Raw genomic sequence first — 72,089 nt, forward strand, 5'->3', positions numbered from 1 at the left:
ACAGGGAAAGTGTGTTTTTTAAAAATCCATTTACTCATTACATTACATTATATGAAGTTGCCTGCTTCAGATTAGAAATATATCCAAGCTTTAAGCAAGACATCTTGGGAAATGTAGTTTTTAACAAGATGTTGTTGGATGAAAGACATATCAGTAACTTTAAGTGAGACACAGAGCAATGTCAATGTTAATGAAAGCATGTCAAGGAAACAAGTAGACATTATGTAACTTTGTTTTTATTTCAACATTTCAAAAGCAACATGGAAAGTAAAATATATCTTTCACCTTTTCTCTAACAGAATTACTTCAACAATTGATAGAGCAAGATTTGCGGGATTTCAGTACCCTTGAAATAAATGTCAATGAAGAGGGGAATAATCCAAGTACTTCCACTGCTAATCTGCCAGTAAATGAAAGGCAAAGAGTACGCCAGTTATTGCAAACTGATTCAGAGGAGGGTAACAGTCAAAATATTCCTGAGTCAAGATCTGAACCCAGATCAGCAGTCACCAACGCAAGGCCTAGTAGGCGAAGGAGGCAAAGTCAATTTTATAGACGACGTCCAAGAACAGCAAACTTGGCCACAATTGAAGACGGGTCATGCACTGGCAGTGTTGTTGAGGACAAAATCTTGAAGATACAGCGCCTGCAAGGCAAAGATGTCAGAATAATTAAAGGCAAAATTGGACATATGTCTAAACAACTAGGTGGAATTCACAGCACTATGAATAGGATGGTTGAGGCTTTAAAAGAAGGCCATGAGACAACTGCTAAGAAACTTGACAGGATTGCTAAGTCTTTAGAATCAATGTGCACTGTAATGAAAATGCAACATAAGGAAAGTTTGAATAGGCACCTGAGGCTAATGACCAGCTTACATGGTCAGAATAGACAGTTGCCACGTATATCCAATTGTGCTGCCAAAATCAGCAAACAAAATGTTGTCATGCATGACAAATTAAATGATGTTTTGGGTGACATTTCAAGGGGAATGGTGAGAGGGAATGATGTAGTACAAGCTACAAACAGTTGTGAACCACCAGGGCTTTCTTTTTCAAATGTTAACAGTGTTGAGGGTCCACAAAATGTAGACCCACCAGAGTGTTCCAATTCTGGTACAAGACGTAGTAATAGGAATGTGAAAGATGGGAGCATATTGGTTTTGGAGAAAGGTAAAATTGCTGGGAAGGCTTTAGGTCTGCGAGGGCGTAAAAAGTAACATGAATTCTAATTTATAAAAAAGCATGACTATTTGAAAAATGTTGCATTTAACAACAGTTTGAAATTCACAAGATTTATTTCAATACAAACATGTCATGATTTAATTTAGTTATTTGTTGAAAAAGCTACTTTGCAAGCACTACATCTTATGTTTCATAAAATACATTTCTTTAAAAATAAAAAATAAAGACTTGTACCTTATTCAAAAATAATTTTGTGTAATCTCAGCTCTTCTTCTCCTTCCTTCTGCTGCTTCTGGTCCATGTTGTCTGGCTGGGGGTTGCTGTGGTTGATTGTGATTTGGTGGTAGGAGATCTTCTTCCAAATGGATGCCTCTCTCTGTTGCCATGTTGTGTAGCATTGCACAGACAGCAACTATTTTACAGCAAATTTTTGGATTATACTGCAAACTTCCACCAGTCTTATGCAGTATGCGGAACCTTGATTTTAAAACACCAAAGGTCCTCTCAATGACATTACGAGTTGATTTGTGAGCTTGATTGAAATGTTGCTCTTTTCTAGTTGCTGGGTTGAGGTATGGAGTCAAAATATAAGACCGGACACCATAGGCACTGTCACCTTTTTAAAAACATGGATATATAAATGTAATTTGCAAAGCATAGAAAATATTTGACTTTTCAAAAATGAATATAAATTGGTTTTTCATATTTACCTAGCAAATAACCATCTCCAAACTGTCCAGCAAGAAGTCTAGCATGTATTGCGCTGTGCTTAAAGATGTAAGAGTCATGGGTACTGCCAGGGTAACTAGCCACTATGTCAGTAATAATGGTATTTGCGTTACATATCACTTGAATATTAAGAGAGTGGAAAGATTTCCTGTTACGGAATATATACTCATTTTCTGAGGGCGGACATATAGGTACATGTGTCCCATCCACACAGCCTATTACATGCGGGAATTGTGCCAAACTATAAAAATCTACTTTGGTTATTAACAAATCCTGTTGAGTAGTAGGAAACTTAATATAATTCCTTATTGTTTGCAACATAGCATCCAAAAAAGCATTAAAAAATCTAGAAAGGGAGCTCTGGGAGACACCACCAGCAATGGCTACTACTCCCCCCTGAAAAGAACCAGAAGCTAGGAGGTGTAGAGAGCATAGGACTTGTACATGAGTAGGTATTGCTTTTGTCCTGCGAGTCTCCCTTTGCAAAATAGGATCTAAATCATTGATTAAATCTAAAATTAAATTACCAGTGAGCCGGTACCTATCATAAATCTCATCATCAGTTTGCCCAAGCAAGGTTATGCGTACTCTAAATATTCGCTCTTGGATCTGCCTTCTCCTCAATCCTGCTGCTACTCTCAATCTGTGGCGGCATGCCAAAAAGAATAGTGCTGCCATTGTGCAATGTTCCTGGAGGTTCTGTGAAGCCCAACAAAAGAGGGAACTTGAAAGACACCTGCCTTATATACTGTGGCTGTCAATCAACAAGGCACTTGTGATATGTGTTCTGCTTACAAGAGCAGTGCAAATGAATGTGAGTTTCAGAACTACACTTACACACCCAAATGTCTTTCAAATGTTAACATCAGCAATTCCTACGCAAAAATATTTTATGGTAGTAGCAGCATAAATGTATCAATACATATGTACAAGTTTGCCTACCAACATATCACAAAAACATCATTGTGTTGGGTTTTGAAGGAAAATCAGTACATACCTCCTGTTACATTATAATTTTTAACACACCATTGTGTGCATGTTTCAGGACACACACCATCAGCCTTTCACATATTTTTTGATATATGGCCTGTTTTACATCATGTAATACAATTTAGTAATTATGTAAGGCTACTTCCACTTCCATGAAGGCCCAACACAGCTGTTTTCATAAAGAAAACTAGTTTCCCAAAGTCTGCGAAAATTTAACACCAAGTCAGACTTCTTCTAATTTTTGGAAATGCAATTTGCGAATTGAAGTAAAATCGCAAAGTGGGATTTTTGATGCATTGGATGAAATCGCAAAAAAATGCGATTCGCATGGATTGCGAGACATTTAAGGAATCGCAAATGTACTTGCGATTTCTTAAAATGTGAAAACTACAAAAAGATTCATGCATCTCAAAGAGATAGATTGCATTCGCAAACGGGTGAATTATGCGATTCGCACCGATTGCGAATGCAATCTACTTTGATGCATGTGGGCCAAAAGGCATACTTTCTCGACCAACATCTAGCTTTCTGACGTCTGTTCAAAAATGAAAAATCCCCATAAACTTAAAATGGTGAAAACGTTTTTTAGGACCCCCTTTATTCTGACAGATTACCCCAAAACCTTCAATACAGCAGCTGCACCAAAAAAGGGGAAGTTTTGTGAAAATTTAGTGGAGATTTGTCAAGCCACGCCAAAGTTATTGCAAACACAACAGGTGATGGACCGAATGTGGATCAATGTCACACACTCAACCCAGTCCAAAGATCTGGGCCCATATCCATCGTTATTTTGCACTCCACACCACCCTGGGTTAGACAATGGCGATATGCAAATCAGCTCTGACCCTGTGCCCCATGGGAACAGTCCAGTCCGAACTACAAAAGCCATGTCCTTCCCAGAACGGAATCAAGCATCTGAGGACCGGACCGGTTTTGAGGTAACACCTCTCATCAGCCCGGCTAGCTTGACTCCAGTGGTGTGGAGTGCCTGGGACCCACGTCTGGGCATCCCCAGCGCACTTAGGGCGGAATATGCAAACACAACAGGTGATGGACCGAATGTGGATCAATGTCACACACTCAACTCAGTCCAAAGATCTGGGCCCAAATCCATCGTTATTTTGCACTCCACACCACCCTGGGTTAGACAATGGCGATATGCAAATCAGCTCTGACCCTGTGCCCCATGGGAACAGTCCAGTCCGAACTACAAAAGCCATGTCCTTCCCAGAACGGAATCAAGCATCCGAGGACCGGACCGGTTTCGAGGTAACACCTCTCATCAGCCCGGCTAGCTTGACTCCAGTGGTGTGGAGTGCCTGGGACCCACGTCTGGGCATCCCCAGCGCACTTAGGGCGGAATATGCAAACACAACAGGTGATGGACCGAATGTGGATCAATGTCACACACTCAACCCAGTCCAAAGATCTGGGCCTAAATCCATCGTTATTTTGCACTCCACACCACCCTGGGTTAGACAATGGCGATATGCAAATCAGCTCTGACCCTGTGCCCCATGGGAACAGTCCAGTCCGAACTACAAAAGCCATGTCCTTCCCAGAACGGAATCAAGCATCCGAGGACCGGACCGGTTTCGAGGTAACACCTCTCATCAGCCCGGCTAGCTTGACTCCAGTGGTGTGGAGTGCCTGGGACCCACGTCTGGGCATCCCCAGCGCACTTAGGGCGGAATATGCAAACACAACAGGTGATGGACCGAATGTGGATCAATGTCACACACTCAACCCAGTCCAAAGCCGGTCCGGTCCTCGGATGCTTGATTCCGTTCTGGGAAGGACATGGCTTTTGTAGTTCGGACTGGACTGTTCCCATGGGGCAACAGGGTCAGAGCTGATTTGCATATCGCCATTGTCTAACCCAGGGTGGTGTGGAGTGCAAAAAAACGATGGATTTGGGCCCAGATCTTTTGACTGGGGGAATGTGTGACATTGATCCACATTCGGTCCATCACTTGTTGTTTTTGCAATTGCCGCCCTAAGTGCGCTGGGGATGCCCAGACGTGGGTCCCAGGCACTCCACACCATTTGGAGTCAAGCTAGCCGGGCTGATGAGAGGTGTTACCTCGATACCGGTCCGGTCCTCGGATGCTTGATTCCGTTCTGGGAAGGACATGGCTTTTGTAGTTCGGACTGGACTGTTCCCATGGGGCAACAGGGTCAGAGCTGATTTGCATATCGCCATTGTCTAACCCAGGGTGGTGTGGAGTGCAAAAAAAGGATGGATTTGGGCCCAGATCTTTTGACTGGGGGAATGTGTGACATTGATCCACATTCGGTGCATCACTTGTTTTTACAATTGCCGCCCTAAGTGCGCTGGGGATGCCCAGACGTGGGTCCCAGGCACTCCACACCACTTGGAGTCAAGCTAGCCGGGCTGATGAGAGGTGCTACCTCGAAACCGGTCCGGTCCTCGGATGCTTGATTCCGTTCTGGGAAGGACATGGCTTTTGTAGTTCGGACTGGACTGTTCCCATGGGGCAACAGGGTCAGAGCTGATTTGCATATCGCCATTGTCTAACCCAGGGTGGTGTGGAGTGCAAAAAAACGATGGATTTGGGCCCTGATCTTTTGACTGGGGGAATGTGTGACATTGATCCACATTCGGTCCATCACTTGTTGTTTTTGCAAACGCCAAAGTTATTGGCAAAACTAAAAGTGCTTTTCCTATGAGAGTGTATGAGAAATTATCTCACACAAAGGGGGTTCCTGGTGGATTATTGTCCACACAATGTATATTGTACTAATCCACAACAAATGGACTTCTTCCATCAAGCAGCAATGCACCAGGAGGTGTGTTTGTAGAGTGGACGAGAAAGGAGGCGTGGCCATCGAAAACCTCTCAGCAAACCCACTGTGTGGGACTTGCTGGAGGTAACAGGAGGAGTAATTGGTTCCCAAGGACCCTCAATAGCAAGGTGGACCTCATCCCCCTACTAGTGGTGAACCAGGAGGTGCGTTTGCAGAGTGGTGGGTAAAGGTGGTATGGGACTGCTACGAGGTCTCAGCAGTCCTGCCGGGTGGAACTTACAGGAGGTAACAGGAGGGTAGTTGGCTCCCATCCTTGCTAAGAGGTCTTCGGAGGCCATGCCCCCTTTCTCCACCACCCTGCAAACAAGACTCATGGTGCACTACTGGTTGGGAGATGAAGTTTGATTTACTCCTGAGTAAATTACTGTCTTATCATCATTTCCCCTCATGACTTTTGATGTGATTAGATCCATTTTACAAACAACTGGCACTTATTATAATTTGTGTTACTTCCTATATTGATGGTTGGCAAGAAAATGCGTATAAGATTCCTGTTGTTTCTTTCGATTACTTCCTGAGTTATGGCTTAATTGAGATAGAACTTTCTTTTAAGCACATCTTGAGTTTTATTGTCTTTCTTACTTGAATGGTGAATTTTTAGCAGACTATAATTTTACCCATTTGTGGGCAGGTCTAATATTACTGGGGGTTTAATAGTTGGCAGTCTATCCATACTCTTTTGTAGGGTGACGCTATAATATCTACCAGAAACATTCAAATGATGGGAGATATATCGAGCATTTCATACTACTATTGGTTTAGTATAGAACATCAACCCCCACATGCATCATTGTTTCATTTTGCACTTCCTAATTTGCGATTTTTAGGGAATCGCAAATTAGGAAATGCAAAATAGGATGCATGTACATTTGTGCAAAATATTTGAGAATCTGTAAAAATCGCAATTTTTACCGATTCTCAAATATTATGCGAATTCCAAGGTGCGAATTCGCACTTCCCATTGTTTCCTATGGGCCAAAAGGCCCATAGGGATCAATGGGAAGGCTTTAACAAATTGCGATTTTCATTTTGAAAATCGCAATTTGTTAATGCATTTCATGGGTGCAGGGGGGGGTCCAAAGGACCCCCCCCTGCACCCCTGAAATGTATTTTTTCGCATCATGTTACACACACACATGTCCTAAGGACATGTGTGTCCGTAACATGACTGCTTAAAAAAAGCATTTTTAAGCATTTTTACACCTTTTTCCAAATTTACCGAGTGGTTCAACCACTCGGTAAATTTAACCCCCTAATTGCGAATTCGCAATTTGAAAAATATTCATGCATTACTTTTAAGAAATCGCATATTTGCGATTTCTTAAAAGCAAATGCAATTTTAGAAATCGCAAAAAAGATGCAAATTCTAAAATTGAATGATGCATTCCAAAAAGCTATTTTGGAGTCGCAAACGGCCGATTTTAAGGAATCGCACCGTTTGCGATTCCAAAATACTTTGATGCATGTGGGGGCTAATTCCTATCCTGTCATTAAATGATCAATCCAATCAAGTTTCGCTGAATTTTTAAATTCTACATTTGGGCTTTTTTACTTAGGAGCCAGTTCAGCAAATGGCATTCTGTCACATATTGTTCATAATCTAGACTTTCTTGCTCTCCTGTAATTGCCCATTCTCGGAGCTGCATTCAAATGTGATGATACTGAAGTCCAAAGATTATTCCTCAAAGTCCACTTGTTTTGCTTTAGAGGGTTTTATATATTACAGTTAACCTTGTGGGATTAGTGTCTCAACAATACTTATTATCGTTAGACGTATTTTAAGTGTTGCAGTACTAAAGTAAATAAGAAATGTGCAGTCACTACAAAGATATTAAATATATGTTGAGCACTGCCCTGGACATCTACCTCCTTGACCACCTTTCTCAGCTCCCAGGTTCCTGGAGCCCTAAACGGATACAAATTAGCAGAGAACATTAACCACAGGACTCCTAATTAATTGGTACACCTATAGTTAAAAACTAAATGATATAGCATATGTTAGAGCTTTTGTGCTAAACTTAAATGTTTGACAAACATCTTCTGTCTCCTGATTGGAAACTGATCTCCGGGCCTTCTCGGAGGGCCTAGAGTCCGAGAATTTCTGCACAACAAAACTTAATTTTTTTCCTGCAGGGACCCGAGTAAACAAACTCTCCCGCGGCGCATGACAATGAAAAATATTTCTCAGTCAAGTCATGTGAAAAACAAGATCAAACCATGATCATGCGTAGTTGGCCTCCTTGATTTGACCATGAGCAAAAAGCATAGCAAATTTCCAGATTTGCATAAACTAAAGCAAATATCAATAATCAGCCCGTGGCACTTTTACATTCTTTTTCTTGCCATGTAAAAATGGGTGCCCTTGGAAAGACACTCACATGTTTATAAGAAAATACTGCTGGCTATTAGTCAAGTTCCATCTTCCTTCTCTTTCTCCCTGCGTCCAAGGCACCAAATTAAATATATATGCAGGGCATGTGAATATTCCTCATCTTTAGTCCCAGGTCTTGGGATCTGTTACTTAGAGATGGAGTATGGTAGGCTGCCAACTTTTCCTGCAGGTGTGCATCTGTTGAGTGAAATGTGCACTGAGGTGTGCAAAGTGGAAAGGCAGGTTACGCGCTTCTATCAATCGTGAGAAAAGTTCAGTGATGCATTTGTTAGGCAAGTGAGTGGAGCCAAGAAGGCTTGTGCCAGCAATTGTTCTCTCTGTGTTCCTTTCATCAACATTTGTTTCCTGGGTAACAGTAACATGCATACAAAGTTCCAAAGGATGTTAGAGTCAACAGTGAGGTATGAATAACAAACTTAAAACAAGTGGTGGCGATGGGCTGCCTTTTGGGGGTTATCAATGAGCTACGTTTTGCTTCGAGTCCAGTCAAGCAGCATTAGCAGCTTAATGCAAAATACAACTGAGAGTCTTCAGGTCTGTCAAGGTTGGCCAGTGTGTGCTGAATAACCGATTTAAAGGGAACTATTGGCATGGGATAGGCCATGGTTGCCCCAAAGAATATCCAAGAGAGCTGTTTTGATGCACGATCTTCAAATAACAAAGAGCCTAACAAAGGATTCCCTTGTATATACATGTATCTCAGGTGCCCATACTATCAATCTGGCGTGGACTGGATCACCATGGACTGCCCTGAGATAAACCAAAAATGTTTTAATAATTGACTGTTCAGGTCAATGTGCTATAACAGCCGCATTGGTACGTACTCGCAGTGTGCCCTTGCCCCTTGGGTATACAATAACGTTTTCAGACACCTTTCCCACCGAATAGAAATCACACCTACAGTAACCACGGACCTTTGAGCATTTCTACATTTCCCCAAAACCTCTGCTTTGCGCGCTAAGGCCTTCCTGTTCTGTGATAGCAAAGGGATGAACGCCAACAGGTTAAACAGCGACAGTCCCCTCACGGTCAGGGTTCTTGTTGGCAAAGCGAGGGTGGCCAGAACAGCCAACAAAGGTGCAAAGATACATGCCTTTACAGAGATTTGTGAGCCAATGGCTGTCTATGTGATGCACGAGGGCAATCTACTGTCACTGAAGACAATTCAGCACAATGCCAGCAAGATTATCGACTGTTTGACCCCAGTAATATCACAGGTCTGACCCTCTAGCCTCACTGCAGCCTCGGACATACTACTCAAGGGCTTTGGGAAAGGGAAGGAGTGGACCCTACAAAAAATAAAAGAGCCTGAGAGACACGTTTTCCTTCTCTTCCTGCTGCCACCGTCATGATCGCGGAGCCCAGGAATAGCCTCGTCACTGCCAAGGGTACCAAAAGGCAAGCAAAAGGTAGAAGCTCCTACCTCTACTAACATCTAATTGTCAATACTGATCGCCAAGCAGATTAAGCAAAACTTGAATTTATAAAATCCTAGAAAAGAACAAAAATCCCTTGCTGAAGAATCACTAAGCATTTAAGAAAATGTCTGACAGATTAAGCATGTATTAGTGACGAACGTCCACCATTAGAGGTCGACAAAACAAAGGTTTTCTTTCTTGTTTTAAGTGTGCACGTGTGCTGTTTGTAGCAGTTTATAAGCATGTGTCTTTCTATCCCGATTTGTGCATTTTAGGTACTGACATCATTTTACTAAAAACACAGGGACCCGACCAGCCCACACAGGGCACTGAGCAATCGAGTCCAATAAGAAAGCAGTCTTTTCCATGGCTCCTCGAAGGCTTATGTTCTCTGAAAAAATATCAGGGTGTTTAGGGAAAGAGTAGGGTCACAGGTATAACTCAGTACTCCTCAACGAGAGTCCTATCCTCATACGAGGTGTATGCACTGGATGTCTGGCTCTAAGGTTCTTGACAATTCCTGACAGCGGGGAGGGTGGACACAATCGATTGTATATCTGTACTGTGCACTGTACTTGACAAAAGACTCAACCTAATCTCACACATCAACTCCATGGCCAAGAGCGCACAATATCAACTGCGACTTTTATGGGGGATTCATCGGTTCTTCTCGGAGAATGACCTAAAAACCTTGGTCCAATCACTAGTTCTCTCTAGACTTGACTATTGTAATTCTCTTCTGACTGGCCTTCCCAAATTTCACCTCTCCCCCCTCAAATCCGTCCTCCATTCAGCAGCTCGCTTCATTTCAGGGCCCAAACGAAGGGACCACATCACTCCTATCCTGTCTTCTCTCCGATGGCTTCCCATCGAGGCTAGAGCTATCTACAAAACAGCGTGCATCACCCACAAAGCTTTGCACTCTTCCTCCCCTCGCTTTCTGGCGAATAAACTCAAACTGTCTGGAGGGTCAAGACCTTCTCGGAATGCGGAAAAATTCATTCTTGAACCCCCATCCTTCAAAAGAGAAAAATCGTTGGCACAATCGTTCTCAGGTAATGCTGTGAGAATCTGGAACTCGCTTCCTCCTTCGCTCCGTGCTATCACCTCCATCCAGATCTTCAAAGCGGACCTCAAATCTCTTTTATTCCAAAGACACTTTCAGAACTAATTCCCTCCTTCTCACACCCTGCCAGGAAGTTCTTTAGTCATTGCACACTGAGTTGTACCTTGAGCCTTACATCACCAAGGGAAATGAGTCATCCCACATTCACCAGCAATCGGCCATGAAAATACGCTTTACTCGCCATCCCTTTCTTTTTTTCTGAAAGCTTTCCATTTCTCAGTGTTCGTAACAGTGAAGCTCTGGTAAAAATGAAGGATGAGGGTCACTTAGTACTGTCACCTGAAGTTTTGAAAAATAATCGATTAGTAGATTTTGTTTGTGAAGATGTTAGAGTACCATCTTTCTCATCTGCCCCTTCACCTGCGTGCTCATAAACCCCTAAAACAAATACGGATCTGATAGTGACGTTGAGAAATTATTTTAGAGCATGGGTACTCACAAACATTTACCCGAGGGCTGCAAAGTACTGTCTGTGGCGTGCCCGAGGGTCGCACGGATGCCAACAATGGGAGGATCAGGGTGATGAAAGTTGGGCGTAGGGGGATGTGAAGCAGATGGATGGTGTGGACAACAAACCGAGTCTTCACGCGACTTCCGTCTACCACCTAGGCTTTATTCTCATGTATCAAGAATAAAAGTTAAAGCATTACCTTTTAATGTAAAACGTGTGAACAAAAGAGATACTCCTTTTGAAGATTTGTTTGGTCCTAGGCAATTTGTTAATTTACCTTTGTCTCTTATTTCTTCATTAACACATATGGGAGCTCCTTAAAACACATGAGGAATAGGATATGTACAGTACAAAATCTTCTTATGTTTTATTTAATAAACTATAATGGTGTTCCAATTACCTAACAACCAAGGCTACACACATGTTGCACCTGTCAAATGACTTCCCTCTTGATTCACTAACAGCATTCTTTTCAGAATGAGGGGAGGCATGAAAGTTTCCAAGATCATATTTGAAAACTATCACTGCTAATAAATGCCTCTCAATGCAGTGACAATCTGATTTACTAAGTTAATACTCTCATACATGTTAAAAAAAGCACTTGTTTGCAGAGTTTAAAACTAAAGGTGTCTTTGAAACTAAAGGTGTTCCTAAAGATAATTTGTGTAGGGCACTTTCTTTTCTTCATTATGGTTACTTTAGCTAATATGGAAAAATGTGTACAGAAAATATGCCCTTTTGTTTTGCAGCTTTTTGAATTTTCCTGCTCTGTTAAGTGAACAGCAGCTCAGTGTCACTGTTGACCAGGGGGCCACAAGTAAGGATCTGGAGGGCCGCACGAGACCCCGGGCTATACTTTGAGTATCCCTGGTGTAGAGCAGTCCCCTGATGCATTAATACTCTGTAAGTCCTAAAACACCCCTCGTTCCAATAGAAACATGTTGTGGTTTGTTTTATCAGTCACAGAAATTAACCTATTCAGTACCACTGAGCCACAAAAGACATATAGAGCCAGGAGTAGTAGTGCCCTTCAAAACTGTTGTGTTGCTGAAAAAATGCAATCATAATTCTCTAGCCAGGCAAATACTTCCAATACAAGTTCTACCCACCCCAAACAAATAGTGTTCAATAATGCTTATCAGCAACAGGCTAATACCCCAAGCACCATGACGAGTATCCTAGGGATAAACATAAAAGATATTGGACCTAAGTCGCATAAACGTATTTGTGCACTCACAGTCGTACTACTACCGGTGAAATTTATTACTTTTCCCAATTCACAAACATTGGCAATAGTAGCCCTGAACAACTAAGCCGCTCACAGTCATGTGATGTTTCACAAATTGTTTCCCAAAAGTGGAGTTGCACGCACAGCTTCATTCAATTCAATTCAATATGTTTATTAAGAATTTGGATCTCTAATGAGGTCCACTTAAGACGTACATAGATAATCATATAAAAGAAAAACCCAGGAATAAATATAAACACTTCATAAAAAACATTATATACAGATCTAAATCATCAAGAGACATCAAAGATTTCCAAAATCCACTCTAGGGGATTCTTTAGGCAGCATTGGGGCCCTCCAATAAAGGGAAGCAAAAAATGACACAATGTACAATTCAAAACCGTGTGCAATTTTTATAGAATAACAAAAAAAATGCAATGTTATCCAATGGCCAATTATTAAAAATAAATCATAAAGCAGCAACAACGGCAGATTATTAAATAAAGTGCATCATATGGCCGCTACAGCATAGCAGCAATCGTAAAGTTACATCCTATACTGGAACGGTAAAGGATAAAATCTTGATAAGAATAAATACAATTTAGAAAATTATCATACCATAGATATTTGGATTATGAGTGGAGAAGGCAGCATTGCGGTCAGCCTTTACAGAAAACACACAGCTAAAAATACGATCTTACAGCATTCCAGCTATCACCCACCACGCCAAAAAGATTCAATCCCCTTTGGTGAATTCCTGAGAATTAAGCGCAATTGTACCAACATGCGTTTTCATGATACATGCAGAGCAACTTAAAAAGAGGCTATTTCTCATAGAATACCCCAAACGACTGATTAGAAAATCTAATAAACGTGCCAAATACTAAAACAGAGACAGTCTGATTAGTGGAAGAGAAAAACAACCTTTAGAAAGGTTTGTCTGTGTTGTTAACCATTCCAGCTACAATAACAAAATACAACAGATTTTACATAGGAACTGGAAGATCCTCAACACTAATGAAGACAGTATGGCACTCAAGAAACCGATTGTGGGATTTAGAAGGAGTTTTAATTTAAGAGATAAGCTAGTACATAGCAGAATAAAACTACCAACAAAAATCGGGGAGCACAGCACCATGGATGGGCTTCCACCGATCCTAGACAACCACAGATGTGGTACCTGCCATGCTTGTCCAACAGCTATCACCACTGAAATGTGGTCCTATGGCACTAAATCAGGTAATCTGAGAAGCCACACAAACTGAAGAAGAAGCAATATAGTGTACCTGATTCTCTGCCCCTGTGGACTTGGTTACATGGGGGAGACAGGTAGAGAATTTCGTTCAGGCTGTCAGAGCACAAGTCGGCTAGCAGGATGCATAAAACACAAGCTCCTATGGTAAAAAACCATATGGAAAACAGTCACAGTGAGCATGAACTTAAATGGCTCATCCTAGAGAAAATCACCTCCAAACCTGGTTGCGACACAGAAAAAGTGAGAAAAAAATGGAAAACCTTTTGGATTTTCCATTGTGACACTGTGCGAGAGGCTTAAATGAGGAGATCACGTGGATAATTACATAAATGCTCCAGTTTGGGGTGCTCACAAACTCCTATATATAAAGCTATTAGTGAAGCAATCTCAAGCACCAATAGTAGCTATTCTTGAGTTTGAACACATAGAGAACTTATATGTTACTGGATAGGAGCACCATACAGAAAATAGAGTCATTATACCAACTACTTTTTATGTCTTCAAGTCATCATTAGTCTTTTAAATTGATAATAAGAAGCACCACTCAGTTTTCCTATAGAGCTACACAAACTGTCTTATATAAAAAAGAATCAGGTGTAGCTTGCTTTTCTACATACATTTTATATACACTAGCTAGGGGAGGACCTTATGACATCCAATGTACTAGTTTAGGTAACTTTCTCCCCGCAATAGAAGAATAGTTAATGGAGAACTCTATACTTAGAAAGCATGTAAACAGCATCGTAATACTGATAGGTGGGCTTGCAATATATGACTAATTTCATGCATATACAAGCACAACCTTGCTCTTCACATATTCCGACTCTCTTAATCTTTATATATGTAGAAATACATTGTGGGTGCAATTCTAGGCAGTATTTTAGCGACTTAACCAACTCTAAGATGGCCGCCAATGACGTTCTCATCTCAATGGGCCAGATACATGACATTCGGGACTACAAGGGCAAATAGGCAGAATTACTTCGCAGTAAGCCACACATCACATACTTAGAACAGTAATATAGCCCATTCAAATATGGCAGCCGTACTTCGGTTTAACCCCATAGGCCCCCTTAGATATTGCGAGATTTGCGATGGCGAGAGTAATCATACTTTATAAATGCATTGCGGGGAAACAGAAATCTTTCCCCGAACTCGCACTACTGACGAGATTGGTATCTGCGCCAGAAGGAAAAACGTAAGGTCAACGCTGCCGTTCCCTAGCGTTAATATCAGTCAGCATATTAGTCGGCTCTTTTTACCCCTGGGTATGTTTTTTTCTTAACTACTAACTATATACTAATTGTCAGCTTAACGTCAATTTGCTTTCATTTTGCTGTAACTGACCTAGTAGGTACAGAATAACAGAAGTCTATGTGCGTACTAGACAAGGAATATGTTGTCATGCTTCAGTGTCATCACCGACCTGAATGCCAGCCATTCCGATATACTCTAGGGGAGGTCCAAATGCAACTGACCATATTTTCAGCCTAGGTTGTAATTATACTTTGACTATACCTAGTGGTCATTGAACCACATGTAACTGCACGATGGAGGAACAACCTAATGAAACTACCAAGGTTATCATTCACTTTAAGAACACTAAACCACTGTAAGATGATGGTCCATCGGCAATCGCATCATGCACAGCACTTACATATAAATCTAAGGGACTTTGTACTTGGTTAGGTCAAACAATCTATTAGTGAGCACTTCTAACGGAACCCAATATTAGATGGTGGTGGCACCTTTGCCAGGCTGCCCCGGGCCACTGAAGGGGGCCACCTAAGAGGGCGGCCACCCTTAGTGCCTCATGATGGCACAAACCCCAAGGAGCGGTCTAGTGTCTGGGACCTGGAGGGTCCCCAGTGATGTCACTTTCAGCGGGGGAAGGGCGGGCCGAGGGTATATGGCCTGGGGTCACGGGCCTGGCACCCTCATTGATCCCTGGTCGGCCTCGTGGACGGATCCTCCCTCTCGTGCTCTAACTTGGCAAGCTCCCATCTCAATTGCCTCTCCTCCCTCCTATCCTCATATTCTTCTGACGATCCACTCCTTCTAGATCCACTACTGCCTGCCCTGGAACATCTTCCTGCCAACACATTTTCAGTAACATCAATACCCAGTAGGTCAAGCTCTTCTTGGGTGGCCGCTTCCCCTGGTGTGCCCTGCCCCTCCTGTTCCCCATCCCCTCTCCCCTCTGGGTGGGCTCCTACCCATGCCCTCAAGGCGGTACGGAGTTCCTCCTTTGCGGCTCTCCGCCCAACCGGCACCCCCATCCCCTGACAAAATTCCATTACCTGCACCACCGTATACTCTTCATGGTTGGCCAGCTGGAACTCCATTTTGACAGGTGGGGACCCAGATAAATTAGAGGAAGGATACTAGGATTTAGGTAACAGGGTTAGGTCAAAACAGGTTTCTATACACTCAGGTTAGACAGTGAGGGTCATTTGAGTAGGCTTGCATGCAACAATAGGTGTCTAGTTTAATTGCAGTGCACTCTGTCCCACCGGAGGGTGCTGTATAGTCACAGGTCCTGAATCCCACTGCTTGCCACCAAATATAGGAACTGGGGTCACCAGTTCCCCGGGGGTAGCCTTGCTCGAGCGGGTAGGCACCCGAAGCTTAGGTGTAAAGTGACTACACAGCACACTCATCCGCTGAAACAATGAATGCACGCAAAGACTGAGACCACACCAGTATGGTTGATTCAAATAAATACGTTTTATCTAAGATCAAGATCAGGGTAATCAAAAATCACAGTCGTATTGACATATTTCCTTTCCTTAGAAACACATGTTTTGCATTACCAGGCCATAAAAACTTAAATAAATAAATATTAAATATTAAATAACGGTAGGCCTGGCAACAGCCCTGCTCCTAGTCAGCACCTGTAAGAAATTCCTTAGAAAGACATTTAAATAACATTCCATGAATTAGGAATAATCGGATCTCTACATACCAGGCCACATCTTGTTAGACAAGAGGAAACATTTCACCAAGTAATTATAAACATTGCATCAGGGATGAACAACCTTCCAGTAAGTAGAAGTGAACCATTGCCTTAGGTAAAATTAATCAGGAATAAACATTTCAACAGGCCAGAAATATTCATAACCCTCTGGGCCAGCACAAGGCAAGCATGAACAATCCGTTCCCCAACAGGGGCTTTTTCCAACCAACGCAGGCCTCAAGGGAGTCCTGCAGGGCTCTGGCCCAGGCCCGGGAACCAATCAGGTGAGAGGCACGAAAGGAGGCTCTACCACAGTGGCCAATCAGGCAGGTGCTCTCTTCCCCCAACATGGCTGCCACTGACCCCTGCTACCGCAGCGTGGTCTTGTTAGACGCACTCTAGGGATGAACCCGTGAGGAACTTTCTAGCGCACCTCTTTCCCGCGAGGAGCTGTAAAGATCGAGCGCTGTGGGCACTGTGAAACCCCCCTCCCGACTGGCATCTGTTCCGGTGGCCCCCAACGCCAGGAGAGGGCTGCCGCCGTGCTGTTGCGGGCCGTGCCCGGCCCGAGCGTGAAGAGTCCCCGCGGCGGCCCCCGGAGCCTAGGGGAAGGCCGGCGCGAACTGCAAGCTGGCCGCTGTGAATTCCAGTCAGGCCGCCACTACTCCAGAGCGGGCCGCGCTAGGCCTGACGAAGCCGACAACCAGCCCCATGTGACTGGGGGCTCAGACCACGCCCCTATTAGGCGCCGCGCAGCGATAGGCTGAAGCTGCCGCGCCCTCCAGTACTGCCTGCTGATTGGCCGCTGTGGCAGAGCCTCGTTTCGCGCCTCGCACCTGATTGGTTACCGGGCCGCCCGCGTCATCACGGACCCGGGAACAGGTCACCACCTCACCGGAGGGCTCGGGGAAGACCGAGGGCCCTCCCCACTACGAGACACCATCGCAAGGGGCCCTGAAAGGCCCGAAGACCAAGGTAAACCCCCCCTCGGAGGAGGGCGGAAGGCCGGAGGAGGCCCGAGTTCGCCCCTCCCCTGAGGAAGACTGTTGCTGGGCCCCGTTGGCCCCAATTGGCCTGGTGATATACTGGACCTGGGCCAGAGCCCTGCAGGACTCCCTTGAGGCCTGCGTTGGTTGGAAATAGGCCCTGTTGGGGAACGGATTGTTCACGCTTGCCTTGTGCTGGCCCAGAGGGTTATGATTATTTCTGACCTGATGAAATGTTTATTCCTGATTAATTTTACCTAAGGCAATAATTCACTTCTACTTACTGGAAGGTTATTCATCTCTGATGCAATGTTTATAATTACTTGGTGAAATGTTTCCTCTTGTCTAACAAGATGTGGCCTGGTATGTAGAGATCCGATTATTCCTAGTTCATGGAATGTTATTTAAATGTCTTTCTAAGGAATTTCTTGCAGGTGCTGACTAGGAGCAGGGCTGTTGCCAGGCCTACCATTTTTAATATTTAATATTTATTTATTTAAGTATTTATGGCCGAGTAATGCAAAACATGTGCTTCTAAGGGAAGGAAATAAGTCAATACTACTGTGATTTTTGATTACCCTGATCTTGATCTTAGATAAAACTTATTTATTTGAATCAACCATACTGGTGTGGTCTCAGTCTTTGCGTACATTCATTGTTTCAGCGGATGAGTGTGCTGTGTATTCACTTTACACCTAAGCTTCGGGTGCCTACCCACTCGAGCCAGGCTACCCCCGGGGAACTAGTGACCCCAGTTCCAACAAGAGGACATATCCTTGCTTGAGCCGAGGGAGGCCTCTGAATGAACAGGCTGTAGGTCACTAGGTCTATAGGGCCACTCACTCCTCTTTTGAAGCAGCTCTCTTTTCAGCAACTTTTGCGCTGGCTTTCTTTGGTGCATTTAGAATGGGGGAGCTAGTTGCGAGTTCCAAACAGGACACATTAGGAGTAGCCTTGTGCAGATGGGATGCTGTCCTGACAGGTGAGGTCCTGAATCTAAGGTTGAGGAGATCTAAAACGGACCGGGAAGGGGCAGGAAAAGTTATATTGTTAAACAGGTTGGAAGTTGCCAAGTACTGCCCAGTGCGCCTAGTTGTGAGATACCTGGCGCTGCGCCCCCCCTGGTGAGGGTTACCTCCTGATGCATGCTGATGGGACACCTTTCACCAAATACCAAGTACAGCGCATAATGGAGGTGTGTTTGGAATTCTCAAGCAACAAGTTCCAGGGCAAGCGCTTTTGCAGCCACTCCTTTAGAATTGGGGCAGCAACCACGGCTTTCCAGGCAGGCTTGTCAGTGGAACACAGAAAACAAGTGGGGCGTTGGGAGTCAAGTTGCTACAAGAATTACATACGTTCTTAAGAGGCAGGTTTAGGCACGGACCTCGAATTTTGATGTGCCGTTGTTGTGCGACCTGGAGTCGGTGTAATCATGTTTGCAAGGTTTGAAGGATTTGGTTGGTGTACATAATAAAAAATGTGTAAAACATCTACCTGGGGTGCAGGGGCCTGCTGCACATGATGAGGAGCACTTTGTGCGATTTGAGCAACTTGCTGGGCACTTGTGAGTTATGGTGGTCCGAAATTACCCTGAGGCTATCTTGGCGGGGCGCAAGGTCAGGGGAGGCGATGGAGACCTCACGCAGGCGGGTGAACAGCGCAATGCACAAATTCTCGAGCAAAGAGGATTTGGTTTTGTCAGACATGGGTTGCTACGTGCAAAAGGCACAGGGTGCTTTGAAGAAGATGGCATACACCTATCCAAAGTGGGGATGAAACTCTTCCTGTTAGATTTAGCGGAAGCGTTGGTAGCGGCAGTTTGTAAATAAAAGAACACTAGAAGGTGGGGGGGCTCTGGGGCAGCAGGGGCCCAACCCAGAGCCATGGCGGAGTTACAGGACGATCCAATGCTGGAAGGTACAGAAGGGTACCCTCTACAGGAGCACAGTAAGGGTGCGAGAGCCAATTATCCCCAGGGAGATCCTCGTGGGATCCTGGAGGAGTGACGGCACCCTGTTAGTCCTTCGGGCGGTTGTGGACCTGAGCAACCGGGGGTTGCCTGCAACGCTCCGCCCCCCGTAGTGGGGAGGTGCGTGAGTAAGGGATGGACTGGAGGTCTGCCGGGGAGGGGCTAGCCCTTCACCCAATATTGACAACACCCCGCGGTTTACACCACAGGGGGTTTATGGTTCATCAGGTGGGCAGGTGGCAAGGGGCGAGGGGCGGCCTGACCCTGGATCGCCCGTGAGATAATCCAACATGTTGGCATAATGTTTATGCAAATAAAGTTGCAACAACTTTCTCCAACAAAACATTGTGTGGTGTCTGTTATTATGGGAAATTGTTGTGAACGGGCTGGGGTATGGGCCGATGTTGGCACTAAGACCACTCATATAGGCCGTTCCATGCATAACGCAGGTCTTTTGCTGATAACAGAAGTTACCGACTGGGGGTCTGCCTTACAAATCAAATTTGAGCATTCTTACTAACCCACCTTGAAATTACAGCTGTACCTATAGATATCCACATAGGCCAGCTTACTACATCATAAGATTGTAGTTAATGACAGGCTTCCTCAGTTTAATAGAATGACGGCCGGCGCGACGTATAGATTCTCTGCATCAGCTCAAACTATGACTATAGAGTCAACATGAGCAGGATTATGTGCAGAAACATACTAGGAAGACACAGCTATGTTTTCACGCCTGAAGAGCAAAGTATGTACACCTTCCGCAGAGCACCTTTATATAACAGTTATCCCAGTGATACGCTTAGTACATAATGGAGCACTTTCTGCTAAACATAAAAACCAACACAAGGAGAAGAGAAATCATATTAGCCCCATTTCTGCCCTAGCTTAACATGCATCTATGTAATACCCTTAGTACACTTTGGAGCAAATTCTGCTAAGCATAAAAGCCACAGGGAGGAGAATAGAAACCATCTGAGCTCCAACCTAACTCTATCTTAAGATTTTTTAGCTTGGGAAAAAAGTTTTTTTTTCTGTCTTCCTAATATTGGGTTATATCTAGCAATTCTGGACAAACTCACAGATGATTCTTTCTGCCTTCCCTAAACAGTATCGCTCTTCAAAGGACCCACAAAGCCTTTAGAAGAAGGAATGAATGGGCAAATATGTGCTTACTATACAACTGACCTTTCTGAAATGATCCCAGTTACAGAATTTCGTGGACTTTCATAGAAAAGAGCTTTTCGTTCCACTTGGAGTAAACCATTCTTTAAATAAGAGAGATTTGACCACTACTGCTAATTAGATCCCCCTTAAAATGACATATAGCATTCTTACCCACAGAATTCCTGGAATGGATTGGCGACCTGCAGGCGTTGCAATATTGGATCAGTTAGTTTGCACATAAATCCACAGGTATTTCCTAGGTGCATATATATTGCTGACCCTTCTGCTGGGTTTTAGAATTTCTAGTTGTGGAACTCACTGCCACTGTCTTCAATGATCTTTCTAACACTTAGGTGCCTGTTAGAATTGGGATCTCTGGTTGGCTAAGGCTCGCGCCAAAGTCAAGCAGGGACCTCCACTCTAGTCAGGGAGTTACACGCCAAAGATAACCCCTGGTCAACCCCTCAGTAGCTTGGCACGAGCAGTCAGGCTTATCCCGGAGGCCATGTGTAAAGCATTTGCGCATGCACACAGCAACAACATTCCAGGCACACTACAAAAGGAACTCCACACAAGGTTATATCAAAAATAACCTTTGTATTCTCATAACACATTAGTATAGTACTTACATAATATACATGGTGCCACTTGGCACTAGGTCATATCTACAAGGGATTATATACACCTGACAGGGCCCACTGGACCACTCTCAGAACCATCACAAAGCAAATTTAGTAAAAGTAATACATATCATAAACATACAACCAGTAATCACTGGTAACCACTGTACTCAGCATCAGCCTGACAGTATCACATTCTGTGCCAACCCCACCAGCATGAGCACATTACGCCATCATTTCATAAGGCTAAACGCATTAGACCCTAACCTCCTCAGCATACTCACATTAGGGGCATAAATCACAGTGGAACATAACCTCCCAAGCATAAAACATATTATGCAAATAACCTCATACTTAAACCACAGTTAGAGGCATCAAACAGGGTGCGTAAATCATACTACATGAATCACATTTCCTCGCACCACATAAGTCTCATTAGGGCACATAGTTTCCTAATAAACACCCTAGTAGAGGCATTAATCACATTAGGGCCTGGCGCCCTACAAACCTCAAAAGTCCACCTGGCCAGCTGGCCATCTCCAAAGGGGCTACAAACACCCTGTGTCCAGAATGTCAGGGCTGCTGCCTAGCAGCGGAATCCAAAGTGTGTCACTGCGCAAACCTAAACGTAGCAGCTGCCCACTACTTGCTGGGCAGCTGTGAAACTCCCTGGCAATCACTGTGCATCAAGTCCCTCTCAGGGACTCTCTCTCAATTGTGCCAAGTTCGTTGCACTTTGCATAAAGAAGGGGGGCCCTGCACCTCGGTGCCCTCTGGACCCTCTAGTGGCAATAAATCACATGCCTCCATCGTTGGGGTGGCCCACTCTCTGGCGGGACCGCCCAGGCACTGACAATGCACCTTGATATGCTCCAGAGCCTATGTGGCCCTCAGGGGCTCTCTTAATCCTAGCAAAACTGCCCTCAAGCGTTAGAGCGCACTGGCTTTTAAAACACAACATGCCCCTTCGTAAGAGCTATAGCGAAATACAGCCATGTCCCCTGCCCAGCCCTCACTCATCAGGCTCACTGGCTCAGGATTATCTTGCTCTCCTTCTCCTAGCCAGCGGGCTGGGCTCTCTCACTCATGAGAGCCTCACTGGGGGATCCGCCTGCACTCCTCTCACGGCGCGGGGCTTCCCTTCACTCCTGGGAGCCCTGCGCTGATGTCAGCCGACTCGGCTGCCTTTACTCTTCACCTGGGCTCCTCCTGGGACCCGGGACTTCTCTTTTGTGCTCCGAGAGGCGGGGTTGGCTCCGGTTCTCCCTCGCTCCGCACACCGGGGCTCCCATTGGCTCATGGGAGCCCCGCACCAACACAGCCGCAACTTCCGGTCCTGCCGCTAGCCCCACCCACGTCGCAACAAGGGTTGCCTGACTTCCGGGTCGCATTTGGCAGAAGCCCAGTGATTTCACTCGGCGACTTCTCCTCCGCAATACGGGGTAGGCTCTCGTTTTCGCATAAAGATATCGGAGGAGTGGGCACCCACCATGACAGCAAATAAGCCGGGTGGGCTCCCGCAAAATACCTCCAAATGCGGGTGGGATCCCGCCTCACTACTGCTGCACGGGGGAATCCCTACAATAGGGATTCCCTCTCTCTCTCTCTCTCTCTCTCTCTCTCTCTGCAGCACCGTGCTGTAAGGCCAGTGTGCTCTTCTCCCCAGAACAATTGATATAGCGCTCATGAGGTGCTAGGAGCCACAGCTCCTTGGTAAAAGGTCCGTTAGTAAAAAGCATAAGTCCAGCAAGAAGTTCCTCCAGGGCTCAAGGCCAATGCAGAGCCCAGGAAGACAAGCCCTCATGGCAGCCCCCCCTGGGCCCCAGCAGCAGCACGTCCCAGCAGGATCAGCAACAAATACAGCACACCTTCATGGGGTCAGAGCCCCTATATTTATATTAGTAAATCCCTGTGTGTCACAGCACAGGGCTTGGGTATACCAATAAGAACTGGTTTAGGGGGCATTAGGAGCACTTTGTTTTGCCCTGCTCCTCTCCCCTTTGTCAGGTGGGGGCTCAGTGATCAGACACACCACAGGGAGAGGAGCCAGCATTGTAGTAGGTTAGCACCATACTATTCAGAGTCAGGGGATTTCTCCTCCCACCACTCTCAGCTCAGGTGTCCCATTCAGCCTAGCGGACTCACCCTGCTCCTCCTGGAGCCACCCACACCTCTCAGCTACTGTCAATCACAAGCCATACATGCAGTTCACATCAGGCAGGCAGACACATAGCACACAGAAATGATAACTTCTAAAAGTGGCATTTCTCAACCACTCACCATAAATCTGTGCACACCATTGCGCAGCATTTAGTCTCACGAGTTCAGACATACGAAACTCGCCCCTGCACTCCTCTCATACCAGGAATTACCATGGACACACATGTCCCCAATGCATTTCTATGGGTAGGGCAGGCCAATCTCACCACACGCACTCAGAGAGCGCACGCACTTTACACTGGGCCACACTGCTAAAGTGCCCAGAGACCTAAAATCACCAACACCAGGTTACAGAAAAAGGCTAGGAGAATGCGAAAAGTTTCGGGGTGAACCTGTCAAAAGGGCCAAGTCCAACAGTGGCGTCTCTGTATCATGTCAAAATCTCTACTTTTTCTCTCTTTCTACACTGCACAAGTTGGCACTTTTTCCATTCTGTGGCATGTTACTCACCATTGTGGGAGTTTAAGGGACATCACCTTGTAGTCATGCATCAGTATGAGTAAAGATGTAAAGTTTTTCTAAATAAAAATATTAAATTATCTTCTTTGCCACCACCCCTATAGTTATAAAAAATGTTTTATTTTCAGACATCCCACGTCTCTATATAGAGGTTCAATACATCTTGGTCCTGAGGAAGGTGGTCTTACCACTGAAAAGCGCGTAGACCATAACTGTTTTTGAGAAGTGGCCCCTGGGAGCCTAATCCACTGAGATGGGTGTTTTGGAAAAAATTTCACCTGTTCTCCTACAACTATCTTGGGACCCTTCACAGGGTCGAAACTCTCTTCCCTTGTATGCTGTGTGTGTAGTGTGGAACTATATGAATGTGGTTTGAATGAGTGTGAATATTGGTAATACATGATGAGATTCAGTTTCAATTTCTGTTTTGGGATGTCTAACTTTACATATTATTGTGTGATATTTAAAAGAAATTACTTTTTAAAACTTAATACAAGTTGTCACACGCATATGTATTTTTGTAATAACTTTTAGTGATATGTGTGTATATAAAAACATTATACAAAAATAATCAAACGCATAATAAAAGTTATTAGATTTATCAAGAAAAGTCTAATTGATACAAAAAAATGTTTTGAAATGTGTTAAGGTGGCTAAATACATCGTGGGTGTTGTGGCATCTTGGAACCTTATAGGTCTGTTGTCAAAATAAATAGGTCGGCACAAAGGTTCCTTCTCCTCATATAATAGCAGCACCATATACTTTATATACAGTTCATCACAATCAATCAATCAATCAATCAATCATAGCATTTGTATAGCGCGCTACTCACCCGGAGGGTCTCAAGGCGCTAGGGGGGGGGGGGTCTGCTACTGCTCGAACAGCCAGGTCTTGAGCTGCTTCCTGAAGGCGAGGTGGTCCTGGGTCAGGCGGAGGTGGGTCGGGAGGGAGTTCCAGGTCCTGGTGGCGAGGTAGGAGAAGGACCTTCCCCCTGTGGTGGCTCTTCGGATGCGGGGGACGGCGGCGAGGGCGTGGCCAGTCGATCGAAGCTGGCGTTTGGGAGCGTAGAAGTTGAGGCGGCTGTTGAGGTATCCTGGTCCTTGGTTGTGAAGGGCTTTGTGTGCGTGGGTGAGGAGACGGAAGGTGATTATTTTGTTGACCGGGAGCCAGTGTAGGTCTCTCAGGTGTCCGGAGATGTGGTTGCGACGGGGGATGTCCAGGATGAGTCATGCCGAGGCGTTCTGGATCCTCTGGAGTCTCTTCTGGAGTTTGGCGGTGGTACCGGCGTAGAGGGAGTTGCCGTAGTCCAGTCGGCTGATGACGAGGGCCTGGGTGACCGTCTTCCTGGTCTCGGTGGGGATCCACCGGAAGATCTTGCGTAGCATGCATAGGATGTTAAAGCACGACGAGGAGACGGCGTTGACTTGTCTGGTCATGGAGAGGGAGGAGTCCAGGATCTAGCCCAGGTTGCGTGCGTGGTCTGTTGGTTTGGGTGTGCTGCCTAGGGCGGGGGTCCACCGGGTGTCGTCCCAGGCGGAGGGTGAGGATCCCAGGATGAGGACTTCCGTCTTGTCCGAGTTCAGTTTCAGGCGGCTGTTCTTCATCCATTCGGCTACCTCTTTCATCCCTTCGTGTAGGTTGGCTCTGGCGGTCGCGGGGTCGTTGGTGAGGGAGAGGATCAGCTGGGTGTCGTCGGCGTAGGAGATGATGTTGAGGATGTGCTGGCGTGCGATGGCTGCGAGGGGGCTCATGTAGATGTTGAAGAGGGTTGGGCTGAGTGATGAGCCTTGAGGAACGCCCCAGATGACTTTGATGACTTCTGATCTGAACGGGGGGAGGCAGGCTCTCTGTGTCCTTCCGGCGAGGAAGGAGGTGGTCCACTCCAGTGCCTTCTCCTGGATTCCGACGTTGCTGAGGCGCTGTACTAGGGTACGGTAGCAGACAGTGTCGAATGCCGCGGAGAGGTCTAGGAGGATGAGAGCCGCTGTTTCTCCATTGTCGAGCAGAGCTCGGATGTCATCGGTGGCTGCGATCAGGGCGGTCTCGGTGCTGTGGTTGGCCCGGAAGCCAGACTGCGAGAGGTCGAGGGATCCGTTCGTCTCGAGGAAGGCGGCCAGCTGTTTGTTGACGGTCTTCTCGATGACTTTAGCGGGGAACGGGAGCAGAGAGATGGGTCGGTAGTTCTTGAGGTCGGTGGGGTCGGCTGATGGCTTCTTGAGTAGGGCGCTGAGTTCGGCATGCTTCCAGTTCTTCGGGAAGGTAGCGGTGTTGAAGGAGGTGTTGATGATGTCTCGCAGGTGGGGTGCGATGACAGCGTCAGCCTTGTTGAAGACGTGGTGAGGGTGTCAAGGTTACAAGCACTCTTACCTGTAGGTTGCTTGTAGATGGATTTCGCAAAGACGTTATGGACCAACTTCCCTGAATTCTAGGCAACTCCTAGTGATTAGTTTTAAAACACTTAGGTAATCAAATAGAAATTAGGGAGGTAGGCCGGATCGTGGATGCTACCTGTTCCTTGGTTGTCGACCTGCGAGGCAACAAAGAAACCTTTTGTAATATCTATCCCTGTATTACTAAAATCATTTAACCTACAACTACTCTTACAGTTTCTTTCTTTAACTAACTCTTAAAAGCCTACCTGCGACTGTTCAAATCTAAGCGTCGCGTCCGTGTTGTCGTCGTGAAGGATTGGAGCAGAGCAGGCTGTTTGACGACAGAGTTGCAGCCAAGAAGGAGAGTTTTCGTTTCTCCTAGAAAAAGCAATTATGTGAGAATAAGTTACTTCCTTTTCTAAAGTTCGTTTAACACCTTGGCATTGCACCTAACAATGTACATGTCACTTACTCTGTGATCTCAGTCGTGTCTTTCTTTTCCTTCACAACCTAGGTAAAAAACAATACTAAACAAGAAACAATTTTGCCAACACAATCATCAATAATTATTGTCCCATGATTTCACTTTGATATTTCTCAAAGCCTTATTTTCTTTTCTTTCAGTATATCTTAATCAGACTGTCTCTTCAATCAAGTTTCACCAAAACGTCTTTGAGTTATTGTCCAGGTAAGTTCTAGTTTTTGTAAACCAATTGCTGCTTGCTTGCGATGGGCGCCTGAAGCAACAAACTAAATAAAAGTTTTCACTTAGCTTTTCAATGTCTGTGTTTTCTCTTGCAGGGTCGCGTGCAGGATGCGTGAAGAAGAGATGAACACCTTCGGAAGTTTTCAGGGCGTTGGCTGGCGTTTTCCGGCTTCCAGGGCTCTCCAAGGTGATCCTCTTGAGGGCGGTGGCAGGAGGCAAAGCGTCGAGAAGCGTTGGGTGTGGCTATTTATAGCAGAGCCACACCCGAGGATTGATGACGCATCGCGCACCGTTTTCCTGCGTGCGCGAGCGTCTCCAGAAGATTCCCCTGCTTGTTGTTCAGTTCTAAATCTAATCGCCTGCAAACAACTCTATTACCAGAATGTCAAATGCTACTAAATTATTAATATTGCTCAGCGCTTTCACACTTGACAACAAACAATACTTGGCAACATCAATTAGCAATATACCTAGAGAGATGCAAGCGATATGTACAATAAACCTCTGAAAACTCAGTACACTCACAAATGAACAGTTAAGTACAAACATCATTACACATTACACTTTGGAGTGCTGGTAGCACGGGACAGGGGTGAGTTTCTTGATGGGGTTAAAACTGCTCACTTTAGAGCAGAATGTGTTTAAGACTTGCGATTCATGACAGTACTCCCCTCTCAAGAGCCCTCCCAAAATCTGAGGAACAGGTATTGGTTTGTTTGGATTTTGCAGATGAAAACGTTTAAGTAATCGAGGAGAAAGTTGTAAATTTGAAAGAGGTTCCCAGGTTCGTTCCTCCGGACCATAACCTTTCCAATGTATTAAATAAAACAATTTCCCTCGAATTCTTTTTGAATCTAGAATATTTTGAACTTCGAATTCAGGAACTCCATCAATGTGTATGGCTGCGGTATTCTTTTTAAATCTAGTCATAGGATCACAGGGTTTAACCAATGATACATGAAATACCGGATGAAATTTATATCTGGTTGGTAAAGTTAGTTTAATACTAACGGGATTTATTACTTTCTCAACAGCAAATGGACCGATAAACTTGGGACAGAATTTATTACAAATCTTTATTTTTAGGTTCTTTGTGGATAACCACACCTTATCTCCGATGGAGTATTTGGGTGGTGGCTTTCTGTGTAGGTCTGAAGTTTCTTTTTGACTTTCTTTTGCTTGGGCTAAATGATATTGAGCCTGACTTTGAACATGAACTAGTTTCTTAATATGATCTTCCAATGACGGTATTACAGAAGGGAATTGTACAGATCCCGGGATATTTTTAGGATGAAATTCATAAGTGCAGAAGAAGGGTGAAAGAATAGTGGAAGAATTATCCATGTTATTAAAAGCGTATTCCAGGACCCATAATATATCTGACCATTCTTTTTCTTCTTCTGCTAAAGCACATCTTAAAAGCTGTACTATGGTTTGGTTGGTTCTTTCGGTTAAGCCATCCGTTTGGGGATGATACCCAGAAGATGTGCGAATGTCCATATCTAAGGTTTTCCCTAAATTTTGCCAAAAGTGAGAAACAAATTGAGGGTCTCTATCAGAAAATATTACCGATGGAATGCCATGCAAACGAATTATCTCCTTAGAGAATATGTGAGTCAACTCTTTTGCAGAAGGAATTTTCTTTAGTGGGATGAAATGAGCCATTCGAGAAAAATGGTCAACCACGGTTAGAATAGTGTTAAAACCTTCCTTGGTTTTAGGGAGATCAACTATAAAGTCAAGGGATATTGTGTGCCATGGTTGAGGTGGGATTGGGAGAGGAATTAAAAGACCACTAGGTGCTTGGTGTTGTAACTTATTCTGTGTGCAAACTACACAAGTCTCAATATAAGATTTCACATCGTTTAACAAAGAGGGCCACCAAAATGTTCTTTTAATTAATTGACTGGTCTTTGTTACTCCTGGGTGTGCAGACATTAAAGTTTCATGATGTAAATGTATCACTTTATTTTGCAGTTCTTGTGTGGGTACCAAAATCTGTTCGTTCATATACAACAAACCATCTTTCATCTGCATCAAAGGATACAGGTCATACCACTCTTGTATCGTCTTTTCTTGTATCTCTTTTTTTATGTTTTCCATTACATCAGTTACAATTACACCCACTTTAAAACAATGATCTGGCAGTACCGGTTGAATCTTTTCAGGAGAACAATCTTTTTCTTCTACAATTCCCAAACGTGACAAAGCATCTGCTTTTAGATTCTCTTTTCCGGGACGATAAGTGATTATAAAATTGTAATCATTTAAAAATAATGTCCAACATAACTGCCTAGCAGTGAGAGCTTTAACTGAACGCAAAAACTGTAGGTTTCTATGATCCGTATAGATGGTTACTGGATGTCTTGCCCCCAACAAGTAATGACGCCATTCTTCGAAAACTGCTTTAATGGCTAACAACTCTTTGTCAGCTATAGCATAATTTTGTTCTGTAGGGGTCAGTTTCCTTGAATAATATGCAATTGGATGCATCTGACCTGTTTCTTTGTGTCTTTGAGATAGAATGCCACCGATGGCAAACTGAGAAGCATCTGCTTCAACTATAAAGGGATTGGAAGGATCCAGGTGCATTAATATAGGTGCCGTAGTAAACTGTCTTTTAAAATTTTGAAATGCTTCCTCTGCATCGTTACTCCATTCAAACTTTATATTCTTTTTTAGTAACCTAGTAATTGGGGTTAGCATGTGAGAAAAGTTACAGATAAAACGTCTATAAAAGTTAGCGAACCCCAAAAAGCTTTGAATCTGTTTAACAGAGGAGGGACTGGTCCAATCAAGTACTGCTTGAATTTTCTTTGGATCCATCTCGATACCTTCTGGACTTAAGACACATCCAAGAAATTCTACTCTTGTAGTATGAAATGTACTTTTCTCAAGTTTTATGTACAAAGAGTTGTCAAGAAGTTTTCGAAGAATAGCTCTTACTTGTTTTACATGTTCTGTGGTGTTTTTAGAATAGATGAGAATATCATCTATGTACACGATGCAACAAATATCCAAAAATTCTCTTAAAACTTCGTTTATAAAAAATTGGAAAGCCGCAGGGGCGTTGCATAGTCCAAATGGCATGACCTGATATTCGTACAAACCGAATTTGGTACGAAATGCTGTTTTCCATTTGTCTCCGCTCCGAACCCTGACCAAATGGTAAGCTCCTCGTAAATCCAATTTAGTATAAATGGTGGCATCCTTTAATTGATCTAATAGAGTAGGAATTAAAGGAAGTGGATATCTATTCTTGATGGTGACATTATTTAGAGCTCGATAGTCAATGCAAGTACGCAACTCACCTCCTTTTTAGGGATGAAAAAGAGAGGGGAGGATACTGGTGATTTAGAATGTCGAATAAAACCGTTAGTCAGATACTCATCTAAATAGTCTCTTAAGTGTTCATTTTCTTTCTCGGTGAGAGCATATATTCGACTACACGGTAAGGTAGCCCCTGGCACTAAATCTATTCGACAATCGAAATCCCGATGAGGTGGTAGAGTGTTGGCCTTTTTTTTATCAAACACATCATGAAGATCAGAATATTCTTTAGGAACTCCTTCCAATAATAATATACTTTTTGAGTTCAAGGGGAAATTACTACCTTGAATCAGCAATTCTGAATCTTGAGATAGTAAACAAGACGATTGACAATATTCAGAATCTAATAGTACTGTTTTCTCCACCCAATTGATTTTAGGATTATGCTTTACAAGCCAGGGTATGCCGAGAATCAAACGAAATTGAGGGGCATCGATGATGTCAAAGGTTATGTTTTCTTTATGTTTATTTAAACAAGTCATTAGAAGGGTTTCAGTGTGAAACTGAATCAGTCCAGATGATAATTCTTTACCATCTACTGCTTTAACAACTTCCGGATTTTTTTTAGATTCGGTTTTAAAATCCAATTCCTTCAAAAACAAGATGTCGATAAAATTGCCTGTGGCCCCTGAGTCAAATAAAGCGTCAACTGTCCAGTCCTTCCCTTTTCCTAAAAGAGACTGTAAAGTAACCTTTATACTAAGATGATGAGAAGTTATTTCGAGAGTTATTGAGTCCAAACTACATAACATACTCGACAATCTGACCTCTTGATTTGTCGAGTTAGTTACAATAACAGTGGTCAGAGTCTATTGATTCAGAAAACAATAAATGTAAAACAAGCAATCGGTCAGGTATAAAGAAAATTAGAGTTATTCCCAGAGTGTGCGTATATTATTTATTCATTAATTTCAGCACAGTGCTTGACAGATACCCGGTTCAGTTCAATGGGTATCAGAGCATAGGGAATGCCATTACATGCAGACAAAAGAAGTACACTTGTTCAATTTATGTCATTGAATCTTATATACGTTAGTAGGCATTTAGTCTCATATAATTGTAACACTTATAAGCATGAATTAAGGAAACAAAACAGACATTTTATAACATTTGTCTACATAAATGTCGCGCTCAAAGTAATAGAGATAGGGAGACAGTTAGGTAGGATAGGTGTGATGGGGAACATGTGAGGACTGGGTAAAGGTGGTTGTGACTAGAAGCAATCACAGTGGGATAAAAATAAACCCTTTACAGTCTGTGGTTAGATCTGAAGTTCCAAATATCCACATATACATAGGATTAGTATTATTCTGTTGATTGATCCTATGATTGGCGAGTGGTTATGATCAGGTCTACGTTTCGACCCCCAGGTTAAAGGGTAGGTTTGATCCTCAAATTGGGGTCTTCATCAGGACACGAGAAAACAGGAGCGCCTAAGAATAACAATTTAAATTGAGTGTATCATATTTCTAAGGAAGCTAAAAAACACACTGAGGGAGCATATCAAAAAGTGGTAAATGGCTTACTTTAGCAGGAGCAAGACCTATTTCTTTAGGAATACAATGAAAGTATGTCTCTCCCAATCCTACTCGATTGGTACTAACATGAGACATTGTTACATTCCTTCCTCCTCCAGAACCACGTGTGGTGCGATAACTATGTCCGCACAAACGCTGATTGGGCTTGATTAGAGGAACAACCCTTTGGATGGAAGGCACCTACTCCCAGTAAGTACCCCCATATGATTTCCTAGACGAATAATGCGTGCTCTACGCCTACAAGTATCTGTGCTAGTAACTAATCATTCCCCTTTCAGATGAAGGCGGGATACCCACTCCAATAGAATAGGAACCCTTGTTGGTCCCACCGCAATGGCCACGTAAGGGCCCCTGCTAAAGTAAGCCATTTACCACTTTTTGATATGCTCCCTCAGTGTGTTTTTTAGCTTCCTTAGAAATATGATACACTCAATTTAAATTGTTATTCTTAGGCGCTCCTGTTTTCTCGTGTCCTGATGAAGACCCCAATTTGAGGATCAAACCTACCCTTTAACCTGGGGGTCGAAACGTAGACCTGATCATAACCACTCGCCAATCATAGGATCAATCAACAGAATAATACTAATCCTATGTATATGTGGATATTTGGAACTTCAGATCTAGCCACAGACTGTAAAGGGTTTATTTTTATCCCACTGTGATTGCTTCTAGTCACAACCACCTTTACCCAGTCCTCACATGTTCCCCATCACACCTATCCTACCTAACTGTCTCCCTATCTCTATCACTTTGAGCGCGACATTTATGTAGACAAATGTTATAAAATGTCTGTTTTGTTTCCTTAATTCATGCTTATAAGTGTTACAATTATATGAGACTAAATGCCTACTAACGTATATAAGATTCAATGACATAAATTGAACAAGTGTACTTCTTTTGTCTGCATGTAATGGCATTCCCTATGCTCTGATACCCATTGAACTGAACCGGGTATCTGTCAAGCACTGTGCTGAAATTAATGAATAAATAATATACGCACACTCTGGGAATAACTCTAATTTTCTTTATACCTGACCGATTGCTTGTTTTACATTTATTGTTTTCTGAATCAATAGACTCTGACCACTGTTATTGTAACTAACTTTACTGACCCAGGTCAGAGGTTTCTTAGGGTGTACCCCATTGAAACTTACTACTCTTGATTTGTCGAGCCAGTTAGTTTTCCGACTGCTGCACTAAAGCTACCTCTGTGTTCTTACCTTTAGGTTTATTTGGGCGTACTGGACATTCTTTAACAAAATGGCCTGACTTTCCCCAATAAAGGCATTGATTCAATTTCCTCCTTTTGTCCTTTTCCTCTTTACTCAAAGGTCATTTGATGGTTCCTATCTGCATAGGTTCTCCTAAATCTACCTTAGGTGTGGATTCAGTTTTTACACTACTGTATGTTTCTTTAAAAGAAAATACTTTAGATTCGGTCTTTCCTTTCTCCCCTCTGCGTTCAGATAAGCGATGATTTAGTTTTACCACTAAATCAATGAAGTCCTCTATATTATCTGGTGGATCTAAAATTTGCGTGACCATATCCTTTAACTCGTCTTTAAGACCTTTGTAGAAAAGGGAAACTCTCTTCTCGTCGGGCCAGCGAGCTTCAATAACTAGTCTGTTAAACTGGGATATTTAATGTAATAAATCTGATGAACCTTGTTTTAGATGTAATAGTTCATGATCTGCGGATTGAACAAAAAAATGTTTGGCAAATAATTTTTTCATAGTGTTCTTAAAACGTCGAAGATCATAAAGTATAGGGTCATCTCGTTCTACAATTGGTACTGACCATAAGGCTGCGTCACCTCCTAAGTAAGAAAAAATGAAAGCTATCTTGGAGGAATCATCAGGAACAGCTGTTGGTTTGGCTATAAAATGTAGATGACATTGATTTAAAAAGATTGAGAACTTGTTACTGTCCCCATAAAACCTTTCAGGTTGTGCCAAAGGAACTGGTACAGGAGTCACAACTTGAATCTGAGTTGGTGCAGTAGATGAACTAGAACTAGAATGCACGGTTTGAAACCCTGGTTGAAACGTTGCTGGTTTCAACACAGATTTCTGAGTTGGGGAAAAACTCCAAGTACTAGGATCAGATTGTTGTATACTGTTTTGAATCAGAGTAACATCTCTACGAAGGGCAGCATTTTCGGCTTGAATTGCGGTCAACATGTTTGCTATATCTTGCAGAGAACTCGAGACGGAAGAATCCATAACGTCTGGGCGAAATAATCGTCGTGGGCTTTGCCTTCTGTCAAGGTTACAAGCACTCTTACCTGTAGGTTGCTTGTAGATGGATTTCGCAGAGACGTTATGGACCAACTTCCCTGAATTCTAGGCAACTCCTAGTGATTAGTTTTAAAACACTTAGGTAATGAAATAGAAATTAGGGAGGTAGGCCGGATTGTGGACGCTACCTGTTCCTTGGTTGTCGACCTGCGAGGCAACAAAGAAACCTTTTGTAATATCTATCCCTGTATTACTAAAATCATTTAACCTACAACTACTCTTACAGTTTCTTTCTTTAACTAACTCTTAAAAGCCTACCTGCGACTGTTCAAATCTAAGCGTCGCGTCCGTGTTGTCGTCGTGAAGGATTGGAGCAGAGCAGGCTGTTTGACGAGAGAGTTGCAGCCAAGAAGGAGAGTTTTCGTTTCTCCTAGAAAAAGCAATTATGTGAGAATAAGTTACTTCCTTTTTTAAATTCGTTTAACACCTTGGCATTGCACCTAACAATGTACATGTCACTTACTCTGTGATCTCAGTCGTGTCTTTCTTTTCCTTCACAACCTAGGTAAAAAACAATACTAAACAAGAAACAATTTTGCCAACACAATCATCAATAATTATTGTCCCATGATTTCACTTTGATATTTTTCAAAGCCTTATTTTCTTTTCTTTCAGTATATCTAAATCAGACTGTCTCTTCAATCAAGTTTCACCAAAACGTCTTTGAGTTATTGTCCAGGTAAGTTCTAGTTTTTGTAAACCAATTGCTGCTTGCTTGCGATGGGCGCCTGATGCAACAAACTAAATAAAAGTTTTCACTTAGCTTTTCAATGTCTGTGTTTTCTCTTGCAGGGTCGCGTGCAGGATGCGTGAAGAAGAGATGAACACCTTCTGAAGTTTTCAGGGCGTTGGCTGGCGTTTTCCGGCTTCCAGGGCTCTCCAAGGTGATCCTCTTGAGGGCGGTGGCAGGAGGCAAAGCGTCGAGAAGCGTTGGGTGTGGCTATTTATAGCAGAGCCACACCCGAGGATTGATGACGCATCGCGCACCGTTTTCCTGCGTGCGCGAGCGTCTCCAGAAGATTCTATGCAGCTAGGAGGTTTTTTAGGTTACCAGAGTAATTGGGCGCACAACCTGAGTGGCCGCAAAGTGAATAGTGATATGAAGTGGATGGTATAGGCAATAGGGCGAGCGGTAATCCCTCACAACCACTCAAGGTTGGACCAGGATGATCCACACAAATAGCAACAAACAACAAAGCCCCTGCGCTATACAAAATTAGAACATTCTTGTTAATGTTGGTGTCTTTAGAGATGGTAAGTTGTGTACATCAACACTTTCGGAGTAACTTTTTGAGAATTACAATCATCCAAATAGAAATATAGAAGTTCAGGAAAGACGTTCTGTTCTTGGTGTGAAGTGTCAGTTTATTGTTGATTTAGTTAGGCCAACACGTGTTTCATCGCAGGGAACACACTGCGAATCTTCAGGGCTGGATAGAAACATAAAAGGTGCATTTGCAACATGTTCTTGTCTTGTAAGCAGTCTTCTAGTGACTACTCGTGTAAACCCAAGTGAAAAAGAAAGGCATGCCATAGGTGACTTTGTGTCACTGTGACTCAAGTTCAATGGCTTAGTGACTTAGTGAGCTATTAAGTGTACATGTGGTTGGGTGAATCTGTAGAGACATTTTTCTTAAATATTTTTCAATTTTCTTTATGCAATTGTCCATTTGGAAAAGCAATTTAAGGTAAACATAAATTCAGTCTATGCACTGACCGGAAGAAAAATAAAGATAATGTGACAAAGTGAAGAGAGTGTTATTGTGTCAGAGAGGGCGGTATCCCCAAGTGACTCATGTGATATTTTCATATAGCTGGGTAGCATAGTAGTTGTGAAAATGTATTTACATTTGTAATATCACGCTCTAGTTATATACAACAATATTTATTCTCGTTAATGATCTAAAAAATCCTTTAGCTCATAATACTGTAATTATTTTATTCCAGAAATCTATCTTAGTTTCCAACTGTTTATAATCTTCCAGTTTCCTGCGATATGTGATGCTTTGTCAATCATTTATAGTGTAAAGAAGGACAGTCAGTGGCTAGACATGGTAGGATGTTTGTAGAGAGATTGTGTGAATGATTATTCTAAAAGCGACAAAGGAGGAAAATGTTGGTTGGCTATATTATTTTTCTTAAAATGATCGTTAATACTACTAGCGAACTCGGACTCTAGTGATTGTAATGAGGAAAATGTAGATGGCTCCAAAAATAGCTATTCGAGAAAGAACAAACCTCAAAAACTATACACCCACTCACCCTCATGTGGACACGGGCAAATTCGTGTTGGTTATACCCGTTTAGGGCGGTGCTTCAATTTGTTTGTTTTTGGGTACTCAAAGATTTCGGAAAACGCTGTCCGCGTAATGTTTCTGGATAGGAACATGAGTTTGTTAGTTCCTATTTTATTGTTACTTTTAAGCTATTGGTAAGGATTCAAACAAGATAAAGCAAATTCTACCTTGCTCATTAGTAAAAGGAGCTGTAACCGGGAGGAGTCGAAAAAGTATATCTAGTAATGCACTGGTATCACATAGGCGGGTACACCTAAATGAGAAAGAAAACATGGGGAATGTATTTAAAACCCGACTGGCTTACTAGGAGAACGCTAGATCTAAGGTCCTAGTTTGCGGGAGAGAGCTCGCTTACCTTGTTTGTGATATGCTCCCTCTTGAGGTTCCCGGCGCCGTTTGCCAAAAAACGGTCATGTGACAGGAAGTCACTCAGAATAAATACCGGTGTTCTGTTTTTGTTTCCACAAGAAACTAGAACGTTAGTTGCTACCTTGTAATAACAAGGAATGGCAAAGAAAAGAAGAGATACTTCACCCCTTCCGTATTAAAAATGAAGAGGAAGGGTAGATTTGTTAAGGGTCTCGTTTTTTGGAGAAAAGCTCTTGATTTAGATTATAATCTGAGCACATTGTAATATTAAAGCATATAGTAGCGTAAGAGAATCTGTTAGGTAGGTGGATTGTTTAAAATCATGAGAGCTGGTGTGGGGGTCTGGGAGTACCTCCACACTGAAACGGGGTTAGAGATTATTTGAACCAACAGTGCGAGTCCATCCCCATGTTTGGCAGAGATAGTGAGAGTATATAAAAGGTAATTGCATAGGACACAGTCGTGATTAGGATGTGTCCGTTCCAAAAATTATATTATCAAGCTTCATGACAAAGATGGAAGTGTGTATCATGCTTAATGGTCTAGATGAGTCGTTGTGGAGCCATGTGTTTAATTAGTGTATGACATTTGTGTGTGTGACCTGTGTTATGAGCAAAATTAATAACAAGATGGTTTATGCAGACAACAGTTTGTCAATACAATATATAAACCGAGCTATCTTAATACTTATTCAGTATGTGATTCAAAACAAAATGTTGAATTGTCATCACGATGTTTTTAGATTGTTACAGCTAGTGATATTCATTTTTGTGCAGTTCTGACAAAGAGAGAACATATAGACAGTGATCATTGCAGGGCTTATTATCCTAGGAAAAATTGTAGCTCAGGGTCATAATTAAGCCCAAATTCGATGCTGCGGAGACGCATAATCCAGGTGGCTTCTTTTCGTCTTAATGTCAGTTTGCGGTTGCCGCCTCTAACATGGACGGGTACTGTTTCAATTCCGTAAAACGAAACACAAAAAACCTCTGTGTTAGCCTGGCAAGTGGCTACATGAAGGGCTACTGGATATTTGGGATCCTGTTTTTGGATGGCCCTCATGTGTTCCGATATTCTGTCTTTCAACATCCTGATGGTACTTCCGACTTATTTTTTACCACATCGGCATTCAATTATGTATACCACATATTTCGTGGTGCAATTGATGTTGACTCTAATGTCATAGTTCTCTTCATTGGGTCCATGGAATTGCTTGGTTTTATGTTTAGCCTATTTACACATAGTGCAAAAGCCACATTTGAAAAACCCGTTACTGTGTTTTGTCAACCAGTCAGGGGTCAAATCTATGCGTGGAACAGTAGGGCTTAGTCTATTTCTCAAAGTTCTCCCTTTGCGAAAAGTAATTTGAGGAGTTACTGGAATCAATTCTTTAAGTACTGGATCATCTTTTAGCAGACCCCAATGTTTGGTGATGCTGTTTCTGATCAAATGGTGTAGACCATTATACTCAGTGATCATTCTAACTGAAGAGTCTTTCGCCTTCAAGAAGAGATGAACACCTTCGGAAGTTTTCAGGGCGTTGGCTGGCGTTTTCCGGCTTCCAGGGCTCTCCAAGGAGATCCTCTTGAGGGCGGTGGCAGGAGGCAAAGCGTCGAGAAGCGTTGGGTGTGGCTATTTATAGCAGAGCCACACCCGAGGATTGATGACGCATCGCGCACCGTTTTCCTGCGTGCGCGAGCGTCTCCAGAAGATTCCCCTGCTTGTTGTTCAGTTCTAAATCTAATCGCCTGCAAACAACTCTATTACCAGAATGTCAAATGCTACTAAATTATTAATATTACTCAGCGCTTTCACACTTGACAACAAACAATACTTGGCAACATCAATTGGCAATATACCTAGAGAGATGCAAGCGATATGCACAATAAACCTCTGAAAACTCAGTACACTCACAAATGAACAGTTAAGTACAAACATCATTACACATTACACTTTGGAGTGCTGGTAGCACGGGACAGGGGTGGGTTTCTTGATTGGGTTAAAACTGCTCACTTTAGAGCAGAATGTGTTTAAGACTTGCGATTCATGACAGAGGGCAAGGGTCGGTCGGAGATCCGGAGTGGATGGAGTTCATCGTGCGGATGGTGTCTTCGGTGCTGATCGGGGTCCAGGCGCGGAGGGTGGTGGTGGGGGGGCGGTGGTTCGGACGTGGCGTGCGTCGGTTGAGTGCTGAAGCTGTTGTGCATGTCCGCGATCTTGTTGTGGAAGTAGGAGGCGAGGGAGTTGCAGAGGTCTTGTGAAGTGATGTCGTTGTTCCTGGCGTTGGGGTTGGAGAGCTCTTTAACGATGTTGAAGAGTTCCTTGCTGTTGTGTGCGTTGTTGTCCAGCCGTTCCTTGAATGCAGTTTTCTTGGTGGTGCGGATCAGTTGGTGGTGTTTTCGGTTGGAGAGCTTGAGGGCAGTCATGTTGTCCGGTGTTGGGTCTCTGCGCCAGGCTTTCTCAAGGGCTCTGCAGTTCTTCTTCGAGTTCTTGAGTTCGTCGGTGAACCATGGGGCTTTCTTGCTGCCGGGTCTGCTGAGCGGGGTCCTCATGGGGGCGAGGTCGTCTGCGCAGTCGCTGATCCACTTTGTGAGGTTGGTGGCCGCTTGGCTGGGGTTCGTAGCGCTGGTGGGTGGGTTGGTTCTTGCTCAGGGAGGTTGCGAGCTGGTCGGCTGTGATCTTGTTCCAGCTTCTGCGTGCGACCTGTTGCTGTTGGTGGTGGATCGTGGTCTTTTTGAAGCTGAAGTGGACGCAACTGTGCTCCGTTCAGTGGAGTCCGGTGGCGTGGCTGAAGGCGATGTCCTTGCTGGAGGAGAAGACGGGGTCGAGTGTGTGCCCGGCGTAGTGGGTGGGGGTGGTCACCAGTTGCTTGAGTCCGAGGTTAGTGAGGTTGTCCAGCAGGGTGGTGGTGTTGCGGTCGTTGTTGTTCTCCAGGTGGAAGTTGAGGTCCCCGAGGAGGATGTAGTCAGCGGAAGGGAGGGTATGCGGGCTGATGAAGTCGGCGATGTCTTCGTTGAATTGTGTGCATGGTTCCGGGGGTCTGTAGATGAGCGTGCATCTGAGGCTGGTCTTGGGGTTGATGTGGATCTGGAAGTGCAGGTTCTCGGCAGGTGCGAGGGTGTCGTCGGTGTTGGTCGTGATGCGGATGGAGTTCCTGTGGATGATGGTGATGCCCCCTCCTGTCTGGTTGACGTGGTCCCTCCGGATGATCTTGTAGCCGTCCGGGATGGCGATGGCGATGTCGGGCGCTGAGTAGGCGTTCATCCACATTTCCGTGAGGAAGGCGACGTCTGGGGTTGTGGTGTCGATCAGGTTCCAGAGCTCAACGGCGTGTCTGTGGACTGAGCGGGTGTTGAGCAGGATGCATTTCAGGTGGCTGCTGCTGTTGCTCGTCGGGTCTTGGGCGCTGCTGGGGTGGTGCAGGTCTGGATGCAGGTGAACTTGCAGGCGTTACAGCAGAAGGGTCCGTGAGTGTTTTTCGGGGTGGCTTGGTAGCAGCCCGGGAGTCTGCCGGCATTGAGTGTGATGAGTTCGGCGGCGTCGTAGGACAGTCGGGTCGTCTTCCGTCGGTGGGGGCCGGTGTCCGGGCCCTGGGCGCGGTCCAGGCGCGGACGGGCACAGACGGGCTTAACTTTGGCGCACCTTCGACGCACAATCGGCGCTCCCGCTGCACGTCAACGCTGCGCGTGCGCACGGTCGCCATTTATGGCGAAGTGCAGGGAGGAGGAGCAGCTGGGAGGCGGGAGGGTACAGAAACAAAGGGGGCATGTCCACACTCCCGGCGGCGGCGGGAAGCGGGGCGGGTGGGCGCGGGGGGCAGTGCACAGGGGGGCAACAGCACGGGCAAAGGAACCAGATGGGCAGGAGGAAAATAGGGTTACATTACAGTACAAATACGTGGGAAGAAAGAAAATAAGGTTACAGAACAGTACAATGCAAAGACACTTTCAGAAACGCCAAGGATAATCGGCAAGCAGCGAGTGACGGTGGGGGGGCGTGGCCAGGAGGAGGATACAATGAGAAAATACAATACGAAGATACAGTAAGAAAATAGGGTTACAATGCAGTACAAATACTTGGGAAGAAAGAAAAATAAGGTTACAGAACAGTACCACACAATGACACTTTATAAAACGCCAAGGGCAGACGGCAAGCAACGAGTGGCGGCGGGGGGGCGTGGCCAGGAGAAGGAAGGCTCAGCGAGGCTGAGAACAGCGGCAAGTGGGGGCACGCGCGACAGCTGGTGGCCGTGCGGCGCGGGGGTGTCCTAAGGATAGGTCACACTCACCTGTGCTGCACGGTCGCTATTTATGGCCAAGTGCAGGGAGGAGGAGCAGCTGGGAGGCAGGAGCGGGGAGGATACAGAAACAAAGGGGGCGTGTCCACACTCCCCGTGGCGGCAAGAAGCGGGAAGCGGGGCGGGTGGGCTCGGGGGGCAGTGCAAAGGGGGGCAACAACACGGGCAAAGGAACCAGATGGGCAGGAGGAAAATAGGGTTACATTACAGTACAAATACGTGGGAAGAAAGAAAATAAGGTTACAGAACAGTACAATGCAAAGACACTTTCAGAAACGCCAAGCAAAATCATTTCCCTTAGGATTTTAAAACCTAATTTGGTGCAAGCAGCAATACGTTAACAATAATCATAAGTTTATATTTTCTACTAGAGAAAAATAAATACAACTGGTCGAAGAGACATAAGAGCTTGAAGCTTTAAAAATAATAAAATAGGAAAACAAATTAAATGCTTAGCCAGCCATATGCAAAGAATAATAAAATAGGAAAACAAAATTAAATGCATAGCCAGCCAAATGCAAAGACTAATTAATAAAAGTTAAAATATATACATAAACTCCATTAAAAAAAGTTAAAAAGTTTTATACAGCTTAATTCCATTTTTGGGAGAAGTCACCCCAGCTGTTCAATTGCACATTTATTCATATTGTTCTCCTCTGTGTGGTAAGTGATATGCACATCAACGTATTTGTAGAGATGGCTATTACAAATGTTCTCATGTCTGAAGCCTCTCTGTTAGGGTAGCTACAGCATCACTAAATTCCAGTTTCTAAATCCCCTCTTTTTGTAATAAAACAAAAGAAGTAAAATGTAGGCTGGATTGTTAAAATAACGAACCGTACAAAAGTGTTGGGGGGAATACTTGCAACTAGTCCAAACCACTAGAAGTCACTCTGGGCAGCATTCCAATCCATCGTTTTCTGTCCATTATGCCACTCTAGACAGAGACCCACTTGGTCTCTGTCTTGGCAGCACAAACTGGATTATTCCTGTTGGGGCAAGAAGAAGGCTGATATGCATATGTCTAGCTCTAATCTGAGATGGCATAGCGGGCTAAAAAAACACTGGTTGCAACGCTAAAGCGTGTCAATGCAAGTGGCTGGACTCCTTGCAAGCCTTTCTTCCATCATCTTTTCTGTGTTTGTTGATAAAATGATTACCAACAGTTACCAGAAGAGGTTGGCAGGTATTTTACAGTCTGTTGTTGACAACACAGCAAAAACCGCCATTTGATCATTCTCGATCTGGTCTCCTTGAAGGTTATTTGGTAGTGCTCCAGCACTCCAGCGTCCTTAGTTCCAGTGGTCCTGGAAGTATGCCTGTTACCTGAACCCTTCCGGGGTATTATGACTTGTCTTTGGCGCTGGAATGAGAAATCATATCAGCCTGAGTTACGGTTCCCCTAAATTCATTTTCTGTTGCTCGCTGAAGTCTTGTGCTTGTGAGAGGCGCCTGGCAGGGGTAACGTTTGCAACAGCTGATTTGCAATGATCCTCTGTCTCCATCCTTTTTGTTAGAGGGCCAGCCAGAAATCATCTTCCCAGCTTCAGCACCTAGAGCTGGTTGCAGCCTGTGCCCTTATACTAGTCGTGCCAAAGATGAAGCACAGTGTCTATGTGTCAGGCACCCAAAACAACCTATGCCAATTATTGTAAGGTATTGTAGCAGTTATATAGTGCGTCATACGTAAAGGTGGGGCACCAAAGTACATTTTCCAATAGGTAGCATCCAAGAACATGACATGAGTGTGTGGTGGGAAAAGTGCTACTTTTACAGTCCTTTGTTGGAAGCTTTTTTGTGTCATGCATGTGTCGCCAGAGAACTGATGTTATCTTGCCCTAAGGCGCAGTATCTAGGAGTGTGCAAGGTGGAGTGGTGTGAGACAGGCGCACAACATATAATTGAAATTAGTAGGCATTAACAATGGACTCTGGAAATCCTGTGCTACGTTTCATGGTTTCTACTATGTTAGAGGGAGGGATTTGCCTGGATTGTCAATGCTATTGGAATCCAGTTGAGGAGCTCAGAAGGGCTAAAATGTATAGGCAAATCCCCTGCACCAAGCTAGCCAAGGTAGGAGCAGGGTGCTGTGCGCAGAGGACTTTGGAATATGTTTGGGCAAGGATTCTGATCTGTCAATAATTCTAGGTGCTTTTGACCACATCACGAGACAGGTAGCAGCCAATTTGACGCTCCATTGTAAATTGAGGCCCAAGAAACACAAAAAATGGTTTGACCAAGCGTGGGCCAGTGTGCGCACAGCTCTCTTGGGGGAGCTGAACGAGGCCCTAAGAGAAATGGCATGGCATGGGACGAACTCAGCCAGGTGAGCGTTTTGATCAGTAGCACCAGATTTTGGAGAGTGGTTAATAGCCCAACGTTTGACAAATCAAATAATTCTGTTAAAGATTGTCTTATTCCTCTGGAAAGGTGGGTTCAACACTTTAGGAGTATATATACCGACGTGAGTCAGGGACTGTCTAAATGGCAAGGGGTCACCACCCATGCCTCAAGTGTTGTGTTCTCAGAAGGGGAAGTCATCGAGGCAATTATGTCAACTTCAAGGGGAAAGGCACCAGGCCCAGATGGTGTCCCAGCCGATCTTTCCAGGGCAGATTCTATTGTATGGGCTAAGATTTTTACTTTTGATTTTAACGCTGCGACACAGGTCGGTTTTCCCCCGTCTTGGGCTATGGCGGTAATTATCCCAATATTTAAAAAGGGCTCAAGAGAGGATCCGGCCTGTTATAGACCGAAATCACATTTAATGTCGATTGGCACGGCTAGGGCAAGGAAGGTCAAATGTTATTGTAAGGGGTTGGAACTCACGAAAGTCTCCGCCTTCCCATATTTAGGCGTTCTTTTTGATGAAAGACGATCGTGGGTTAGGCAGCGTGCACATAAAAAGAATACACTTGCCAGGGCTTCTGGGGCAATACTAGGGTTTGCAAGAAGAATAGGCTCTAAACCATTCCCGGGCCTCATGAAGATTTATAATGCCACGTGCCTCCCAATGGTGATCTATGAGAGTGACGTATGGGGTTACACCGAGACTGGTGAAATACAGGGAGTTGAAAATAAGTTCTTTCGTAGGATGCTTTCGCTCCCAGCCTCTACTCCAATTTTTAACTTTCATGAGGACCTAGGTGCCGGTTTTTATCTCAGAAAAGGGGGTGGTGAAGAATTGGCTTGGTAGTTTAGTCTGCCCTGTTCCCATGATGCACTGGGCCAGGGACAGACTGATTTGCATATAGCCAGGTTCTGAGCTGGGATGGTGCAGTGAGATAAATAACGGTGATGGATCAAGCCCTGATCTTTGGACTGGGTAAGAGTGGTCTGCTTAATTCAGACACTCTGTTCATCACCACCCCCTTTTCTGAATCGTTTTTGACCACTATAGGTGTGGCAGGGTATACTCAGACATGAGTCCCTTTCTCACTGCACCATCAGGATTCAAGCAAGCCGGGCCGAAGAAGGCTGAAATGCCAGAAACCGGTCCCCGGTAGCTTGTCTCCTTTCTGGTGAAGAATTGGCTTGGTAGTTTAGTCTGCCCTGTTCCCATGATGCACTGGGCCAGGGACAGACTGATTTGCATATAGCCAGGTTCTGAGCTGGGATGGTGCAGTGAGATAAATAACGGTGATGGATCAAGCCCTGATCTTTGGACTGGGTAAGAGTGGTCTGCTTAATTCAGACACTCTGTTCATCACCACCCCCTTTTCTGAATCGTTTTTGGCCACTATAGGTGTGGCAGGGTATACTCAGACATGAGTCCCTTTCTCACTGCACCATCAGGATTCAAGCAAGCCGGGCCGAAGAAGGCTGAAATGCCAGAAACCGGTCCCCGGTAGCTTGTCTCCTTTCTGGTGAAGAATTGGCTTGGTAGTTTAGTCTGCCCTGTTCCCATGATACACTGGGCCAGGGACAGACTGATTTGCATATAGCCAGGTTCTGAGCTGGGATGATGCAGTGAGATAAATAACGGTGATGGATCAAGCCCTGATCTTTGGACTGGGTAAGAGTGGTCTGCTCAATTCAGACACTCTGTTCATCACCACCCCCTTTTCTGAATGGTTTTTATCTCAGATCAGATTGCAGTTGCCCCATTACAAAGCTGGCTGAGAATTTGGGCACAACCGTCACCTAACTTGAATCAGTTGATCATTCAAGACTTCGTGGCTCTAGACAAAGGGCTTGACATCCCTTGGATCATCTACATTAAGACCCAAATGGATTCACTTGCCTGTTTTGACCTATTTTTAAGTCCTAGAGCTCTTGGCAAGGCAGCCATTAGAGGAATGAAACAGCAGTTCTTGAACAGATCGATGTTAATAAGGGTGAAAGGGGAATTAGCCAAACCCTCAGTGAGGAGCTTTGTTACGTTGAGTTTAGGTAGGCAGATGGAGCCGTATCTAACTTACATAAATAAACCTTATCATTTATTCACCCTTATTATATTTAAGTATAATATGGTGCCCTGGTTACTATCGTTCCCAAAAGGTTTTTTTAAAGAGGTCTCGCTTGGTCTCTGTCCTAGCAGAACACCCTCCATATGATGTTTTTCTGGGATTTCTATGTTACGCAGGAAATTTATCATACCACTTCTAAGCGGGTGCAACTTTGAACAAGTTAGGCCAGCATTAACTTATTTGCAAATACTGGGCTCCCCGGTTGTGTGTTTTGGGGTAGGCAGTTACATTATAGGGGCAATTAGGCGTCGGAATAGACTTTTATTATAGTCTTTGCTTTGTTTAATTTAAGGACCCTTGACAAAATCAACTTTTTTAAATGATGGACATTGGTATGTGACAAACATTTTAATATATTTTTTTTTAAATACCAAGGAATTTTTTGGGTAGGAATGTGTATTATATGAGGCCCATGGTGTTCTTGTAAATGGCATGTGAACTGAAATGAACTTTTGTATCAAATATAAAGTTTTAATGCAATATTTAATGTGATCTGCACTTTGATGATTTTAAATTTTAACCGAATAAAGTAATTTTTGACTTTGACTTTGCTATGTGTGTGTTCATCACAAAAGAGGAACAAATCAGGCAAGCTCAGTAGTTCAAATTAATACATGAATAATGCAGAGTTGCTATTGAATCCGTAAAATGGATTGCAAATGGACAAGAATGGAAGTTAGTGAAGAGCGCAGTTGCCTTGCACCTTTTTAAGTCAAGGAAAATGCATACTGCTGTACAAATACAACACACGAGCAAGGAGAGAAGTGGAAGAGCCACGAGGGTGGCAGACTGGGAGGAAACTGCACAATCTCTAAAAATGCCTGCATTACACCTACTCGTGCTAGGCTGAAGGAAGCCAACATTTTCAGCAGAAGTTTATACCCAAATCCCCTCTCATGGTCTTGAAGGCTCCCAGAGGTAGACGAGAAACTGTTAGGCAAGCACTAGTAGTCATGGGCTAGGCCCTAGCCACACTGGCACCCTTCTCATTTTAGATTGAAATGTAGTGTTTAAGAGGTTGAGACCCTGACAGCACAAAAATTAATGAATCCAATGTGTGTTACCATTCTGTTCTTACCCCTCTGTGCACTATTTTCCTTAGGTCCAACAGACCCATTTTTCCTTTATCCTTTAAATGAGGAGACATCCTCCCTCGACTGCAGAAGCACCTGCCTCATATCTTCCACTTTCATTATTGGTATTGAATGTCATTTCAAAGCTAAAACAAGAGACAATGTGGTGAAGGGAGACTTACCCTGCTTCCAAAGTTTTTATCTTGGCATATATTTGGTAGTTCTTACTTTGTTCAATCTTAGCACAACTCTTTTCTGACGAGTGATCCTGGTGACAAACAACAACTTTTATTTATGTCTATATATGTTAACTTTCATCCAATTGGCTACTGTTGTAGAGCACTTTAAATTCAGCCTCTCTGAATGCTGGCTCTGGCCAGCAAAGTTTTTTTTTTTAATGCGCTGCATAGTGCAACTCATGTCTGCCTTGTGAGCATTGAACCTTTACTTGCTTGGTTCATTCAAGAACACTAAGGACATGGGCCTTGTAGGAGCATCTAAGGGACTTAAAACCAGCTCCTACCACTCCAAGGCTATTAGCAATGTCTTGGGCAAACTTTCTGATTTCTGCACACTCAGGGGCCTATTATGATGGCGGGCGGATCGCCACTGCCCGGCCAGTGGTGGCGATCTACCCACCATCATGACTACATTTACCCCCTGCCATAATACCATGGCGGGGGTCCCGTGGCGGACGGAAAGTCCGTCCGCCGCTTTTCCGTGATCAGCAATCATCACGATTTCCGGCCTGACGGAAAAAGACCACAATATGGTGGTGGTGCCTTGCAGGCGCCGCCATCCATATCGTGATGGTTGCAGTGGGTATGCCGTTCTATGGCGGAGACTCCACCATGGAAAGGCATGTGGGAAATGACTATGGGGGCCTGTTGCGGGTGGGGGGCTGCACTTGGGGGAATCTATGGTACCCCCTTCATTGTAATGCTCAAGGTGACACGCACTGTGCGGTGCCTTTCACGTTTTGCATGGCAATGCACAACCTGCCTCTTTGGCATTGCAGTAGGTGCTGCTTACAGCACCGCCCGCCGCAATGTCAAAGATGCGGGATGCGACCGCCAGGGTGGGGGTCACATCTTAATTAGCGGTGCGGGGCCGCCGCACCCCTGGTGGCTGGTACCAGCACTGCTAGGATGGCAGGTGTACTAAAGTCCGTCCGCCATCCTAATGGGGCCCTTAGTCCTATTCTGAACCTTACAGTTGCAGTGACGTCTTATGCAACTTGTTTTTACCTGCATTAAAAGTAGAAATGCGCCGAGCCACGACATCATAGTATTCCCTACTGACTCAAGGCTGCTCGGAATGAAGAAAACTAAATACATGTCACTACTCTCAGACATCTAAATGTGTTCTTCTTCAGTGGAAGAACCCCATCGCTTTGACAGCATGAGACAATGCCTAGGCAGTCTTACTCCTGAAGCTTGCCACGTTGACGTGCATAATCCTTACTTAATCACATTCCAAGTAAGTTTTTAGGTCAGAGGGGCTGTTTTCTGCTTGGGGCAGTAGTGAAATATTGATCTGTTTTTGATCTTCTATAATAATTGTTAGTGGGTACATTCTAGAAGTTTAGAAGTTATTTCTCTTGGCAATACATTCCTATTGATTGAGTTTCAATTTGCGCAGAATTTATAAAGCATAACAAATGCCCAAATGTGTCAAGGAGCTGTAGTCTCAATAGTCAACTTAAGCCTGAAGAAAATATGGAACTCTCTAGATGGATAGAAGACCTCATAGCACAAAAAGCCAGGACTTTAAGGCTTTCCTAAAGGGAGAATGTGATTTAATGCCAGTCAGATGATTAGGCAAAGATTTCCATAGTCTTGCCGCCGCAACTGAAAAGGCTCTGCCTCCCCATCTGTTCTTCTGAACCAGAGGCACAGTCCCTACATTAAGGTGAGCTGATCTAAGATGTATCCCTGGGATATACTGAAGGAACATTACCTTAGTACCAGCCGGGCAGGCACCATAAAGGGCCTTGTTCACAATGCAGATGGACTTGAACATAGTGTGCTTTTTTATGAGAAGATAATGCGACTCAAGCTGTGCCCTGGCCACCGACTATCTCTTAGGGACATTCTAAATAACCCTCTTCAATGCATTTTACACTACCTGCAGTTTGGCAAAGGTACTCTAGAGTCTACATATAAGGCGTTAGAGCAGTCAATTTTAGACATGATTAATGCAAGAGCCACTTGTGGTTAAACTTGTATGAACAGATCCTCTCGTCCTTTACCTTCTGGTGAGCTAGGCTTGGCATAGCGCGAAAACCATGCCTCTGCAAGAGTTTCATTTCTGTCCTCATCAGAGTCTTTAGAATAGCTTTCATGTTAGCCACGACCCAGTAAACAGCAAATACAAAGAACCCTTGAATGGTCAATGTGAAAACAGGCTATATTCAGCAACTACAGTAACTGACACCACAGTGCCGCCAGGAGGATCAATGTGAAGCAGCAGCTGCTGTTCCAGCAGCAACATCTGGCAGCAACACTGGGATCTGTAGTTAATTGCAGAGCAACCTGAAATTAAAAGAATGATTTTATCTCAGAGAACACTGAGTCATTCTTCCCTCTGCAATGACTTTATCTATTTTCATTGCTCATAAAATCTAATAATTAGTGATGGATTAGAGCAGCCTGTCAACTTTCCTGCAGGTGTGCACATGCTTTTATATGATAGAGAGCTTTACCTTGACGGGAGAAGCGACAATTCACTTGAACAATCCGACATGAGGTACAACATTGATGTCATTAACTAGATATCAATAACATTGTGAAGCATTAGCTGCAAATAGCAATAAGTTCACTGATTGTGCTTACTGTGGACCTTACATTATATTAAACTTAAAAGATAAAGTAGAAATATACATGAAAGGAGATAGTCTGACAGACTCACTGTGACAAAGAAGATCCACATATGCACGAATGCAGCAGAGAGGAAAACTTAGGGGCCCATTAGGATGTAGGGCGGATCGCCACCACCCGCATAGCAGTGGCGATCCGCCCTACATTCGAACCTGCCCGCCACCCATTTCCCTCCGCCATATTAGTATGTGAATGGGAAGACCGTCCGCTGCTTTTCTGGCCGGTCGACAAGTCAACCGGGCGGAAAAGGATTTCATATGGTAGCGGTGTCAGCTAGACACCCCCATCCATATCAGGATGCAGACGGCAGGGAGCATTTCTGTGGCGGCGTTGCCGCCACGGAAACACATGCAGTTTTTGAGTTTGGGGGCCCGTTGCGGGCCCCCAGGATGTTGGGGGTTTGGGGGGGCACATGGGTGGTACCTACGGTACCCCCTTCATGTGCATGCACAACATGGCAGGCACCGCGCGGTGCCTGCCACGTTGTACATGCACATGCACGAAATGCATTTTTGGCATTGCGGCGGGCGTTGCTGAAAGCACCACCCGCATCAAGGTTAAAAATGCAGGATGAGCCCGCCAGTGTGGCGGGCGCATCCTAATGTCACTCACGGGACCCCCGCACATATGGCGGGCGGTCCTTTTTACCATGAGGATGGCTCGCCATCCTAATGATGCCTTAAGTGTGCGCGTGTCTAAGGCCCTTCTGATTATTGGGCTCGTTAAGTATAGCAGTAATATAATATCTGCTATGACTGATACCACGCAGTATTCATTAACTTGTAATGGGGCATATAGGGCCTGATTCAAAAAGGCCCCAGCACTCGTGGCGGGGGCCCTCACTCACGGGGGAGTCCCCACAGTCATGGCAGGGGGCCCTGCCTCGTGGCAGAGGCCCAGCATTGGTGCCCGAGGCCCCGCAGTCATGATGGGGGCCCTCACTCGTGGCGGAGCCCAGCACTCGTGGCGGAGGCCCCACACTCATGGCAGGGGCCCCTCACTTGTGGCAGAGGGCCTGCTGTTTTGGCAGGGGGCCCTCACTTGTGGCAGGGCCTGCACTTATGGCAGTGGACCCGCACTCAAGGCGGAGTCCATTCATTGGTGGCAGGGGGTCCTCACTCATAGTGGAGGCCAGGCAGTGGTGGTAAGGGCCCTCGCTCATGGCGGAGTCCCCGCAGTCGTGGCAGGGGGCCCTCACTCGTGGCGAAGGACCCACTGTGATGGCAGAAGCCCTGAAGTCGCGGTGGGGCCCTCACTCGTGGCAGAGCAGAGGCCCCGCAGTCATGGTGGGGGGCCTTCACTCGTGGTGGAGGCCCCACAGTCCTGGCAGGGGACTCTCACTCAAAGCAGAGGCCCCGCAGTTGTAGCGGAGGCCCTCACTCGTGATGGAGGTCCCACAGTGATGGCGGGGCCCTTAATTGCGGCGGGACCTCTGCAATGAGAAGCTGCAATGCAGAGGTCCCACCACAAGTGCGGAGGTTCTTTGTGAATCAGGCCCTCTTAGTTTTGCAGTTGGAATGGAGAATAACATGCAGATGTTATTATTCAACCAATTTTCACAAACATCGCTTTTGCATAACAATATATTCCACTTACTTTTAGGAGGAATATATTTACTGTTAAATGTGTGCAGTATTACTTCTCCACAGAATATCGAGTGCGGTGATGCCATTCTACGTGTATGCCCATTTTGTCTGAAAACAGGCTTTTTTCTCTAAAATGGGGAATCCAGGGTACTCCTAATAAGGGCCTCAGTGGTAATTGAAATACGGCGTGCATAAAAAAGAATGTGTGCATGACGTGCTGTTATGTGCACGCATATGCAGCACACCACACAGGGACAGGATGAGTTCTAATAGAAAAGGTTGAGGGGAAATGGAACAGACATAACCTTCTGTGTGAGGACCGAGTCCACTGCAGGAACCAGTCTCAAAACATTTTCACATTTATAGGATCCTAAAGTGAGTGTTTCTCCCTCGTTTTTGGGTAGAATTATTTATGTTGGCCCTTTGCACAAAAAACGTGGAAATGGGGCTTAATGGAAGTCAGTGGACACATGTGTGTGTATCCAACAAAGAGGTGACAACTTCTTGATTTCCAAAGGAGGCTTGGACTTGCGACATGTTCTTGGCCCCAGTAAAGTTGCTGTAAGTGAAGTCCCATGATATGTCTTATGGGAGAACACTATTGCAGAGGGAGAAGAGGCAATGCGGCTGGTGGTTCAGCTCAAAGTACATGTTATCCAGTAATACCAAGCTTTCACTTTCCACAAGAAAATCATATGGAGAGAGGTGATTGTCACAGACACGGTCTATCTGACACAAGGAATAGTACAAATGAGACCCTAGGCCACTGAGTCAAATGCAATAATACTTATTTGATTTGAGAAGGGATCTGTGGAAATTTACAAGCAGTGGCGGGGCGTTGCCCCACTAATGCCACATGGCCCCAGGGCCCATTCACCATTCTACTTCTAGTTCTATAATAAATAATAACTCATGGCTCACTGGTGCTAATTCCAGCACCGCACTGCTGCACTTGGTGAAGAGTATGGCCAATCACTGTGGCTTATGTGAAGCCATGCAGACAGTGATTGGCCATTTTTCGTGGTGACGTGACGGTGTGACGTCATTGCAGCAGACCTTCACCGCGCCACACGTCACCTCGTGTTAGTGCCTACTGCTCGTGGCTCGTCCGCTCGTGGTGTACTTCGGATCGAATTACACCTGGGCTCAGCCTTGGTTGGTTCAAGAAAGATCCCTGATCATCGTTGAGATTAAGAATCAGTCCTATTATCAGATAGATATTGAAAAAGTAAGAATCCGTAGATGCGTCGTTGCACGTTTGGCCTGTGATATGATGCGTTCATTAATGTAACAGTTAACCTTAAACCTTGTAGGTTTGTTGATTTTCTTGGCACTTTCCTGGCCCAGAGTGCGCAAGCAGCCACCAAGGCCTGAACCAGGGGCTTGTTAGCAACCTGGCCTTGGTCAACCTTAATCTCACATTTTGCCTTTATCATCAAATCCATTCCTCTGATATTAACACAACTGAGCAGCATCCCACCATGTTCCTCCGGCTTCGGAATTGGTGTATCCAAGGCCTTCTGTTAATATGCAGAGAGCTGCCTCCGCACTGTAGTTTTGCTTGATCAATAGGGGCAGAAGGGGAAGCAATTCTGGGCTGGTGCAAGTTGCTACTTGCTGGTACACATTTGAAAGTGGGGGTGGGCAGGGAAGTACAAGGCGCTGTTGCGATCAGAAGTAATTTGGCTAGTGGTGTCATGGTGCGCGTAGGCTCGGCCATAGTGTCCATAATTCAAAAAGAGCCTTGCTTGACTGAAGCCTCTTGTGTCCCGCCTGAGCCCCGGCCTCACCCGGCGCATGCCATGGCACCGATTGGAAAAGGAGTGCTTTCACTTTTCACACCATTCCAGGCTGTAAATAAATTAACCTGTTACATTCTTATTTGGCAAGATAAGAATTTTTATTCAGCAGGACTTGGGACAGAACGGGTGTGTTAAGTCAGTAAAGACCACTGATGAAAAGATAAATTAATGCATAAATAACATTGTGCCCTGCTCTGTTTGCCGAGATCAAGGGTAGATTCTTGAGGTTTTGATAGATCAGACGTACATCCCCCTCCCTTCCACCACACAGTCTACTTTTACATTCAGCGGACATTGCACCGAGTATAGAGAACAGCACAGCCCCTTAAGAGAACCCAGATTTTTGGGTGTACTGCTATGTTAAATAGAGAAAATGGCAGTGGACCGGAAGGATTTAAGTTAGAGGCAGCTAATGCACACAGACACAATCAATCAATCAATCAGAGCATTTATATAGCGCACTACTCACCCAGAGGGTCTCAAGGCGCTAGGGGAGGGGGGTCCGCTACTGCTCGAACAGCCAGGTCTTGAGTTGCTTCCTGAAGGCGAGGTGGAGGTGGGTCGGGAGGGAGTTCCATGTCTTGGCGGCGAGGTAGGAGAAGGACCGTCCCCCTGTGGTGGCTCTTCGGATGCGGGGGACGGCGGCGAGGGCGTGGCCGGTCGATCGAAGCTGGCGTTTGGGAGCGTAGAAGTTGAGGCGGCAGTTGAGGTATCCTGGGCCTTGGTTGTGTAGGGCTTTGTGTGCGTGGGTGAGGAGTCGGAAGGTGATTCTCTTGTTGACCGGGAGCCAGTGCAGGTCTCTCAGGTGTCCGGAGATGTGGCTGTGACGGGGGATGTCCAGGATGAGTCGTGCTGAGGCGTTCTGGATCCGCTGGAGTCTCTTCTGGAGTTTGGCGGTGGTTCCGGCGTAAAGGGAGTTGCCGTAGTCCAGATGGCTGGTGACAAGGGCCTGGGTGACCGTCTTCCTGGTCTCGGTGGGGATCCACCGGAAGATCTTTCGTAGCATGCGCAGGATGTCTAAGCACGACGAGGAGACAGCGTTGACTTGTCTGGTCATGGAGAGGGAGGAGTCCAGGATGAAGCCTAGGTTGCGTGCGTGGTCTGTTGGTTTAGGTGCGCTGCCTAGGGCGGGGGGCCACCAGGAGTCGTCCCAGGCGGAGGGTGAGGATCCCAGGATGAGGTCACACATGTCAAAAAGGTAAACACACTCGCAGTACATTTGCTTTTATAATTATTGAGATACATTTTTAGATTATATATGCATTATGTTTAGCAGGGGACTTCATTTTTATTCCCAGCACTGATTTTCCAGTTTAATGCTTGGGGATGGTGATTCTCGTAAATGTAATGTTTAAGCTGTATATATGATAACCAGCTCAGCGTGTCTACAGTCGATGCATTCTAACAGAAAACCATTGGGAAGCATATTCATTTCTTCAAAGCAGAATGTTCATCTGACTTAAATTGCATCGTCAGTAATTAACATGTCACACTTCTGTTCGGAGGAACAGGATAGTTCAGTTTTAGAAGCAGTTCATCTCAAGTATTTCATATTTGTATGCGTTTTTTCTACTCGCACATGTTCTGATTAGCATTCCTAGTTATACTGAATAAGCAGCTACCTATGTTATATGACATCTCTTTATTAATGTAATAACTGCACTTTCATAATTGCTTTATTAACCTTCCTGCTTTCTCAAATTTGCTTGAAAATAATCCATTTGTCCACTCTTTTTCCAAACTTTTCACAGGGGAGAACCCCCGAACCCCCCTTAGGTTGTTTGGGCTCATTCGCTACAATAGATCGCTACTGTGCAGTGTGACAATCATTTTACGCCCCCACCACTTTCAAATATCATAAGCCCCCACTGTTTGCAAGGAATGCAGAGTGGGGATGAGTCCGTCTGGAAGGGGTATACACGGAATTGTTAACCCCTTGCCTAATGATACCAAGCAAATGAAAAGCACCTGTGTGCCCTGCTCACTCCCCTGATCCGGGCAGATAGGGAATTAGGCATCTGGGAGAAGACCCCTCCCCAAAAGAAGTAAAAGTGCCCCTCAGTCTCTTACATAATGCTGGAATCCATACTGTAAATCGTACAAAGTGGCAAAGCATTGCACCAACCATCTAAGCCCACAACAAGTAAAAACGTTTCAGAGATTATATAAAGCCCTTAAGCATGAGGCGAATCATTGTTAATTGGTAAGACCAGTCACAAGAGATTCTCTTGAGAAGAGGCACAGTCCCTTATTCCTAATTTGGGGTAAACAATACTTCCAATTGAAGTTGAATATCTATTTTCATTATTATAATTTTAAAATATTTGTATGAAAAATTATGTTGTCACACAGAGCTTTATGGAAACAGTATTGAGGCTTACGATGTTGTGAATAACAAAAGACGCTTCTTATGACCAAATCAAGGTCACTCATTTTATCCAGATCAGAAGGATGAAAAGCTGAATCAGCTTTGTGAAGGCAAGCTGAGTCAGGCAAACGGGTCAATAGACAGGATACTAGGGGTGAAAGGTATAACTAGCACACACCTCCTTTGAAGGGGGGCGAAATCGAATATCACTCGTTACAATGCGTACCAATACAACGCGTGCCATTACAACACGGGTATTAATATGCGTTATCAATTACAACAAGATACCATTACGACGTAAATTTTTACCCCGACTATGCCTTTACCACGTATGCCATTACAACGCAAAAACATGCGTGGTAAATGTATAGTCATGGTAAAAGTTTCTAAGGTAAGTGACAGTCCTCTCACAACCCATCACAACCCTCTGACACTACCCTAAACCCTAAAACACTACCCTACACTACACATACACCACAACACTATCCTAAACTTAAAACACTACCCTCAGCACACCTGACCCCCCAAACCCTAAAAAAGTAACCCCAACCCCATGCCCAATCCCCCTTACTTCTCTCTCCTCGTGGTTCCTCTCTCCTCCTGGTTCCTGCTTCACGTCGTCTCTGAGCGGAGGTGCACGTTGTTATGAGGAAAGAAACAGCCTCTGTTTCCTTACAATGACGTGGATCATCTACATTTTTAAGAACGCATGGTCATTTACTATACATACCTTTACAACGAAATTCCTTGTAAAGGCATGTGTGGTAAATGACCATATGTTCTAAAAAATGTGTAGAAATGACTTTGCGATGTACAGCGCATGCATGGTAATGCATGCGTTGTGATGGTATCGCAAATCAGGGGCGTAACACAGGTCCCCCCCACAGCCCTGGGGGGGGCTAAGCTTCAGGGGCCCCCTCGTCTCACAGTACATTTGCCGACAGCAGGGTCTGTCTTTAACGTACTTTTAAAATAACTCCTACCGGCGCTTACGTGATAAAATTCTGCATGCAGCTGCGTGATTTTCAGCATCAGAGCGAGGCATAGGGAGGGAGAGGGGTGGGCCAGTATTGACATGCGCAGCGCAGTTTAACCGGCACGTCAGGCGGCCGGTGGGTCCCAGGCAGTGAGACGGAGACCATAATTTAAGAATTGCTGCTCATGTCTTCTTCTGCCCGCCTCTGCCTTCTACTGAATCTGCAGGCCTCTGGTGAGCCAATCGGAAACAACTAGCTGGGCCCCGGGGTGGCATTGTTTATGTTAACGAGGTGACTGGCCTCTGTATTAATGTCTCTGTAGGAAGTTCCACAGTCTAGCAGCTGCCACCAAAAAAGTCCTGTTGTCTGAACAAACTATTCGGTGGGCATGTGAAGAAGAGATTTATTGCCAAATGTAAAAGAATGTGTGGGGACGTACAATTTTAATTCAGAGGCTATGAGCGGTGGTCACAGTAGGTCACTTTTCCAATAATGCGTCATGATGATCGTGTATGATAGGCATTGAAATGAATTTATGAGATTGAGAAAATACATTTTATGCAGTTGCATGTCAGAATATCGGCAGAATATCGCAAACAAACATACATATTTACATTTATGTTAAGTATAGTAAATCATTATTTACCTTCATAACATTTTTGTAGTTGATATTTTGGCTTAAGTACTTTTGGAGGAGATTATACCCACAATATTCGGTTACCATTCCCATAAGGGCAGTACAGAGTTGTGTGAGGAAACCAGCACAAGAGACACATTAAAACCCTGGTGCAACATCAGTGCATCAACAATGCGTCAGTTCAGTAAAACACTGGTGCAACATCAGTGCACCAGCGATGCTTCAGTTCAGTAAAACCCTGGTGCAACATCAGTGCACCAGCGATGCGTTAGTTCAGTAAAACCCTAGTCCAACATCAGTGCACCAGCGATGCCTCATGGTACATCAGTGGCACTCTGGTCTAACGAAAATGCATCTGTGCATGCGCGATGCATGAGTTTAGTACCAAGGCCTGGTACAATAGTGAAACCCTGGTCCAACAGCAATGCACCAGCGATGCATGTGTTCAGTAGTGAGGTCTGGTATAGCAGTCAAAGCACCTGGTCCAACAGCAACGCAGCAGCGATGCAGCAGATCAGTATAAAGGACTGGTACAGCAGTAAAACCCTGGTCCAACATGAGTGCACCAGCGATGCATGAGTTCAGTAAAACCCTGGTCCAACAGCAACGCACCAGCGATGAATCAGTTCAGTAGTGAGGTCTGGTACAGCAGTAAAACCCTAGTCCAGCAGCAGAAGCCTAGTGATAGCATTGACAAGATGCAGCAGCACATGTTTGCATCTGTGATACACTGGTGCAGCAGGCATTCACAAATGCAACAGCGATACTCTGGTGCAACAGTGATGCATAGGTGCAGCACTGGTGCGCAGGGACAGCAGTCATGTCCCATTTCATGCTAGCATTGCTTCAGGACCTACAGGTCCTGCAGGGATAAAAAAGGTTCTGCGGTAATGTGAAAGTGCAGCAACAATATGCAGATTAGTAAGAATTCACAGGTGCAGGGGTGAGGCTGATCTACAGCACTAATGTCCAAGTTTAGCAGTGCATTCAGTTGTAGATATGACATACAACTGCAGCGGTAACAGCCTGGTGCAAATTTGCAGCTGTGATGTCCAGGTACATGAGCCATTCCCCGGAGAAGCAGCAATGTGAAGATGAAGCCGTAGTGCCCAGTACGATTGTGTGTTTCCAAAAGGCTTGGTTACAAATCCCAGTGGGGCACTCCTTTAGTGATCAACAGAAAGCTTCAAGTTCATTCACAAATTGAATTTTATTCATTCAATGATTTCATAGCAATCAAAGTTCAATTTCATTTTTTATCCATGTATTATTTCCTTCTATTATTTCAAGTAAACGCAAGTTTTCACTTCAACATGATCAGTTCTCCAATGCATTTCGAGCAATAAAACTGCTCTTCATCAGGGAGTGAATTCTAAAAGACAATAGAATGCAACCAATAAACTATAATTCAAGAAAACAAGCAAACAGGTGCAAAACAATTTCATAATGCATGCTTATTTAAGTAAAAAAAGACTCAGTGTGAAAGAACCTCAACCCTCGTGAATATTTGAGAGTGGCCATGCATCTTAATATCACTACTGAAATTACTCACGTTTCCATGTCAAATTAGATGAAATTGATTCTGTTTAGAAGAATCTGTGGAGACAAAAACCGTCCATTATACACCTACACGTTTTCACTGAAGGGATGTAAACAATGTGGCTGGTAGCGCTACCACTAATCAATAAAACGTTCGAAAAACGAGTTCGCGCTCCGTAATAAAACGAGAGCGCTTCAAGAGATATGTTGAAATCTTACCCTAGTATTTCGGTTTCGCGAGTTTAAACAGCGTTCCTCATATAAATCAGGACCGGCTGAAACACCAACACTGCGCTTCCGCGTCTTATGTGTGATGTGTGCTGAATAATAGAAATGGTAGGATGGACTATTATAAACATCCCGAGAATCGGGAAAAGAGTTCGGCGGCCATGTTGAATGAGTCAAGGAGTAAACTAAATGGATAGAAATGGCACTGGCAGCTAAACATATTTCAACAAATAGGAAACGATGTTGAGTACATCAGATTTACCTAACATGCAATAATGTGAACATGTTTAAACAATATATAAATCTAAATAAAGGCATCAATTTACAGAAGTTACAGAGCAATTCAGTACAAAATCTAAAGAGATTTACAAGTAACATAAAAATTCAGTTCGTTCATTCAAACCATTCGGTTTCAAAGCCTGTAGATGGTAAATCCAAAAGTTTTCTCTACGCAGTAGTTGTTTATTGTTATCTTTGCCTTCAATTTTGTCAACAACTTCCAAAATAAGGAACCTTAACTGCGCTATATTATGTTTCAATTCATCAAAATGGGTTGCTATAGTAGACTTCAAGTTTTTTGTCCTTATATTGGATTTGTGTTCATTTATGCACAAACAAATCTTTCGCTCAGTCTTCCCCACATAAATCTTTCCACAAGGACATTTTAGTAAATAAATATCATTTGCAGTTTCACAAGTGGCTTATACTTGTAATTTGATTTTTTGACCCAGCATGGGATGGTGAATCACAGTTCCACGAATAATGTTATGGCAGTTTTGGCAATTTAAACAAGGCATTGTGCCTGTATATGTGTGTTTACATGGTTCCTTTTTCTTGAGAATTTCTCCTAGGTTTCTGTTCCTAGTATAAGCAAATAATCGAGGTTCCACAAATATGTCTTTGAAATCTGGTTCCATGGTTAACATTGGCCAATGCTTGTTAATTATCCTCTTAAAAGTGTGGCTTGACATGGTGAATTTCGTTACTACCACCATTCTGGTGGTTTCTTTTTTCTTGCTTTTGGTTAAGGATTCCTTACGTGTGATTTGTTGACATTTTAAAACTGCCTTCGAAATGACTGTTGGGGGTATCCTCTCTCTGTGAATCTTCCTGACATTTCATTGATTCTTAGATCTACTTTTTGTTCATCGGACACTATTCTTTTAATTCTCAGCATTTGTGATGTATGTAAATTGTTTTTTAATGAAAATTGATGGTGGCTTGAATAGTGGAGAATAATATTTCTGTCTGTTATTTTCCTAAAAATGTCCATTTCCAAACTGGTTTTAGTTTTTGATATTAAGACATCCAGAAACGTAATTTGAGTATCAGAAATTACACTGGTAAATTGAAGATGCTCATTAAATGAGTTCCATGTTTGAATAGCCAACCTTGCACTTTCTTTATTTCCTTTCCCTAGCATGAATACATCATCTATGTACCGTTGATACATTAAAATATGGGATTTCCATTCCAGGTTTGATAAAATATGATCCTCCTCAAATCTCTCCATCACGAGTAGGTATGGGCGGAAAATCCGTTTCGCTCGCGGATTTTGCGGATTTTCGGGAAATTCGCAATCCGCGAGATTCGCGAATCTCCCGCAAAATCCGCAAATCCGCGAGCAGCGGATTTTGCTCGCACTGCTCGCACTGTTCGCGTGAGTTCGCGGCTTCCCAGTACAACTTCGCGCCCCGCGAATAAGTGCTAAATTGCAGAAATACGATCTTAGCAAAACTGAAACTACTTGCCAGGTTCAAAAGTTCAGGCTCATCATTAGTAGCCATTTCCTGTAGTGCTTCCTGAGGGGCCCCTCCAGAGTTCAGTTGCCAGTTGCAACTATTATGTGACCCTGCTCTGAACCTCAGAATAGTTACACATATGCCACAAAGGTCCTGAATTACAGCTAAGGGAGACAAGCAGGAGCCAGGCTGGAAGTTAAAATCCATTAATCAGCCCCTAATTCATTATTGTCAGTTGGGGCAGGGCAGGTGTTGTAACTAATTTTGCAACAATGAAAGCACTTAGCAAGTGCAAAAGATCACTAATCAGGGCGCACTAAGGAAGCAGGTGCCAGCTAAAAAAATATTCTGTGACACATTAATCAGCCCCAAATTAATTCAGGTCACTTGAGGCAGGGAAGGTGTGCTTTGCTTTGCCGAAAATAATGTACACTGGACAACCAGAGGGTGTGGTGATGAAACAGAGGGTGGCATGGGTGGGCCAGAGGGTGGCATGAGTAGTCAGAGAGTGGCAGTGGTGACAGAGAGTGGCAGTGATGAAGAAGAGTGTCCCAAACAGGCTGGACACGTAGAAACAACAAGTTCGCAAAACTTGCGACCCGACAGGTAAGTTCGCAAATTGCGAAATTGTAAAAACCCTCGCGAACTGGCAGAAACACGGGCGAACACAAAAAAAAAAAATCCGCAAATTCGCGGGAATTCGCGGATTTTGCGGATTGCGAGTTCGCAAATCCGCAAAATTCGCGAACGCGAGATCCGCAAAATTCGCCCATGCTTAATCACAAGATTAGCGTACGAAGGGGCCATACAATTCCCCATGGAAGTACCGCTCAGTTGGAGTAACCATTCCTCCTTCCACTTAAAGTAGCTGTGATAAAGGGAAAAGTTAATCAACTCCATGATAAACACTTGCATGGTGAGTTCAATCTCTCTGTTAGGCAATGTGTGTTCTATTGCCTCTAATCCTAATTGATGTGGGAGTCACGTGTAGAGCGATGATACATCGGCCGTACATAATGTAATTTCTTCTCCCTCTGACCATTTTATTTCTTGTATTTTCAAAATGAAGTCAGTTGTGTCTTTGGTATACGATCTCATCTTCTTCACACTTGGTTGTAGATATTTGTCAATAAATTGACCAATATGCTCATGTATGCTACCACAAGTGGAGACTATAGGTCTAAAAGGTGGGTCTGTTAGGTTCTTATGGACTTTAGGTAACATGTACATTGTTGGACTTTTAGGATTTGTGATGAGTAGAAACAGTCTTGTTTTATCCTTAATGATACCCATCTCCACAGCTTTATCCACTAATCCTTTGAGTGTCAAAGCAAATTCTCTAGTAGGATTATTATCCAATTTCATGTAAGTATTTTGGTCCATAATTTGTTCCGTAACTTTACTCTCATAATGTGAAGTGTTGATGACAACCAGTCCTCCTCCTTTGTCAGCTTTTTGGAATACTATTTGGGAATTGTTTGATAGTTTCTTCAAGGTATCCCAATCTCTACGTGTTAGGTTCTTCTTGTTCGTCGTTTTGAATTTCAATGAATTTAGTTCTTTCTTTACCAAGTTCTCAAAAAGATCTAGGGTTTTATGACTGATGGGAGCCATATAGGTGCTTCGATTTCTTAAACCCATAAGTTCATCCTCCTCCTCTTCTTCACCAATCTTTTGTGATTGAATCACATTATCAAAGAAATTCCTAAGACGGAGTTTACGCATGAGTTTAAAGAGATCAATATCAAGTTCAAGTAAGTTGCTATCAGAAGTTGGTACAAATGAGATTCCCTTCTGTAATATTGCTAACTCTTGAGGAGATAGTTCATAGTTTGATATATTAATGATTAGGTTTCCTTCACTGTTTTCTTCTTGTCTTTTTTCGGTACATTCGTACTTCTGGTGTTCGGATGCTCCTTCTCCTTTGCCTTTTCCTTTTCTCTTGTTCTGTCCCCTCCTGGGTCTTCTGCTACGTCTTGGCCTACCTCTAAAAAACCATGTCCAGAAGTAGTTGGTATTAATCTTTCAGTCGATTGTGCACTAGTGTGACTAGTGGTGGTTTTGGATTGCTGTTGAACCTTACGGGATGGGCGCTCAGTGTGTTCACTGCCAGATGACGACGTATCTGTAGCTTGAGTGTAAGGACGATTTCTACGCAGCTGAGCTCACTCAAGCTACAGATACGTCGTCATCTGGCAGTGAACACACTGAGCGCCCTTACCGTAAGGTTCAACAGCAATCCAAAACCACCACTAGTCACACTAGTGCACAATCAACTGAAAGATTAATACGAACTACTTACGGATATGCTTTTTTAGAGGTAGGCCAAAACGTAGCAGAAGACCCAGGAGGGGACAGAACAAGAGAAAAGGAAAAGGAAAAGGAGAAGGAGCATCCGAACACCAGAAGTATGAATGTACCTAAAAAAGACAAAAAGAAAACAGTGAAGGAAACATAATCATTAATATATCAGACTATGAACTATCTCCTCAAGAGTTAACAATATTACAGAAGGGAATCTCATTTGTACCAACTTCTGATAGCAACTTACTAGAACTTGATATTGATCTGTTTAAACTCATGCGTAAACTCCCTCTGAGGAATTTCTTTGATAATGTGATTCAATCACAAAAGATTGGTGAAGAAGAGGAGGAGGATGAACTTATGGGTTTAAGAAATCAAAGCACCTATATGGCTCCCATCAATCATAAAACCCTAGATCTTTTTGAGAACTTGGTAAAGAAAGAACTAAATTCATTGAAATTCAAAACGACGAACAAGAAGAACCTAACACATAGAGATTGGGATACCTTGAAGAAACTATCAAACAATTCCCAAATAGTATTCCAAAAAGCTGACAAAGGAGGAGGACTGGTTGTCATCAACACTTCACATTATGAGAGTAAAGTTACGGAACATATTATGGACCAAAATACTTACATGAAATTGTATAATAATCCTACTAGAAAATTTGCTTTGACACTCAAAGGATTAGTGGATAAAGCTGTGGAGATGAGTATCATTAAGGATAAAACGAGACTGTTTCTACTCATCACGAATCCTAAAAGTCCAACAATGTACATGTTACCTAAAGTCCATAAGAACCTAACAGACCCACCTTTTAGACCTATAGTCTCCACTTGTGGTAGCATACATGAACATATTGGTCAATTTATTGACAAATATCTACAACCAAGTGTGAAGAAGATGAGATTGTATACCAAAGACACCACTGACTTCATTTTGAAAATACAAGAAATAAAATGGTCAGAGGGAGAAGAAATTACATTATGTACGGCCGATGTATCATCGCTCTACACGTCAATCCCTCATCAATTAGGATTGAAGGCAATAGAACACACATTGCTTAGCAGCGAGATTGAACACACCATGCAAGTGTTTATCATGGAGTTGATTAACTTTTCCCTTTATCACAGCTACTTTAAGTGGAAGGAGGAATGGTTCCTCCAACTGAGCGGTACTTCCATGGGGAATTGTATGGCCCCTTCGTACGCTAATCTCGTGATGGAGAGATTTGAGGAGGATCATATTCTATCAAACCTGGAATGGAAATCCCATATTTGAATGTATCAAGGGTACATAGATGATGTATTCATGCTATGGAAAGGAAATAAAGAAAGTGCAAGGTTGGCTATTCAAACATGAAACTCATTTAATGAGCATCTTCAATTTACCAGTGTAATTTCTGATACTCAAATTACGTTTCTGGATGTCTTAATATCAAAAACTAAAACCAGTTTGGAAATGGACATTTTTAGGAAAATAACAGACAGAAATAATATTCTCCACTATTCAAGCCACCATCAATTTTCATTAAAAAGCAATTTACCTACATCACAAATGCTGAGAATTAAAAGAATACTGTTGTCAGGAAGATTCACAGAGAGAGGATACCCCCCAACAGTCATTTCGAAGGCAGTTTTAAAATGTCAACAAATCACACTTTTAAGAGGATAATTAACAAGCATTGGCCAATGTTAACCATGGAACCAGATTTCAAAGACATATGTGTGGAACCTCCATTATTTGCTTATACTAGGAACAGAAACCTAGGAGAAATTCTAAAAAAAAAGGAACCATGTAAACACACATATACGGGCACAATGCCTTGTTTAAATTGCCAAAACTGCCATAACATTATTCGTGGAACTGTGATTCACCATCCCATGCGGGGTCAAAAAATCAAATTACAAGTATCAGCCACTTGTGAAACTGCAAATGTTATTTATTTACTAAAATGTCCTTGTGGAAAGATTTATGTGGGGAAGACTGAGCGAAAGATTCGTTTGCGCATAAATGAACACAAATCCAATATAAGGACAAAAAACTTGAAGTCTACCATAGCAACCCATTTTCATGAATTGAAACATAATATAGCGCAGTTAAGGTTCCTCATTTTGGAAGTTGTTGACAAAATTGAAGGCAAAGATAACAATAAACAACTACTGCGTAGAGAAAACTTTTGGATTTACCATCTACAGGCTTTGAAACCGAATGGTTTGAATGAACGAACTGAATTTTTATGTTACTTGTAAATCTCTTTAGATTTTGTACTGAATTGCTCTGTAACTTCTGTAAATTGATATCTTTATTTAGATTGATATATTGTTTAAACATGTTCACATTATTGCATGTTAGGTAAATCTGATGTACTCAACATCGTTTCCTATTTGTTGAAATATGTTTAGCTGCCAGTGCCATTTCTATCCATTTAGTTTACTCCTTGACTCATTCAACATGGCCGCCGAACTCTTTTCCCGATTCTCTGGATGTTTATAATAGTCCATCCTACCATTTCTATTATTCAGCACACATCACACATAAGACGCGGAAGCGCAGTGTTGGTGTTTCAGCCGGTCCCGATTTATATGAGGAACGCTGTTTAAACTCGCGAAACCGAAATACTAGGGTAAGATTTCAAAATATCTCTTGAAGCGCTCTCGTTTTATTACGGAGCGCGAACTCGTTTTTCGAACGTTTTATTGATTAGTGGTAGCGCTACCAGCCACGTTGTTTACATCCCTTCAGTGAAAACGTGTAGGTGTATAATGGACGGTTTTTGTCCCCACAGAATCAATTTCATCTAATTTGACATGGAAACATGAGTAATTTCAGTAGTGATATTAAGAGGCATGGCCACTCACAAATATTCGCGAGGGTTGAGGTTCTTTCACACTGAGTCTTTTTTGACTTAAATAAGCATGCATTATGAAATTGTTTTGAACCTGTTTTCTTGCTTTCTTGAATTATAGTTTATTGGTTGCATTCTATTGTCTTTTAGAATTCACTCCCTGATGAAGAGCAGTTTTATTGCTCGAAATGCATTGGAGAACTGATCATGTTGAAGTGAAAACTTGCGTTTACTTGAAATAATAGAAGGAAATAATACATGGATAAAAAATGAAATTGAACTTTGATTGCTATGAAATCATTGAATGAATAAAATTCAATTTGTGAATGAACTTGAAGCTTTCTGCTGATCACTAAAGGAGTGCCCCACTGGGATTTGTAACCAAGCCTTTTGGAAACACTCAATCGTGCATGACCTTTACGTTTTATAGGACGGAAAACGTACCCCTGGGAGCAACCTAGAATTGATAAATTTCTTTATGAATAAATGTTTTCAAAACAATTACGCTTATAATCTTACAGTGAAAACAGGGTTGTGCACTTGCCTACAAGGTGTTTATATTTTAGTGCCCAGTACACCAGTCACACAGTGATGCAGCAGTCACGCCTTGCGCAGTAGCAATGCTTCAGTGGTGCACTGGTGCACAGGTGCTGCGAAAAATACTCACTACTTCCAGGATCCCGAGGCAGGTCATTTTTGCTTTGGTAAAACAGTAGTACCTAAAAGATGCAGCAATTCTTTGACACAGACGCAGTGCCCTGATGCACCATTGATGGTGCAGGCAAAGTAGTGAAGCTTAATGTATCAGTGGCCCACAGGTAAAACAGTACCACAAAGGTGCAGGATTTACACACAGGAAGATGTGATCCCGACATGCAGCACTGGTGTCCTGGTGTAGCAGTGATGCACAGATGAACCAGTCGCGCCATGGTGCATGAAGGACAAAGAGGTGAATCTTTTATGCCCTTGTGCAGCAGGAACCATCAATCAAAGCAGTGATGTCCTTTTGTGGCATAGGCACACAAGTCAAACAGTGATGCCCTGGTGCCCATTGACAGACAGATGCGAAGCAGTGACACCCTGGTGCAGCAGTGACACACATGTGATGCAGCGATTGTCTGTGCAACAGAAACACACTGGTAAAACAGTGACACCCTGGTGCAGCAGTAACAAACAGGAGATGCAGCGATAGTCTATGCAACAGAGACACACTAGTAAAACAGTGATGCTCTGGTGCAGCGGCAGGAGAAAGGTAGGAAGCAGTGACACCCTGGTGCAGCAACAATATACAAGTGAGAAGCAGCAATGCCCTGGTGGAGCAATGAGGCACAGGTGAAGCAGCGATGCCCTGGGCTTGGCCACACAGGTAAACAGGTGAGAAGCAGTGATTTTCTTCTGCAGCACCACTGTGGTTCAGCAGCAGTGTTCAGTTGAGAAGCAGGAATGCTCTGGGCAGCAGTTCAGTCCTGTACAGGTGAGAAACAGTAATTCCCTAGTGCAGCAGTGGTGTACAGGTGAGTGTGAGAAGTTGGCCTGATATGTGATGTCAACTATTCTAGTGGGCACCCAGTATCAGTCCAAACGACCCTTATGGTGATGGTTGTAAAGTCAACCTTATAGACCAGCTATCCTAGTGGTAGCATGGACAAAGCAGTCTTAGGCTAAACTCAAGAGGGCATGTGAAGCCAGCTGTTTTACCATATGTAACCCCTTTAATACCAAATGAAAGGACACCACACAGGTTATATATAAAATATATATGTATTTATTTCTAACACAACCCCTCTGAACTCTTTATGAGGTCAGAGGCACAAGCACTTAACAAGATACTCAATTATCATACAATAAGTTGCGCAATATACAGTAGTGCCCTAGGGGCACGTCAAACCATATACTAAAATAGTGGTATAAGAACCACGTCATGGACAATGGATAGGCCTAGAGCCTAGGGAATCGCTGGGGCTACGCTGTACTACCAAAGGATAGGAAGCAGGAGGCCCACGGGAGGCGTGTGCAGTGTCTTTACACACAAGCGAGTTACCATAGTGTTAGAATTGGAACGAAAGAAATGGAAACTAGTTCTTTTAGGACACTTCCAGATGGACTAGGAGAACGCCACTGAAAACTAGGACACTAGGATAGTTAATACCCACAGGAGCACTGGCGTTACCTCACCCACAGGAAGCGGGTGCATAGGTGTCAAAGTGTGTCGGGTTTCATCGCTGAATCCTATGGAGCCTTGAAGAAAGATGCTGCAGGCGACTGGGAGAGAACTGTCCGGGTGGATCCAAGGGCGGATCGAGGATGAAGAGTACCTGAAAGCAGAACGGACAGAGTCTGGGTCACTAGCCAGTGACCAGGAAGGAACCAGGCGATGTCGTGAAGCAATCAGGTGATGTTGTGAAGCTTGTCTCTGCAGCCACGTTGACCAGGAGGTGTCGACCACAACCAGGAGCTAAGCACAGACTGTCCCATAAAGTATCTCGCTGTCGGCGGTGTTGGCTTCCGGATTTGAGTCAACAAGCCTTGGCTTAGGCAACCCATGGAGGAATCAAAGATGGCTTCTTGATCAAACCAGCAAGGTCTGATGGGCTTCTCCTTTTCAGGGAAGCAAAGGCCAGCCTGGAGCAACCAGGCCAGTGGTGTTGATTTGTAGTTTCGTCATCACATAGGCCACTAGCCAACGAGCAAGCAACCGGACAGACACGTTGAGCACAAAAACACTAGCAGGCCCCACGTGGCACTCATGGAGTGTGGAGGGCTGTGCGTCGGTGTAAAAGGTGCTCGGGCTTCTTAATCCCCAATGCACAGCTTCGAGGGTGCCTCGGGAGCTGCAGAGGTAGCAAAGTGCAGGTTTTACAAGATGGCCGGTGCCACCTCTCTCTTCGCCTCCACGAGTCTCAGCTCTGCTGTGGCTGTGGATCGGGCTCAGGGAAGTCTGGAAGTCTTGTTCTAGTAAGGCTCTGTGATCGGGCTCCGGCAGGAGCATAGATAAAGCAAACCGCAGATCGCTGGATGGTGCCTGTTTGCACAGAGTGGTCACTCCTTGACCACAAGAGATATTCTTGAGTCTTCTATCTTCAGTATGTATGTATGGGCATTTATATAGCGCACTACTTACCCGGAGGGTCCCATGGCGCTTCGACCGCTGCGAAACCCTTCCTGGCTTCCCTGAGAGATGGTCCCTTAATGGGTATCTCCAGGGTGAGACCAGGCATCCCCCGCGGTCTGGTGGGGCCGTTAGTGAAGATGAGGCAAGCTAATGCCCAGAGTTGCCGAGTGTGATCGCTGATCAGAGTGGGCACCGAGGCGAGAGAATTATCGAGTCCGCTGACCCTGGTCCAGAAACCTGCCGCGCCGGGATTCGAACCCTGGTCCCGGGCCGTCCTTTGCTCTCGGGTCTGCCGCCTCTAACCAGTGAGCCACACTTAGAACGTCGAAGGTCCAGAGGTTAATATCAAGTTTCAGTTCAGGATAAATCTAAAGTTCCTTGACTCAGCTCCTACCTATATACTAATCTGAGGTGCTGGATTACCTGCTCAATCCCTCCTATGGATGGGACCAGGGAAGGGGATGCTTTCAACCCTTTCCCTTTGTCCAGTTTTGCGCCAGACCTGGGGCTGGAGTACCCCAGCAACTGGTTTGAACCGGGCTATGCATGGGACACCTTGTGTGCCCCAGGCAGTGTCTCATTTCGTTCAACCCTCCCTGCCCGAAAACACTATGGCCTGTCTGGGATGGTGCTAGCACCTCCCAAGACAGGAACGCTATTGTCCAAGCCTTCCTCGCTGGAAGGACTCCCAGCAGCAGGAGGTCAGACTTGTGTCTGTGGCAGCAGCATCCATTTTGTGATGCTGAGGCTCTGGTTAACTTTAACCGGGTTTACTAGGAACAACATGTCTTCTCCCTCTAGAAGGGTGGAATGCTACCCCCGTCGCCAGAATGGGCGAGGGGGTAGTTATCCAAAGCGCATGACACCTTACACAACATGTTTTGATAAAGCCAAACCAAAGTTAGCATTCAACCGCGAGGATGATAATGCACTTAAGAGTATATGGTGTGGTTATATCATAGAACAGCTATAAGGACATGGTTCCGAAAGCTGCAGACAGGCTCAGCTCATGCTAGAGCCTCATCTCACATAAAACCAAGCACTCTGCCTCCAGGATTGTTAAGGCCTGCCATAGGAGTGACTTATAGGTATATATGTGTCTATATGTAAAGGTAGGTATAGGGATACTACACCTAAGCAAGGGGTGATTACACGACCTTGCCCCAGCTGAGTGATCAGCCAGTTGTGTCAATGTGAATGGCCAGCCAGGGGTGGCATAATACATGCTGCAGCCCCTGGTAGGCCTTGGATGCACCTATGCCCTGGGTACCTAAGGTACACTATACAGGGGCTCATAAAGTCACCCAATATCCAATTGGAGATGTACCTAAAGTACATGGAGTCCATTTTACAGTGAGAGCAGATAGCCTGTGGTCCTTATTAACAGGATCCCAGGCCAACTAAGTCGAAAACCAGATAAACACTAGGCAAAAAATCTGGGGTAACCATAGTCAGGTATCCACTTTCCTACACAACCCCCCCACCCCTCCCCAAACTAAAGGAGATAAGGCTATCCTTGACCAGGTAAGCCTAAATTGCCTATGTGGCCATATAAGGAAGTACCTGCTCTAGCATGGTTACCCCCTGTCTCATGGTCCACTAAGCAACCCCTTACCCTAAGAGTGTCATAGGGTCTCCACCATAGGGAATCTCTACCTGTGGTGTGTTTTGGCAAAGTAAAAGGCTGGTGTTGGGATGGAGTACTGAAGTGAGGCTCCTCTAATGTAGGGCTCAGTTTCCTCCAATCATCTTCCACCATGTAGGCCTTTCTTTCCTTCACTGAGTTGCACTGTGCTCCCAGGGTCAACCTCTGGCTACCTACAGCTGGAGGCTGGGTCCCTTTTGTTGGCTTACTGGAGGGACAGGTCAGGTTTGGGGCCCTTAGGTCCCAGGTTTGGCTGTGCCCAACAGAGTCCGTCTGGGGAGGTTCCTAACTAGGTTTAAGGGAGATCCCTCAGGAGTTTTTGACATTTTCACCTTGCTAGGGCTGCTAGCTTTGGTGCCCCTAATCTGCTTATGGGGGAGTTCTTGTGGACAGGGGGCCCTTTCGGGTCCACTGGCCTCCTTGACCTCTACAGCCCTGGGCTGGATGGGGCAGGGTAGAGAGGGGCAGGTTACCTGCTCCAGACTGGGTCCCACCTTGGAAGGGTCGACTGACATCAGGGGCTCTGCCAGGCTAGGCCTGACTACCTCTGGGGCAGTTCCTTCACAAGGGGTAGGGTCAGTTCCCTGAGGAGGCTGACTCTCACCTAATGTCTGGTGGGAGGGAGACATTTCTTCCTCCCCAATACTCTCTGTCTGAGTGGAGTGATCCATAGTTTCAGGCTTCACAACACTAAAATCTGTTTGAGTTTGGGCTGTGACTATCACAGTCCTACAAACCTTTTCAGGAAGGAACTCTGTTTGGGTGTGGGCTGTGACCACAGCCCTGCCAACCTTTTCAGGGAAGTCTGCTTGGGCTTGGGCTGTGACCATCACAGCCCTTCCAACCTCTTTAGGAAGGAATTCTGCTTGAGCTGGGGCTGTGGCTATCACATCCCCACTAACCTTTTCTGGGTGGCCTACCATTTTGGAATGGGTTTCTTGTTCTACCCTAGCCCAGGCTGAGATCTCTAGATCATTCCCCAGTAGACAATCTACAGGCAAGTTTGGAGACACTGACACTCTCTTGGGGCCAGTGACACCTCCCCAACTGAGATTTACTACTGCCATGGGATGATCTTTTTGCGCTCCATCAATGTTGGTCACCTGATAGGTGAACCCAGGTAAAAGTTGCCCTGAGGGGACTAGACTGTCAGTCACCATAGTAATGCTAGCCCCTGTGTCTCTATAGGCTTCAACTTTCTGGCCATTGATGTGGGCCTCCTGTCTGTACTTACCCAAAGTGTTGGGACAAGCAGTTAAGTTGGCAGACCCCATGCCATTTTCACAGACAAGAGTAGCTATGGAAGGGGACCTGGTTAGGCCAGAGTCCACATGAGTTACCAAAGTAAACCCAGCTAAATTCTTGGGGGCACTCCCACCACCTGTGGGATTACTCCTAATAGTAACAGGGGGTCTGGGAGTATTACTTGGGGGAATGTTTTCCTTATTGTTGGCCCTTGGGCAACTGCTGTCAGTCTTCCAGTGGCCAGGCTGTTTACAGACATGGCAATATGGTTTCTTTTGGTTAGCGGAAGTGTTTTGGGACCCACCCCCACCATTGGAGTTTTGGGGCCCTGTGGAGGACTTGTCTTTTGATTTATCCCCACCTTTCTCTTGAGGCTTGGTAGAATATTTCTTCTGGTCACCACCCTGATTTTTAGGCCTAATCCTGGTTCTGACCCATTTGTCTGCCC

The sequence above is a fragment of the Lissotriton vulgaris genome, chromosome 2_1, assembly GCF_964263255.1.
Source record: "Lissotriton vulgaris chromosome 2_1, aLisVul1.2, whole genome shotgun sequence".
Taxonomy (NCBI): domain Eukaryota; kingdom Metazoa; phylum Chordata; class Amphibia; order Caudata; family Salamandridae; genus Lissotriton; species Lissotriton vulgaris.